The sequence below is a fragment of the Carcharodon carcharias genome, chromosome 6 (assembly GCF_017639515.1).
Source record: "Carcharodon carcharias isolate sCarCar2 chromosome 6, sCarCar2.pri, whole genome shotgun sequence".
Lineage (NCBI taxonomy): Eukaryota > Metazoa > Chordata > Chondrichthyes > Lamniformes > Lamnidae > Carcharodon > Carcharodon carcharias.
In genome coordinates this window covers 33,047,203-33,119,291 of record NC_054472.1, presented here as the reverse complement: position 1 = coordinate 33,119,291, position 72,089 = coordinate 33,047,203, and positions in this window count along the sequence as shown.

Genomic DNA, 72,089 nt, shown 5'->3' with positions numbered 1-72,089 from the left:
AGGAAATGCTGGAAATACAAATCAAGTCAATCTGTATTTAAAAGGCACTGCACTCCTTACCTAAGAAAGGGTATACTTTCCATTGAGGGAATGCAATGTTTTTATTTGTATTCTGTGTAGGGAGAGCATCAACAGAACTTTTGCTGTTCCTTCTGTCAGCCTTTACATTTTCTTTGTGTGCATTGACTCATTGTCATGATTTTTCAAGAAAGCAAATCAACACAGAGATAATGGCCTGAATCTTCGGCTCGGCAAGTGGGAGCGGGACCCGCTCGCCGAGGAATAAAATGACATGCGGTGATGTCATTTTCAGTTCGGCGGGCGCACAGCTGACTTGGCTGCGCGCCTGCCAAACTGTCAAAGGCCTATTAAGGCCATTTAAATATCAATTAAACTAATAAGCTGAGCAGCCCGTCCAACCTTAAGGTTGGTGGGCAGGCGAAGAGCCCAGGCGGCCTTTGCATTTTTCATGGAAGCTCATCCACAGGTGGGATGAGGTTTCATGAAGTGTTTATAAATTGAATAAAAAATGTTATAAAAATTCATTGACATGTCCTAGCTCATGTGACACTGTCATACGAGGGAACATCTCTTAAAATTTTTGTTTCCTTTATTAAAATTTTGGGAACTTAAACTGATTTCCCTGAGGCAGCTCTGAGCCTCAGGGAGATTTCTGAGCTCTTTTGTACACATACATGAAAGACCGCAGGCCCCAACTCAGGGAACCACCACCCCCCCACCGCCCGCACAGGGGATGCTCATGGTCCGAGCCCACCCTCACCCGTCCCCACACAACCCACTCGATGGGGAGAACTTTTGCCCCAGTGAATTGTAGCACTGCATGTACCATTGAACAGATGACTACACTTACAAATAGCTTCCAAGATACAAACAACTCAGTTGTTAACTCATCTAATGACGCATGGCCCCAGCATTCAAAAGAGTTAAAAACTTCACATCACCACAGACCTGACAGGGAAGCACAGAAGACTAGGGAATTACTGAAATGGAAGTGGTAAAGATCCATGGCAAACATTCCTTGTAAACAACTAATTGTAAATCAATTTACCAGCTGGCCATTGCTATCAAAGCAATGAGCTGAATCCTAAATGTTGGACTTAACACTCAATAGGGGGGTCGGCAGTGGGTCAGAAATCAGATATTCATGGTGCGAGTTTTGCCATGTCTCTTTAATTCAGCCATGCTATTAGCATCCTGTTTCCAGGTTCCTGACCAATTGGAACAGGCAGGTGCGATCATGACCGCACCTGGCTGTGCAATCCTTATGTTTTACACAATTTGACTCTGTTAGGAAAAGCGTGTGGTGGCAAAAGCTTATCAAATAAGGAAGTTTAAGTATGTTGGCCTTCACTGCGATAGGACCTGAGTACAGGAGCAAGGATGTCTTACTTCAGCTGTACAGAACATTGGTGAGACCGCAGCTGGAATGCAGTTATGGTCTCCTTGCCTAAGAAAGGATATACTTTCCAAAAGGGGGAGTGCAGCGAAGGTTCACCAGACTGATTCCTGGGATGACAGGATTATCGTATGAGGAGATATTGGGTCAACTAGGCCTGTATTCATTGGAGTTTAGGAGAATGAGAGGGATCTCATTGAAACATATAACATTCTGACAAGGCTGGACAGACTGGACACATGTATGATGTTTCCTCTGGCTCAGGACTCTAGAACAAGAGGTCACAGTCTCAGGATATGGGGTAGACTATTTAGGACTGAGATGAGGAGAAATTTCTTCACTCAGAGGGTGGTGTACCAATGGAATTCTCTACCACATAAAGCTGTGGAAGCCAAGTCACTGAATATATTTAGGAAAGAAATTGATAGATTTCTTCACTCTAAAGGCATCAAGGGGTATGGGGACAGAGCGGGAGTATGGCATTGAGATCGAGGATCAGCCATGATCATATTGAATGGTGGAGCATCTTGAAGGGGCGAATGATCTACTCCTGCTTCTATTTTCTATGTCCCTATGTTTCTATGGAGGGAAATGAGAGCAAATACAGTCAGGGATCCTGAGATTACTTGAATAGTTTAACATCCTAATACCTTGGGACAATAGTTTCCTTCAGCTCTTTCCCTGTTCAGATCTCCTCCCCTGGTGGCTCAGTGAGTTATTCCAATCAATAGCTGAACTATACAAGATCGGAAAGGTCCTGGTTTAGTGGAGTGAAGGTCAAAACCAGACCAGCCATCATCTTATTGAATGGCGGAGCGGGCTTGAGGGGACAAATAGCCCAATCCTGCTCCTATTTATGTTCTTGTATCTTATACTTGTTTTAATTTTTGGTCTGTATTGAATTTGGTGAACTTTCTTATCTCGTGCCCTCCCTGCACAATCTTTTTTCTCTATTTAGCTGGTTAGCCTGCTTGGGGCTTGTTTGGAGATTCAGGGCTGCCTTCCTCATGTACCACTTTTCTAATCACCACCCCACCCCACCACCACCACCACACCCAAGGACTTACCTCCCCCCCCCCCACCCCCCCAGGTGTCCAGGTGTCCCTTCCTCCTTGATCTTTGAAACCTGGCCCCCATCCGTGGCCCCACCACCCATCCCCCCATAACCTCACACCCTCCCTCCACTCAGAGCCTCCTCTCTGATAAGAGACTCTCGGATTTAACTGTATCCTGGGCTCCCAGCACATTGACCTGTTAGATCAATCAGATTGGCCAGCAACACTCTGAGAAGAAGCTTCTTCCCAGAGGAGGATGGAAACCCACCACCAGTCACTTAACACTCCACAGGGCACTAATTGGTTCTGGGGCAGCCGTCAAGAATGGGAGAGTGTTCCTTGCTGACTTTGTCGGTGGTGGAGGGAAAGCACCACCATTCGGAAAACTCTGCCCAGAATTTCTATTCATTCAAGATGAAGAATTGAATTTTCATGTGCATCACTTTCCTTTTTGGAGATTTTCAATTTGTGTTGTGAAGACACGTGTTTGTCGTACAGAATTTTCCCTTTCAGTTAACTGAGCAAATTGGGAAAAAATTGCAGTGAGAAAGAGAGAGAGTTGCTGGTTGCTGAAAGCCACGGGGCTAGGGAAGTCTGTCCTGGTGGTGGGGTATAGGTGTGGGAGGGCATACTTATTTTGAGAGAGTCCATTGAGCAGGTGAGGGTCAATCTTGATGGGTAGGGCATCTCGGTTGGGAAAATATGGGTCAGTCAGGGCAGGGATGGGGTTGCAGAGTGGGTCAGGTGAGTTGCTGATTCCTGGGAGGGAAATCCAAAGCCTATTGGTGGCAGGAGGATGAGGGGAAGTTGGAGGCTGGTATTTGGGGGAGGTTGTGGAGGGGGTGCCTGATTGTGATGGCTTCTCAGGCAGACATCTGGATCCAGGAGGTATTGTAAAGGTTGAAACCCGACCTTCCTCAAGTCCTCACTTTGATTAAGCTATTGGGTTGCCTGAACATTGGGAAACCTGATCCACCAGAGTTAAAGTTGAAAATCAGAATGGCAATGAGACTCGCTGCTTCATTATCATCCTTCACATTTCAACTTGCCTTCTTGGATAGAGTTGGGCCCCTGCCCACCTCCTGAGCTGAGTCAGGCCAGAAGCGGGCAGATTGGAGGCTGGTTTCGATCAGGAAACATTGAGATGAAGTGGCCTCCCGCTTATCCTCAACATGCTTTAGCTAGGTCAACACTGCTGGGTTGTTGTCCACACAGTTTTGAAGCCAATTAGCCAATACAACGAAACTACTGCACTTTGAAAGCAACTCATTGCATAAAGCACTTTTAGATATTTTGCCATGCTAAGGAATCATGTTAATATAGTGCGAGTATTAAAATATAGTTAAATGTAAATGTATATTGTATTAGTATGTTATTTTGTAAATTATTAAGATTAGCAAACAATATCACTTTCAGGGTCACAATTTATTAACAGCCCTTATGGTCCAACAGTGATCAGCAGGGAGAAAAAATTTGCATTGCCTGCCACAAATTTCACAACCATTCCACAACAATACATACCTGCTATGGAAGGCCATGAATACATTATTAAATTTAAAACAGCAGAAGCAATGTAAATTTTCTTGTAATGGTACCACAGGTTGGGAACATTGGGAGCTACGAGGTTTCCACGTTCATGAACATTTCCAACGAGGATAGAGTATTGGGTGGAAAGCTGTAAAACTCATTACATGCTAGCTCTGCAATTTGGAGGATTTTTGAAAAAATAACCTGAGGAAGAGGATGCTCCCAGAGATTTAGTAATACTAGTGGAACACAATTTAGTTCTGTAATGCAGTTTGAAAGGTAATTAATTTTTCAAAGTTAGTGTAAATCATAAATTTGGAATACTGAACCTAAAACAAATTATTAAAGGTAGGAAAATGCATGGATTCAAATTGTTAGCATGCAACTTCACAGAGAGTTTCACCATTAGTTTGGTTTGGGGAAGAATGTTTTGGTTCGTTTTGCACCTTGTATTGGAAATCTGCATGTACAGAATAAGAAGAGAAGAATGACCTAATTTTAGTATTCGAATGGAAACCAGGATTAACGGAGAAGGAAGAATGTGACTTCAACTCAAAATTTCATGCATAATACTGATCATTTTTCAGGCTGTGGTATATTGGACACCCAGCAGAAACCTGGCTAAATTTCCATTTCCATTGGGAGGGATAATTGGAAAGCATGTTTAATGGCTGGCTGATCTGTAACCATCAGTTTTCCATCTATGAACATTGCCTCTATTGACTCTAAAAATCACCTCAAATTTCACTTCAGAATTTGTTACAAAAGAATACCCCAGCAGATTACTAACTAAGAACTGATGGTTCTGCATAACTCTATTCTTCATGACAAAAACATTGATGTAGGCGGTGGAGAAATAAACTGGAAATTTCCTTTTTTAACACAGCTTGATCAGTAAATTGATGGGCTAACTCTATTGCAGGCATTGAGTAGTGTTCAAGGCTTGTGTAGCCTAGAGGCTATTGGGCCAAACATATACAACCTGACAAAAATAAAAATACCTGGAAAAACTATGCAGGTCTGGCAGCATCTGCGGAGAGGAACACAGTTAAAGTTTCGAGTCTGAATGACTCTTCATCAGAACTAAGTAAAAATACAAAAGATGTGTAATATAAGCTGGTTTAAGGAGGTGGGGGTGGCGGGGTGGTGGGGGGTAGAGCTGGATAGAGGGCCAGTGATCGGTGGAGATAGCCAAAAGATGTCATAGATAAAAGGACAAAGAGGTGTTGAAGGTGGTGATATTATCTAAGGAATGTGCTAATTAAGAGTAGAAAGCAGGACAAGCAAGGTACAGATAGCCCTAGTGGGGGTGGGGTGGGGTGAAGGAATTGAAATAGGCTAAAAGGTAGAGATAAAACAATGGATGGAAATACACTTAAAAATAATGGAAATAGGTGGGAAAAGAAAAATCTATATAAATTATTGAGAAAAAAAGGGGGGCGATCGGAAAGGGGGTGGGGATGGAGGATAGAATTCATGATCTAAAACTGTAGAACTCAATATTCAGTTCAGAAGGCTGTAAAATGCCGAGTCGGAAGATGAGGTGCTGTTCCTCCAGTTTGCGTTGAGCTTCAATGGAACAATGCAGCAGGCCAAGGACAGACATGTGGGCATGAGAGCAGGGTGGAGTGTTGAAATGGCAAGCGACAGGGAGGTCTGGGTCATGCTTGGGACAGACCGAAGGTGTTCTGCAAAGCAGTCACCCAGTCTGCGTTTGGTCTCTCCAATGTAGAGGAAACCGCATTGGGATCAAAGAATGCAGTAGACTAAATTGAGGGAAGAGCAAGTGAAATGCTGCTTCACTTGGAAGGAGTGTTTGGGCCCTTGGACGGTGAGGAGAGGTGAAGTAAAGGGGCAGGTGTTGCACCTCCTGCGGTTGCATGGGAAGGTGCCATGGGAGGGGGTTGAGGTGTAGGGGATGATGGAGGAGTGGACCAGGGTGTCCCGGAGGGAACGATCCCTGTGGAATGCTGCTGGGGAGGGGTGAAGGGAAAATGTGTTTGGTGGTGGCATCATTCTGGAGTTGGCTGAAATGGCAGAGGATGATCCTTTGAATGCGGAGGCTGGTGGGTTGATAGCCTCCTTTTATCTCTACCTTTTAGCCTATTTTGATTCCTTCACCCCACCCATCACTAGGTCTATCTGTACCTTGCTTGTCCTGCTTTCTACTCTTAATTAGCACATTCCTTAGAGAATATCACTGCCTTCAACACCTCTTTGTCCTTTTGTCTATGACATCTTTTGGCTATCTCCACCTATCACTGACCCTCTATCCAGCTCTACCCCCCACCCCCACCCCACTTTAAACCAGCTTATATTTCAGCTCTTTTGTATTTTTACTTAGTTCTGATGAAGAGTCATTCAGACTCAAAATGCTAACTGTGTTCCTCTCCACAGATGCTGCCAGACCTGCTGAGTTTTTCCAGGTATTTTTATTTTTGTTTTGGATTTCCAGCATCCGCAGCTTTTTGTTTTTATATACAACCTGACTGTCAGCAAACAGTGCTTTTGGAGATAGGAAGGAAGATGGAACTACAACTACTAAATATTACTGCCTCTGCCCCATCCATTCCTCCAGCCCTCGAGGAACATCCCATTCAGGGGAGAGACCATGGTTACCAGTCCCCATGCCTTTCTTCACTACTGCATATACTCGGCGTCTTGAATTGCTTTCTAGGAAGTTCAGACTCAATTATTTTCAATATTAATGTGTAATTATTTTATACATTTGAGTGACAGACAATTATGTGCTATTTTAAATGGTTTTATCTCGTTATTAAAATCACAAATTACTTATGCAGTCATAAGATGAATATGACAAATATCAATTTCTAGGCAATAATTAGCTGCTTGCTTTACAAAAAAAAACAAACTGAGAATCCTTTAGCTGAAGATCACATCAATAAGCAATTCTGCAAAGACTGACTGCTACAAAATAATACACAGAGTTCAAACTCCTTTGTAGCTCATTAAACTGTTACAGCCAAGCAGACAAGGCTAATGGTTTTCTAACCATGGAAATTGAAGGGCTTAGTGTGAACATCAGCAATATTGTACATATAAAACTCAGAAATGTTTTCGCTAGATAGATGCAGATGAGGAAGGCCATTTAGCCCATTCTTTGTTTAACTATCCCAAGCCTACAAAGATCTTACCTGATCCTTAAATGGTTGCAAGGAAGTTGCTTCAACTGGCCATCCCAGGAAATGTTCCGCTTTGTCATATCAATCTTTAATTAATTTGAATCTTGCCCTAATGCCATGGTTCAATTTGAAGTAATGATCTGGTTTAGCTCTTCCAATAACTTTTACTAAGATTTTTATTACAATTGAAGTTTTGGACATGAGATGCAGGGGAGATGTGACGAAGAACTTTTTATGCAGCAAGTGGTAATGACTGGAACGCACTGTCTCTGAGGATGGTAGACATGAAGATGATAAATAATTTCAAAAGGAAATTGGATGGGCAATTGGGGGAAATAAACTTGCAATAAAATTGGCTGTAAATAGGCTGGAGGCAGGATTTCTGCTTCTCAGGGGCAAGAAGTCCTGCTTCAGGGAACTGTTGGCCAATCAAAATCCAGCTGCTCTGACAAGTGACAAGTAACATTTGCACCACACAAATGCCAGGCAATAATCATCTTCAACAAGGGAGAATCTAACCATTGACTTTGACATTCAATGGCATTAGTATTGCTAAATCCCCCACTATCAATATCCTGAGTTTACCATTGACCAGAAACTGAACTGGACTAACCATATAGGTACGGTGGCTACAAGAGCAGGTTAGAGGGCAGGAATCCTACTGTGAGTAACTCACCTCCTGACTCCTCAGATGGATCAGAAATTTGTACTTGTTTGGGGCCGGGAGGAGGGCCGGCGAGTTGAGGTGGGGGTTGGAAATTGACAGGTCATGCGGGGGAGGCGAAACTGAGGTGGGTAACACCTTTGGGGGCATCTGATAGACCTCAGGGGATAGTTAAGGAGGAACCCCTCCTGCACAGGGAAACCTCCCTGTTTCAAAAAAAAAACAAAAACAGAATTACCTGGAAAAACTCAGCAGGTCTGGCAGCATCGGCGGAGAAGAAAAGAGTTGACGTTTCGAGTCCTCATGACCCTTCGACAGAACTTGAGTTCGAGTCCAAGAAAGAGTTGAAATATAATCTGGTTTAAGGTGTGTGTGGGGGGGCGCGGAGAGAGAGAGAGGGAGAGAGAGAGAGAGAGGTGGAGGGGGGAGGTGTGGTTGTAGGGACGAAGAAGCAGTGATAGAAGCAGATCATCAAAAGATGTCAACAACAATAGTACAATAGAACACATAGGTGTTAAAGTTAAAGTTGGTGATATTATCTAAACGAATGTTCTAATTAAGAATGGATGGTAGGGCACTCAAGGTATAGCTCTAGTGGGGTGTTTTTTAAATTTTTTTATAATGGAAATAGGTGGGAAAAGGAAAATCTTTATAATTTATTGGAAAAAAAAGGAAGGGGGAAACAGAAAGGGGGTGGGGATGGGGGAGGGAGCTCACGACCTAAAGTTGTTGAATTCAATATTCAGTCCGGAAGGCTGTAAAGTGCCTAGTCGGAAGATGAGGTGTTGTTCCTCCAGTTTGCGTTGGGCTTCACTGGAACAATGCAGCAAGCCAAGGACAGACATGTGGGCAAGAGAGCAGGGTGGAGTGTTAAAATGGCAAGCGACAGGGAGGTTTGGGTCATTCTTGCGGACAGACCGCAGGTGTTCTGCAAAGCGGTCGCCCAGTTTACGTTTGGTCTCTCCAATGTAGAGGAGACTACATTGGGAGCAACGAATGCAGTAGATTAAGTTGGGGGAAATGCAAGTGAAATGCTGCTTCACTTGAAAGGAGTGTTTGGGTCCTTGGACGGTGAGGAGAGAGGAAGTGAAGGGGCAGGTGTTGCATCTTTTGCGTGGGCATGGGGTGGTGCCATAGGAGGGGGTTGAGGAGTAGGGGGTGATGGAGGAGTGAACCAGGGTGTCCCGGAGGGAGCGATCCCTACGGAATGCCGATAGAGGGGGTGAAGGGAAGATGTGTTTGGTGGTGGCATCATGCTGGAGTTGGCAGAAATGGCGGTGGATGATCCTTTGAATGCGGAGGCTGGTGGGATGATAAGTGAGGACAAGGGGGACCCTATCATGTTTCTGGGAGGGAGGAGAAGGCGTGAGGGCGGATGCGCGGGAGATGGGCCGGACACGGTTGAGGGCCCTGTCAACGACCGTGGGTGGAAAACCTCGGTTAAGGAAGAAGGAGCACATGTCAGAGGAACTGTTTTTGAAGGTAGCATCATCGGAACAGATGCGACGGAGGCGAAGGAACTGAGAGAATGGGATGGAGTCCTTACAGGAAGCGGGGTGTGAGGAGCTGTAGTCGAGATAGCTGTGGGAGTCGGTGGGTTTGCAATGGATATTGGTGGACAGTCTATCACCAGAGATTGAGACAGAGAGGTCAAGGAAGGGAAGGGAAGTGGACCACGTGAAAATGATGGAGGGGTGGAGATTGGAAGCAAAATTAATACGCAGCAAAGAACAGAACTTCCTCAAGGAGGTAGGCAATTCTTGAAGAGCAGTGGCAGTCAATTAAACACAGAGATAAAAACAAAAAAACTGCGGATGCTGGAATTCCAAAACAAAAACAAAAACAGAATTACCTGGAAAATCTCAGCAGGTCTGGCAGCATCGGCGGAGAAGAAAAGAGTTGACGTTTCGAGTCCTCATGACCCTTCGACAGAACTTGAGTTCGAGTCCAAGAAGGAGTTGAAATATAATCTGGTTTAAGGTGTGTGTGGGGGGGGGCGGAGAGAGAGAGAGAGAGAGAGGTGAGGGGGGGTGGTGTGGTTGTAGGGACAAAGAAGCAGTGATAGAAGCAGATCATCAAAAGATGTCAACAACAATGGTACAGAAGAACACATAGGTGTTAAAGTTAAAGTTGGTGATATTATCTAAATGAATGTGCTAATTAAGAATGGATGGTAGGGCACTCAAGGTATAGCTCTAGTGGGGGTGTTTTTTGTTTTTTTTTAAGAAATAATGGAAATAGTTGGGAAAAGGAAAATCTTTATAATTTATTGGAAAAAAAAGGAAGGGGGAAACAGAAAGTGGGGTGGGGATGGGGGAGGGAGCTCACGACCTAAAGTTGTTGAATTCAATATTCAGTCCGGAAGGCTGTAAAGTGCCTAGTCGGAAGATGAGGTGTTGTTCCTCCAGTTTGCGTTGGGCTTCACTGGAACAATGCAGCAAGCCAAGGACAGACATGTGGGCAAGAGAGCAGGGTGGAGTGTTAAAATGGCAAGCGACAGGGAGGTTTGGGTCATTCTTGCGGACAGACCGCAGGTGTTCTGCAAAGCGGTCGCCCAGTTTACGTTTGGTCTCTCCAATGTAGAGGAGACTACATTGGGAGCAACGAATGCAGTAGATTAAGTTGGGGGAAATGCAAGTGAAATGCTGCTTCACTTGAAAGGTGTGTTTGGGTCCTTGGACGGTGAGGAGAGAGGAAGTGAAGGGGCAGTTGTTGCATCTTTTGCGTGGGCATGGGCTGGTGCCATAGGAGGGGGTTGAGGAGTAGGGGGTGATGGAGGAGTGGACCAGGGTGTCCCGGAGGGAGCGATCCCTACGGAATGCCGATAGAGGGGGTGAAGGGAAGATGTGTTTGGTGGTGGCATCATTCTGGAGTTGGCGGAAATGGCGGTGGATGATCCTTTGAATGCGGAGGCTGGTGGGGTGATAAGTGAGGACAAGGGGGACCCTATCATGTTTCTGGGAGGGAGGAGAAGGCGTGAGGGCGGATGCGCGGGAGGTGGGCCGGACACGGTTGAGGGCCCTGTCAACGACCGTGGGTGGAAAACCTCGGTTAAGGAAGAAGGAGCACATGTCAGAGGAACTGTTTTTGAAGGTAGCATCATCGGAACAGATGCGACGGAGGCGAAGGAACTGAGAGAATGGGATGGAGTCCTTACAGGAAGCGGGGTGTGAGGAGCTGTAGTCGAGATAGCTGTGGGAGTCGGTGGGTTTGCAATGGATATTGGTGGACAGTTTATCACCAGAGATTGAGACAGAGAGGTCAAAGAAGGGAAGGGAAGTGTCAGAGATGGACCACGTGAAAATGATGGAGGGGTGGAGATTGGAAGCAAAATTAATACGCAGCAAAGAACAGAACTTCCTCAAGGAGGTCGGCATTTCTTGAAGAGCAGTGGCAGTCAATTAAACACAGAGATAAAAACAAAAAAACTGCGGATGCTGGAAATCCAAAACAAAAACAAAAACAGAATTACCTGGAAAAACTCAGCAGGTCTGGCAGCATCGGCGGAGAAGAAAAGAGTTGACGTTTCGAGTCCTCATGACCCTTCGACAGAACTTGAGTTCGAGTCCAAGAAAGAGTTGAAATATAATCTGGTTTAAGGTGTGTGTGAGGGGGCGGCGGTGAGAGAGAGAGGGAGAGAGAGGTGGGGGGCGGTGTGGTTGTAGGGACAAACAAGCAGTGATAGAAGCAGATCATCAAAAGATGTCAACAACAATGGTACAGAAGAACACATAGGTGTTAAAGTTAAAGTTGGTGATATTATCTAAACGGATGTGCTAGTTAAGAATGGATGGTAGGGCACTCAAGATATAGCTCTAGTGGGGGTGTTTTTTTTTTAAGAAATAATGGAAATAGGTGGGAAAAGGAAAATCTTTATAATTTATTGGAAAAAAAAGGAAGGGGGAAACAGAAAGGGGGTGGGGATGGGGGAGGGAGCTCACGACCTAAAGTTGTTGAATTCAATATTCAGTCCGGAAGGCTGTAAAGTGCCTAGTCGGAAGATGAGGTGTTGTTCCACCAGTTTGCGTTGGGCTTCACTGGAACAATGCAGCAAGCCAAGGACAGACATGTGGGCAAGAGAGCAGGGTGGAGTGTTAAAATGGCAAGCGACAGGGAGGTTTGGGTCATTCTTGCGGACAGACCGCAGGTGTTCTGCAAAGCGGTCGCCCAGTTTACGTTTGGTCTCTCCAATGTAGAGGAGACCACATTGGGAGCAACGAATGCAGTAGATTAAGTTGGGGGAAATGCAAGTGAAATGCTGCTTCACTTGAAAGGAGTGTTTGGGTCCTTGGACGGTGAGGAGAGAGGAAGTGAAGGGGCAGGTGTTGCATCTTTTGCGTGGGCATGGGGTGGTGCCATAGGAGGGGGTTGAGGAGTAGGGGGTGATGGAGGAGTGAACCAGGGTGTCCCGGAGGGAGCGATCCCTACGGAATGCCGATAGAGGGGGTGAAGGGAAGATGTGTTTGGTGGTGGCATCATGCTGGAGTTGGCAGAAATGGCGGTGGATGATCCTTTGAATGCGGAGGCTGGTGGGGTGATAAGTGAGGACAAGGGGGACCCTATCATGTTTCTGGGAGGGACCTTCCTGTTTGGTTGCTTGGTGTGGCCCTCTCCTGCTATTGGGTAATTCTGGTGGCAGCAGGTTGAGACTTGGAAGTGGGTAGGAAGGGCTTCAATTGGTCCATTACTGGGCTGGCCACTCAATGTCAATCCCATCACTGGTAAAATTGTAGTGGGGGCATGAGCAGATGGGTAGACTGCCCGCTGCATTCAACATGCCCCCAACCCCTTCGCCCCACCTTTAAATCTGCGGGTGGAAGAGCATTAAATACAGCACAAAGTGGGGTGAGAAATGGCAGTCTGAAATTGTTGAACTCAATATTGAGTCCGGAAAGAGGTAAAGTGCCTAAGTGACAGATAAAGTGCTGTTCCTCAAGTTTGCTTTGAGCTTCACTGGAATAGCGCAGCAGGCCAAGGACAGAAATGTCAGCCTGATAGCAAGATGGAGAATTAAAATGGCATCCCAGCGAAGCTCATCACTGTTTTGCCCATTTATATATTACAGGTAATGTTCACTTTCACCAGCTGTGTGGTAATCTGCAGGGGGAGATCACCTACATGTTGTAGATACCACTTGATTTTCATGCCATTGAATTAAATGAATGGGCGATCTGCTCCATGAGATTACTGTCCAAGCAGTGACAGCAAAAATCACCCAGAGGTTGGTCTAACTCATTTTGCAGCTCCTGAACTGCCTTCTCACATTTAACTTCTCCAGCTAATTTGATATTCTTTGAAAATTTGTCACCCCACATCATTTCCATTTTCAGGTCGGTGGAGGCGCAGCCGAGTCAGCTGCACGTCTGCCGACCTGTCAACGGCCTATTAAGGCCATTGAGAAACGAATTAAAGTCATTAATGGACCTGCCCGTCCAACCTTCAGGTTGGCGGGCAGGCTGGGAGCCCTGGTGGGCTTCAGAAAAAGCATGAGACCTCATCCAGGGACAGGATGAGGTTTCATGAGGGTATTTAAATTTTTAATAAAGGTTTCAATAAAAGTTATGGACATTACCCAACTCATGTCACAGTTTCACATGAGGGGACGGGTCAGGCAATATTTTCTATCATCTGTATTGCAAATTTTAATTCGGAGCCGATCTCCCTGAAGCAGCCCTTAGCCTCTGGGAGATGAATGCACTCTTCCATGCGCATGTGCAAAAGAGCCCACTCCTGGCTGAAGGAAATACCCCCTGCCCGCACAGGGAGCGCATAGCGCTTCCTGGTGGATGTCACACTGGGTGGGCCTTAATTGGCCCGTCCATGTAAAATGGCAGCGCGCCCCTGATTTGGGGCGCTGATTGGAGGCACGCCTGCACGCGCCTGCTCCTGCTCCCACTCCCACTCCCGCACTTTCCTCCCAACGAGCGGAAAATATTTCCCCAGGATCCCATCATCAAAATTTCACTCAGCATTTTCCCAAAACTTCAACAGTTTTATTTGCAGCTTTTTTTTTATGATACCTCATATAGTCAAAGCTAGACAGACTGTTAACTTCATGACTGCAAACAGACCAATAATATGATTTCTGAAATACAATAGCACAGCATTATGTTCAATTTAACAGAGCAGAACACAGTCAAATTGCAGTCTCACTAATTTAACTGAGTTTAACCATCATACATCAACATCATTCAGGATCACAGGTGCAAATCTAATAAAGTTTTTTTTTATTATTTTTGTATTATGCTGTAAAGTAGATCACATCCTGTTTATGTCTAGCTATCAGAAATGGGGCATAATAGTCATTGCCAGTCTGGCATCCTCATGCCTCCAGCCCCTATCTCGAGGACTAGATCATTTAATTATTGGAGGAAGAGACCAGTGGCGGAACCAGAAGTTCTGAAGCACCCACCTGTTAGCCTGGTGAGGCTTTGGGCCAGTGACTTTATAAGCCAAATGGCTTCCTTCTGTGCCGTAATGGTTCTACGCCCAGATTTTTGTGGAGTCAGGCCAAGTCAGGAGGCCTTTGAAATGGTGGGTGAAACCCGATTCCAAGATGCACGGCCCCATTCCCATTTCCAGCATCTTTTGTTGATGCAGGATAAGTAAGGTGCGGTAGCAAGCCTGAACGCAGCACTTGCTAGCTCCTTTGTGGGAATGGGTATTTCTGTTCAGCCTGTTTCAGGTTGGGCCCCATTTTAAATGGGAATTGCACTCCCTAGAATCAATTTTGTATGGACAGGGAGTTGTGGACATCTGATACAGGTGTACTTATTGCTGTTTGGATGCTGTGACTGATGGGATGTATGGGGAAGCCTGCAATGCCATAAAACATGGGCCAGAGTTTTTCCATCGGCGAGCTGGGGGCGGGGCCCACTTGCCAATGCGAAAATGATGTGGGATGACATCAGGGGGCACCCCCGGCATCATCCCACCCCATTTAAATATTCAGGAAGGCAGGCGGACAGCGCAATCAGCTGTCCCTCCGTCAACCTGCCAATGATCAATTGAGGCCATTGACAGGATAATTAAGTCAATTAAAGGCCCTGCTTGTCCAACCTTAAAGCTGGCGGGCAGGCCAGGAGCCCCAGCGGGCTTCTGAAAAAACAGGAAACCTCATCCACCGGCGGGATGAGATTTCATGTCTGTTTTAAAAAACTTTAATAAACCTTATGTGATATTTATTAACATGTTAATAATTTTTTTTTATTTTTCAAGTTTATAAAACTGTCTAAGTCCCTGAGACAGCACTTAGTCTCAGGGAGATGTGCGCTCTTTCACGATAAGAGTGCACTTTGACAGTTGGGGACTCCCTCGCACACCCCCCCACCCACCCCCCCTCCCCCACCCCACCCGCACCCCCCCAACAGGAAGCACACAGCGTTTCCCATCGGGCATCTTGCTGGGTGGGCCTTAATTGGCCCGCGGGGCCCATTTCAGTGGCAGCAATTGGCTGCCCACCCGCCGCCGAGCTGGTGGGGCCCACCCGCCCATCAAGGACAAACTTCTGCCCCATGGTCCCAAAATATGAAGTTGGAAAGGTGAAAGATTGCAGGTGGAGAAACTAGCTTCACTTGACTCTGTCAGAAGCATTGGATAATGCCCTTCTGCAGCAAGAAGTCTAGCTCTACAACAATCTTAAGTACATGTTTGGTGTTTCCATGATCCTCGACGTTACATTCTTTCTCAAGAAATTGCACCTTGAAGTGTTGGGAAGACTTTGGCTAGACACCTGCAAAAGAAATTGATTGTCTTTTTCATAACTAACCATAGGATATTCTTATGGATTAACTACATTGATTCTGGCATCTGGCTGCAGCAAGTCATCTGCATTCTTCAGTCCAAATTAATCAGTAACCTTCTTCTTAATGCTAACACCCTGTATATACTTAAGCCTGTTAAGCAACTAGACTCATTTTTGCAACAGAGCACCATCCAATGTTTCTATTTGCAGACGTCTGTTTCCTTCAAACTCCTTTGACCTCTGCTGTTAAACTTGAAACAGAAATGTCCTATTCTTAGCTGCAGATGCTCAAGACATGACACCAGGCAATCAGACGTATGAATCACATTTCACCAAGACTGAAACAAAAACAGGATATTGCTGGAGTCACAGGACAGGTAGCATCTGTTGAAAGAAAAAAAAGTCAAAGTTTCAGGTTTGAAACCTGTCCTCAGAAATACACCTTAGAGAGGGACAGCCTCCAGTCCTGATAAACGTTGACGTGTGCTCTCTCCACAGATTCTGTTTGACTCGCTGAGCAAATCCAGCATTTCCTGGATTTGTTTCAGATTTGCAGAAACTGCAGTAGTTTGCTTTTTGCAAGTTGAAGTTTTGTCTAAAACTATATTAGTACACCTCTCCAAATAACATCAGCATGTGCCGTTGAAAGTAAGTGCTTTAATATGTGATGGTTGATAAGTTTCCTCCATAACTTCTTCAACTGATGACCACCCAAACTTAAAAGGCAGACTTCTTTATCTAATGTCAATTTTAGGGCCAACAGTTCAGGCCCACTTTTAGGCCTTGGTCATCTTATTCGCCCACTAATGTTGGGTTGGCTGCAACTTATACATTACTACCAGATTCCTGGTGAGAAATGAAAAACTTCTGGGATGAAGCTGAACTTATCAAGGTTTTGCTGAGCTTCAAGAATTTTGTTTCTGAATTTGAAGCTTTCCTTTTCACAGTTTGAACTGAGAATATCAACAAGAACAGAAATTGAGTACAGGCATCAAAATATACATGCCACAAGGGTACTTTGCGAAATTCTGAAAATATTGGGATTTTGGAATTAAAATGAAACTACTGCTGTTTAATTGCTATTAAAACAGGATGTGCACAGTCAGTCTTGAGAAAAGGAATGATAGGTTAATGTATTGAGTGGGCCACTTTGGTTGCTACTTAAAAAGCACTTGCTATGTTTTACTATGTGTCCGTTTTGCTCACAAACCAATTGCACGCTTAGCTGTCGGCAGGTGAGTCGATTACAATATGCTGCAGAGGCAGAGACCAATATGAAATGAAGCACATACTATTTATTTACACAAACAACAGAGCACTAACATGATGTGTGCTTCTCCAACCAGACCCTATTCGAGACTAACATTAGTAAGATAGCCCACCCTACACAGCTATTTGGTCTAACAGTTACATGGTCAATCTGCTCACATTCTCTTAAATGTGTTTTACACCTCAGATTACCACAGCGCTTTTCACGATGACTCGTTCTGAAAAATTTACAAGCGATTATCAATAAAATTCTTGGTTTTAGTTCTGTTGTGATTCTGTCTTTTTGAACAATGCACAGAGGTGCCTTCTCCCCACTTAGTCAGACATGCTTAAGAAAATTATACAACCTCGATTTCTTATACTTTGCTCCATGTCTGCTTAACTTTGCCCCCTTAAAAGTTGAATTTTTGTGCTTATGTCTTGGGTAATGTTAAAATACATGTATATGACCCCTTGGATCAGGTAGCAATTTAACTGCTTTATCAAAACATTTCCAACAGCCTCAAAATTGTGCTTCTTCTCCAGCAACTACCCCTTGACCTTGGGAAGGACTTCATGCTCCCTCAGAACTATGTCAGCAAGAGTATAACTCCTACAAGAGCTACAGCTTGAATGGTGGGACCCAGACTGAAGGCAATCCACCAATTCCCTTGGTTGGAGATTGTGAGTCAAGCTAATGTAAAAATGCTTTTGTTAAAGAAACTGTCTGGAGATAAGGCAATATGGTAAGTTGTGACTGGAGCAGTAACAGAGCTTCATCATCAGAGAGCTGCATTATCATTAACTAAAGAAACAGTTATAAGCCCAGAAATGTTACAGATTCCGTTTCTACTTTCTTTATAATAATTCAACTCCAATACACTGTAAGGCTCAGTAACTCTCACATGCCAGATCCCAAATTATGTCTTCAGAGTTTGCTATTTCAATAAAAACATATTCCAAAGAATCACAAAAATAAGCAAAGGCAAGGTCTGCAGCAGTTAAAATAATCCTAAAATAAGAACTTGTTTCATAATGTTTATAGTGAAGTTGTAAATTATCACATCAGGAAATATGTGTGATAAAAATCAAACAGATAAAATCATTCCTTCCAGAGGACCTTCATTTTCAAAAATAACAAATGTGTGTTTCTGCAGTTGAAACACGACGTAAAGAAAGTCCCAATTCAGGGACGCATCCATCATGTATGTTTCTGGCTCTGATTGTCAGAAAGTTGATGAGCCACTTTCAGTCTCCAGGTTCATATTAATCACTTAAAATGGACACGCACTAGCAAGATGTAGGAGATTGTGGCAAGTGGCTTTAACAGTACCATTACAAAAGAAAACAGGTTCAGTACCAATTTTTTCAAAACTTAATAACATGAACCTTTTCAGAAGATAAATCTTGGGAAAAAAGTTTCCAAAGTACAGAGGCAGGCATAAGAGGGAGAAGGGAATAGATAGTTATGACGGTAGATTTAATGAGAAAAGTTGGGAGGAGGCATAAAAATCACACGGACTGTTTGGGCCGAATAGCCTATTTCTGTGCAGTATACCCTATGTAATCCTATGAATAACTTTAAACGTTTAAACGTTTCAAATTTTCTTCCAAGGGGCCAGCTTAAACTTTGAATTAAGAGATTTTAAACTAAAGCCTAGAAATTCAGCTGTGCAAGATTCATTTCTTTGGCACTAAATGGCCTCTGAAACCTCCAATATGACAAGCAGGAAGTGCCCGGGCACTGCCAGCTGGAACTGTGCTTCCACCCTTGCAGTAGGGGTGAATATTGGAAACATGTTAGGTACAGAATAATATATTTAAATAAGCATCCTGCACCTCATGCGTGAACTATTTCTGATTTTCAAATTCACAGTGCTTCACTTGCTCAGCACGTTATTTACTAAATATGGGGCTGGGAGGAGTATGAGCTCTCTGTGCAACTCCACAATAAATATTCTGTTCCTCTCACCCTCTGTGCAAGTTGCTGCCGCTAACTCTTTTTCACTGTGCTACCAATCCCCACAACCCGCAATCATTCTCCCTGAAACTCACAGGGCACAGCTTGCCCACGCCCAGCCTTTGATTTGTCCCTGCCCCCAGCTTTCCCATCCACCACAGCCTTCACTTAGTTGAGGGCCAAGTCAACTTTTGCATCATTCTGACTTTGCTGCTTTCTTGGTTGGGAGACTTTACCAACCACTTCAGCTTGATGCTAATAAAGTCCAAGGCCCAATACTATGGGGCTGCCACGTCCTCAAAATTCATGTACCCAACATGGCCAGAAATGGATGGAGCTGAATTTTTAGGCTTATGTTGCAGTTTGGCTGCTGATTATATCCTAATGTTTGTGGTCAATTTTGTATCTTTATTGCAAAGGTGAAGGCAATGGCAAACCGCTGCAGTACTTTGCCAAGCATATCATGGACCAATCCAATGGAAGCCCATGGTTCCCAATGCACTGGACATGGCACCTGAAGGATGATTCTAACAGTAATTCTTTAAATACAGGAATTCTAATTATTCCTTCATCCAAGTTTTTAACAGAATCTAAACTTCTCACTCTGGAAAAAGCTATATAAAGCTGCCCATGCATAAAAACAGACCTAGGAATATAAATATGAATTTTGTCAAGAGTCTTGCCTTGCAACCTGTTTATCGTCATAGAATATTAAAGTCTAATTGAGACCTGTTTTCTCCTGAGCTGACAAGACAGGTTTAATATTATTCAAGGAATAAACACTCCTGGCTGAATTTTCCATGGAGTGGCAATTACCGTCGGATTGCCCATCCACTCCTGTTTTCCTACTTTAGGCAGGAGCTCCACATTTCTTGCCCAGACTTCCAACCTGGACATGATGAGAAATGTGAAGTAAAGCTGCTCCTGGAGGCCTTCAATGTAATGCAAGAGTGTTGGGGAAACAAAGCTATGCCCCCTTTTTACAGTACTAGCTTCTGTATGCTGGTAAATGCCGTAGCCATTTTGAAAAGCTAGGAGAGAAGATAAGTGTGCAAGGTAAGCGGCTGAGGGGGTAGGATGGGTCGGGGGGGGTTGGGGGTAGTCAAGTGGGTGGAGGGTAGCCAAGGGATAGGTGGGTGGTCGAAGGGTGGCAGTCGGTCGGTGGGGTGGTGGGTAAACATTTGGGGCTAGGGGGTTGGGGAGTCAGGGGAGTCAGGCGGTTGGGCGTGGGGGGTAGTTGGTTGGTCAGGGGGAATCGGGGGTGCAGAAGTAGTAAGGGGTTGGGGGATAGTTGGATGTGGGGGCATTCGGATAGTCGAAGATTTGGGTGGTTGAGGTCGGGGTTAATCAGGGATGGATGGGTAGTTGGTGGGTAATTGGAGGGTAGTCGGAAGGGTGTTGGGGGGGGGGGGTCAGGGCATTGGGGAGCAGCTGGGGTAGGGCAGTTGGAGGGGTCAGAGGAGGTAGTCCGGGGGCCAGGAGGGTAGTTGGGGGTCAAGAGGGTGTGTATGGGGGTCCAGCAGTGGTTCACAGGTTCTGTAGTATAGGTAGAACTGGTTTTAACCATTCTAACTTTTGCTGCTAACTATTCTGCTAAATAAGTCAGAATGATCCAAAGTCTTGGACTGTAAATCAGAGTTTTATCGGGTTCCAGGTGCAGCGGAATTGCCCAACAGAAGTTTAAACTTTCCAGCCTATTCCCATGCAGCCCTTGCACGGGGATTTCCGATTGGTCTGAGACTTTGGATCGGTCGGACTTACTTAGCAGAATAGTTAGCCAGCAAAAGTTCGAAGGATTAAAGCCAGTTCTAACTATACTATAGAACCTGTGAATCACTACTGGACCCCCAAATACACCCGCTTGACACCCAACTACCCTCCTGACCCTCTGCCTACCTCCTCTGACCCCTCCAAGTGCTCTACCCAGCACATGTTCTGTGCTACCTCCAGGATATTACCCTTCAGAGAACAGAAGATCTGGGCGTAGGGTGTGTTCGGTGGCATGAGTGGACAATACATCACAGAAGTTAAAAATCGGTTTCACAATCGTCCACTCCGCCCACCAATGGGAAGATGCGTTTCCCACCATCAGATATCGGGAAACTCATTCTGATACATCTATATATAATTATAAGCCCAGCCCACAGGAAACACATCATCCATGCAACCCTGCTGGGTTGTCCACCCACATTGGCGTGCGTTTCATGAACCAAACAAAAGGCGTGCACTTGGCAGGCTGCACTTTGAGGGGAACTCGAAGGTGAGTACACAGTAACGTTGCGGAGCGCTCGCCCAGGTCACCTGTTGGACTTCAAGGTTGTGGCGCATTGGATGGGGGTTGCTGTGGTGGACAAGGGCTGCCCTCTTGTTAGTGGTGGGGGGGGCGGTCAGGGACTGCCCTGCTGCTGAAGGTAATGCACAAGCACATGTGGGGTGGGAGGGAGGGAAGCAGCCACACAGAAACTTTGTATAAAGTGACCATTGCTTTGCAGCTGAGACAGTTCAGGCCTCTAGCTTATCTGCCCACTCAAGCAACACAGAAGCATCAAAGTGCCACCAAATACGCCAGAGATTTTCACCCCTCGGGCAAAGACTGCAAAGTCATGAGCATTTTAGTGGACCACAGAACAGCTGGACAACGGGGCATGTTTTACAATCTCCTTACTAAAGCTGGCCATGGAGCAGTCATTGCTGGAGCCGCTCACAGCTACTTATAATGTCATCATCCTGGTTTGGACCCAGTCACGCCATGGTTCAAGCTAACAGTGCAGCCTTGCAGTGTGGGTTAGGAGAATGCCTGCGCCTGAGCTGAGAGCACAGCATGCAGTCCAATGGGCAAAGCTGCTGCTTTGGGTGGAGTGGGGCAGAGGTGGATGGAGTTTCAGGCAGCCATGCAACGCACTAAACTCTGGCCATCCAAGTGGTGGCCCCCACTTGCCAGAATGCATTAAGGAGCCTACAGACTAAACCGAGATAGGTTATTAGTACACCCATGCTAACCCACACACCTCTCTCTTTTATCCTGCAGGAGGAGTACATCAGGAGCATGGAGCCTGGCGACCACGCTGTATGCATCATGGCTTACAGAGGGAGAAGACAAATGAGAAGAGAGTGACTGAGGCGCCTGGCTGTGGCAGGAACAGCACCCTCTGGATAAGGGGTTGGCTGGGGCTTCCACACATGCCATCAAGGAGCCACAGGGTGCCGTCACTTGTCGGTGCCTAGCTAGACCCAAGGTCTATAGGCACCTCCTTTCATTCCTGCAGATGACCAAGAATGAGTGTCGTTGAAGACTGTGCATGTCTAGGGAACTGGTCGGTCACATCTGCTAGCTACTGCAGGATTTGGTACCACAGGACGTGACGGTCATCCACTGCCAATGGCTGTGACGGAGGCAGTGACACTAAATTTCTATGCCAGTGGCTCCTTTCAGGGCTCCACAGGCACAGGGTGCCTTCTACAGCACTCATGTGCTGCTCAGATCTCCATTGCAACACAGGCAACTGTGTCATCCATAAGGGATTCCATTTGCTGAACGTGCAGCTGGTGTTCGACCATCACAAACACATCCTGCAGGTCTGCGCACGGTTTCCAGGGAGCATGACTCCTAAATTTTCAATCGGTCACAGGTCTCTGATGTCTTTCGGGGTCCACAGAATCTGCATGGTTGGCTCCTCGGGGACAAGGGCTACCAACAGAGGCCATGGCTGATGACACTCGTGCAGCAGCCTCAGACTGTAGCAGAGTGAAGGTGCAACAAGGCTCATGCAGCAACTTGCAACTTGGTGGAGGAGACCATCAGGATGCTGAAAATGAGGTTCCAATGCCTGGACTGGCCTGGTGGAGCCCTGCAACATAGTCCGTAGAGGGTGTCACACATTCTCATCGTCTGATGCACCCTTTACAACCTGGCGCTGCAACAGGGAAAGGGGCAGACTGAGGAGGAGATGAAGGTCTCCTCCGATGTGGAAGACACCAATGGGGTTGAGGGTGAGGAGGTCCTCAAGGATGACGATGACGGATGAGGCCCTTGCATTGGCCAGATGAGGCAGGTGAACTTGGGAGGCCCTCATAGCTGCTAGATTTGTGGAGGATGATGACAACATGCAGTGAGGAGACACCATAGATCCTCACATTGCACCTCTGAACGTTTGACTCCAGTCTGGCTTATGGCAGCGCACATGCTGTCTGTGAGAATGCTCCTGTCATGGAGATGCAATGGAGGCCCTAATAGTTGCTCGATTGCAGGACAATGATAATGACATGCAGTGAGGACACTCCATAGGTCTTCGCAAAGCCTCTGAGAATGTCTGGCTCCTGTCTGGCTGAGGGCAGCTCATTTGCGCTCTGTGATCAGAGTCATATCATAGAGACGCAGCCATAAAACTTTAAAAACATCTGATCCTTTTGTCCGCCTTCAGCACCTGAGCCCTTTTGGAGCATAGTGTCACTGGTCACAGATGCTAAAGAGATTGGGGCCAGCCCCACCTTAAAGATACTAAGAGCACACAGAGAGAATGGTGACGTCTGCCCATGACATTTTGGCAGCAATAACGAGCATCATCGAGGTGCAGGCATCAGTACTGTGTCCAGGGAGTGTGAGGCTGGACCATCACTTGGGTCTGAAGGCTGCACAAAGCACAGAGAAAAGGCTCTGGGTAGAGGCACCTGCCTTTATCTTGTGCAGAAAAATTTCACATCTGAGGCACATGAACACAGCTCATTGGAACAAGGAGCCATTGGCAGGGAGACATTCTTAGGAGTTTATTGACAATAGAGAACAGTGCACACAAGTGATTAACACTTGTGCCCAGGCTGTGCGACTTGGCGCTTCAGTGGTAGAATTTTCTTATTTGGTTTGTAACAAAAGAGTTACACCTTCTTAACCTTCCTAACCCTACTGCTGCATCTTGGTGTTCCTGGGACAAGCACAACAGAGATGGAGGCAGCCTGCTGACTGCGGCGCCCTGTCTGTGAAGGCCTTGGTGGGTGTTCTCTGGAGGACTGAGACTTGGAGGGCCACGGCCTGCTTTTAAGGTCCAGCTGTGTGGCAGTGGCATCCTCCTCGGCCTGTGGAGCTGGAGCAGTTGAGGTCACAGGAAGAGGTGACTCATATGGGCCGGATACTCCCGGAACCACCTGGATGGATGGTCCCGGGGGTACACCTACTGATCCTCCGTGCAATTGGGTGCCCAAGGGCCCCTGCTTTAATCCTTGAGGAGAAGGCATAGCTGAAGTGAGATTTAGCTGCCCCGCACCCCTCTCTCATACACACTTGTTGGAGGCCAACAATGGGGTTAACGATGGGGTTGAGCCCACACAGCAGTGCAGGAGTGATGTCTTGGACCAAGTTCTCCATGGCCGCCGCCATCCTGTCAGTTTTGATCTCAGTGCATTAGCATGCTGGCAGTATCACCTTAATGTGAAGGTGGATGGACTCCTCCATCGTGCCTTGCAATCTGAGGAATGCAGTGGACATCCCTTCCAGTTGTTCCCAAGCTTGCCTTTGCAGCTCCAGCAACTGTGATATGACTGAGTTCAGAGGCTCATCATGTGACTCGGACTCAGCAAATTTCTGGCCTCCAGCAGTCCTCTGAGTGCCAGATACCTGCGAAGTCCCTGCCATCTCCTGCTGCAGATCAGAAAGTGTGACATGCTCATCAGGTTGTGATCCTTATGCTACTCTAAAACTAAGTCCCACCGAGGTGTGTGTCTCTGCGCTAGTGGAGGATGTGAGGTGTGAGCGTTGTTACAGGACTTCAAGGAGGGACCCTCCGGATTTCTCTTCAGATGTTTCTTTGGGGCTTGATTGGAGGCCTCGAATCATGGACACCATTGGCTGTTTCCCAGATGTGCCTGCGAAAACAAGGGGAGATAATTAGTGCATGACAGTGGCCTGTGAAACAGGACACATCAGTCACAGCATGATGGTCTGATGGATGTTGCACGGCTGGGTCCTCACTTGGTTGAGCAACACTGACCTCACCGTCAGCACAGGAATGGCCTGACTCATTGCCAGCCAACTTGATTGCTCTGTTTTCAAAGTCCATGAGGACCTTGATTTCAGGCATTCTTCCACCGGTCTGCAACTTCTCCCTCTTGTTCTTCTGCATGAATAGAGACGGAGAGACTGTAAGCAGGATGCCTGCCAGGCCAGATGATAAGTATGCCTCGCATGTGTGGGTGGTGAGTGATCCCATGGATGGGATGACGACAATGATGGTGTGTGTGAGAGAGTGAATGGTGATGTCCCTTGAACCAGCAGTAAGTGAGGGCCCTGTGGATGTGTGATGGGTTTGTGAGGGGGTGAGCTGAAAATGATGAGAGAAGTGATTTACCCTTGTGGAACGGAGGAAATCATTCATCGTCTTGCGGCACTGGGTGGTTGTCCTCTTTTGAAGGGCCTTGGTGCTGACCACTGTTATCCCCACTTCCCAAGCTGGATTAGTGAGGCTGCTGCCCATCTGCGTCCAGAGCAGGGGTAGAAGACATCATGGTGAGCCTCTTCTGCATCCAAAAGGCACGGAGGGACCCATCATTGATCCTTGGGGCTGCAGTCTTTTTGCTTTTCAGAGCCATGTCTTCTTTGCAACAGTCGTTGGCTGGAAGCACTGAGATGTGTATGTGCAGCTAGACTTTAAATATAGCGCTCGGCGTGCTGAAGCAGCAAGGTGATGGCATGGCAGGCAAATGAGAGCCCGCCCGTGTTGGAAAGGGTGTGTTTCCTGGGAATGCATAATTAATGAGGCAGATTTGGGATGATATGGCGTGAAAAGCCATCATTGCAGCCGGAGGGTAATGCATCGTTTTACACCCCACCCCCACTGAACTTAGTGCAAGCCTGGGACATTTCTGCCCTTGAAATCTACCTGTTATAATGTCATTGTCTATCAATAAAGAAAACAGTTTCCTAACTGTCAATCTTGCTCCAACCTTGCTCCAAAATAAAATTCATGCTTAGGATTCAAATTCCATAGCAACATTATAACGGCTCCTTCCTTGAGTCTACGTTTGTGCAATGATATGTCATTGGTGTTAGACAGTGTTGAATCTCTGGAAGGTATAGACTGTCACCATCGTCTTCATTTATAGAATTAATGTTCATGTGTGCTTTTAATTCACCTGACAGCTTTACTAAACATTTTTAATTCAAATCTAGTGAAACTTCATTTTTAACATGAAGAATAATAATATGGCATGGCAGGCGAATGAGAGCCTGCCCGCGTTGGAAAGGGTGTGTTTCCTGGGAATGCATAATTAATGAGGCAGATTTGGAATGATATGGCGTGAAAAGCCATCATTGCAGCTGGAAGGTAAAACATCGTTTTACACCCCACCCCCATAATATGTTGCCTGCTATTTTGCCATACTTAATCTATCCCATCATTTTGTTTGCCTCTCCTATGCCACCCCTCCTATGCCATTCCCTCCCTCTCATTCCATTACCAACCCATGCCATTCCATCCTTTCCATGCTATCCTTCTCTTGCTCTTGCCACCCCCTCCCTCCCATCCCATCCCTCATGAAAACAATCTCTCCAGCCAGGATAACTTTGTTGTTGGGCTCCCCTTCACTTCAGTTGTTTATGTTCTCCACCTATACCCTATCACCACCACCGCCAAGCGTTGGCAGCCACATATGCATCATGCTCCCGTCCTTCCATGTACCCCACCACCCACTAAATAAACTCGCTAACAGGCACACCTCTTAAACTGGCTGATCAAAACAGTTCAAACACAAAAATACTGAGTATTATAAGCATAGGTAGCAGATCATTTGCCTGAGGAGAGTTTGAAGCCAGAAGCAGGGAAACTGAAATTACCACAATTTATTGCTAAAGTATCACACAATTTAACAACATTAATAGATATATATATATATATCTGTATTATATATATATATTGTATATACATATACATACACACACATTTTTATATATGTATGTATATATATATGTGTGTATATTTATGTATACACACAATGACAATGGCCTATGCTGACATGTGCTGGGTCTTTTAAGAAGACTATTGAAAGCTTGGCAGAGCTGCATCATTTTACCATCTCACCTTACCACCAATAAACTCATCCTATGAACATAGAGCAAAAGTAGGAATTAGAAAATGATGAAATATCAACTCAAAAAATGCAGCCATTCCAACTGCAGTTTAATGTAAAGAAATGCTATGTACAATTACCTATTTGGTTCAAATTGGCAGTGACTGTTTTTGCTTAGGAAGAACTCTTTCTGCTTGTCTCATTGCACATTTTCAGTCTCGAGAGAATAAAACTGAAATGAATTCTCACAACCTCCATGCATTGCTGTCACTGATTTAAATTGTAATCTGTAAGAATATCAGAGGCCGATTTGTGAAACAGACATTCCAAATAACATCATGATCAGGGCCACTGGTTTACAGTGATTGGACCTTATGGGACCTTTACGAGTGTTTTGTATATGACATCCACAATTTTGTGTTACTAATCAGTCCCATTGATATTTGGTACTTGTGTGTGATCCATTTTTTGAATGAACCACCAGCATACCCACCAGCAATGTATATCAGAAATATAGTGAAAACCTCAATGAGCTATGCTTCTGGTTTCTTGAGCTGGGCCAAACTTCTCACTGTAAGCACTCATTCAGAAATCCACGCCAAATAAGACAAATTTCACTTTGATAACATGGGTTGCTCCTCCAGGTTATTATTGAAATATTGGAAACTGTAAACCAATGACTTTAGCCATGATGTACCAATAGCAACATTGTGATAATCCTGGTAGATTCTGATAACTTTAAAAAAGTTATTTCAATTTTTAATGACTGACTGAAACGATCACATGACAATATTACAAGTTTTAAGACTTTTATTGTAACAAACAAACTAAAAGCAACATTACATAAACACTATTTTTCAGTTGATTTATAGTCTCAACTAGAGAAAAGAAATTCTCCATTTAAGTTTTAAAATGACCAAGAATCCCCTGTCATGGTTATACTTTACACTGGCCCCCTCAGTAGACACTTAACTCTCCTGGGATCAGTCTGAAGTTATTCTCCACTCTCGATTATTTTTCTTTTCCTAGCCACATAACTTCTAATCCCAGAACTGACTTTCACTGTGAGGGTTAGACTAGAGATTCCTTCCTTCTAGCCAAAGCTAGGCAAATCTTTCCACCTCCTTTAAATCCTCACAATTCAGTCTCTTCAACCTGAGCACAAGCTCTGACCAGCATTATGCGTGGTGTCCAAAAGAGCCAGCATTTTCTTGGCTTTAGTGCAGGACTGGCTGTCTCTCTCTCTCTCTCTCTCTCTCCGTCTCTCCCTCGGATCCTTAAGGATTGACTTGCGAATTTCAATGATACAACTCGAAAACCTACTTTTCCCTTGCCAAAGTCCATCTCCATGGCAACATGAATCACATGGGCCTAGGTAGTGATCTTCTAGACCCCTAGCTCTATTTTATTTTGATATTAGATAGTTTGAAGTATAACCATTTATAAATCCTGGCATTCCTAACACCTCTTCATGAGACTTGAAGACTAACAGTCAACCCACAGTCAGCACAGTTGCTTTCAACATTGTCTACAAGCGTGAACATTTAGCACCTTCTTCCCATTAAGTCAACCTGGGCCCTCCTTTCCCCCATAGCAACCAAGCTACCTAGGCCTGTTATCAGACAGAATTCAAAGCAGGTTAAATGACACTGCCACTACTCCATTTTACCTGAAATTAAAGAGACAGCCCCAAAACATAACAACCTTATAAACATCGTATTCATAACAACATCAACTTGTGTTTGTACCTAGCCTTTAGTGTAGAAAAATATCCCTGTGCCATGGAAGGAGGTAAAATCTCAAGATTAATTTCAAACACTTGATAAATTTTGCAATTAATTTTTGAAGTAAAGCCTTAAATTTTCTAACTTCATCAATTTTCTCTCTTTTTTCTCCATCATACAAGGGGCCAAAACACCTACACCCCCCTCCAAAAAATGCTGTTTATTCAGATGAATGAACACATGCGCTTACAGTTTTACAAGTGCAAACCCTGAGAATATATTTTTTTGTTAATGCCAACTAAAAAATAACAGCCAAATCGTAATGCAATGCAAGTATTGATTTTAACACTTGCTGAGAAGCCAAGAAGATGCTATACAAGTGTTAAAATTGTTACTGCAGTTGCATCATGCCAGTTTGTATTTGCTCACTGCACAGCAGGATTAAGGTGGAAGATTTCTTTAATCCTACTGTGGAATGAACAGCTATAGAATTGCACTATGCCAACAGAGTTAATTTTGTTTGAATGGTGATGCATTGGAAATTCTCGTGAACTCAAAGAAATTAAGTGAGACCTGGACGATGTATTTAATAATTCGCTAGCTTGTGCAAATGGAGTGAAGAGAGGCTGATGCAATACCAATATTTAAAAGCGTGCAGCAGATTGGAACCAAGAAACTAAACATCTGTAGACTTCAATTGTAGGGGGAAAAGTAGGTTTCGGGGAAGTGTAATTTGAGTGTTTAAAATGATGAAGAGTGTAAACTATGTGCGTGTTGTCAGACAAATTATACTACATAGGTTAGGGAAAATAAGGTGTCATGTTTACAAGCTATGCAAGTGTGGGAATAGGTTGCAACAAAAAACTGCAGATGCTGGAAATCCAAAACAAAAACAAAAATACCTGGAAAAACCCAGCAGGTCTGACAGCATTTGCGGAGAGGAACACAGTTAACGTTTCGAGTCCGTATGACTCTTCAACAGAACAGGTTAGATGTCAGGAGGCTTTTTTTTATGCAGACAGTTGTTGATGTTGGGAGAGTGTTGGTTAAAAGTCTTTGTAGTCTTCAGTAAGTTAACTGTAAGTCTTTATGACTAGAACTAATTACACATGTACAGTAAAAAATACAAGCTAGGAGCTATCTCCATGCTTAGTTCTTTTCCTGTCTCTGCTCAACACCACAATGACCCATGGGCCTGGATCATGCTCCTTCTTACATGGGTGGTACTGTACTCAGACCCATGTTAACCCTATATGTTTCAGACCCTTATGCTAATATTGACACTTGGAACAAGTTATCGAATTGTGTGGTGACTGCATATTTACTGCAAACATTCAAAAAGAAGCTGGACAAATTCCTTGCTGTTGCTAAATATCACTAGGTATGAAGGATAGGTGGTATGTTGGGTCAATGTGACCTCCTAGAAGTTGTTTTGATCATTGTGGGAAGGTGTGGTGAATTTGGAGAAGGTTTTCAGAGAGTTTGTTTTCCCCCGGAATTGGCCTAAGGCTTCTTTAATCTGATTTTTCATCTTTCACAGGAGATTACATGGTCCTAAATGAAAGTGTACACTCCAAGTCATGATGTTTAGTTTCAGCATGCCTGGTTGGGATAAATTTGGGCCAATCTTTTCCTTTTCATTATCTTGTTCATATATAACTCTGACATAGAGCACTGCAAGGATATCTCTGCTGGGGAGGGACAACACTTGTGGTGGGGTGGAGTGGACAGCACAATGTCAATAACCCCCCAAGTACTTCAATGCAAGTGAGATGGAAGTTGAGTGCCGTAAGGAAAAGCAAAATGTAGGTGTAATTATTGTGAGTTAAACCATTTCTTACTGATATGGGGATCATGTGACTGTACAGACAAATCAGGCCTAAGCATGGGGAATCTTTATTTTTAGCCTTGGTCTTCGAACAAGCATGTAGCCTCATCTGGAGTCTGTAAATAAAGTTTACTGTTTCTTTCAAGGAACACACCCTGCACTCCTAAGTTTATTACAACTGGTGATGAGAATAAATAGCGCCAATGCAGCACCTCGCCTCACGACTGTGAGTATTCCGATATTTTAAGGGAAGAAAGAAAGAAAAGAAGTATACACACCAGCAATGCCTCTCTTAGGTAGGATTGACCCAGACGGCTCATCTGTCGAGGACTGGAGTCAATACATTGAGTGATTAGGTTTCTACTTTGTAGCTAATGAAATAAGGACAGAGGAGAGACAGAAGGCAATTCTCCTAAGTGTCCCCGGGAGCAAAACCCATAACCTAATCCATATCTTGACGGCTCAGAATGTGCTAAATTCCAGATCCTTCACTGAGCCAGTGGACATTGTGAAAGGGCATTTTCAGCCAAAACCCTCTGTGATCATGCAAAGATTCAAGTTTAATTCGCGAATAAGGGCCCACCGTGAGTCGATTGCAATGTACATTGCGAAGTTAAAACAGTTAATGGAGCACTGTGACCTTGGTGACACTTTAAAGCACATGTTGTGAGATCATTTGGCCTGCGGTATAAAAGATGATGCCATTCAGCGCCATTTGCTTGCGGAAGTTGAGATAGACCTGAAGTGCGCCATGGCGATAACGCTAGTAATGCAGATTGCTGAGAGGGATTCATGGGCTTTACAGATTCATGGTGTCATTTTGCAGCTAGGATGGGAACCTGCTGCAGGGCGAAGGCCAGGGAGGCTACCGCAAAGGAGGACATGGCCCCTACAACCAGAAAATAAAAAGAAATACTGGAAGCAGCTCACCAGTACCTAAAAGCTAAAGTGTTACCATTGTGGGAGAAATCATGCATCTGAAGTCTCGAGATTTAAAGAGGTAGAATGCCATTACTGCCACAAAAGAGGTCATGTTGTTAAACAGTGCAGGACTAGATCTAGATAGCCATTCAGACATAAGGTCAAGTTAAATGAAGTGCACAATTGCAGCCCTGTCAACCCTGCAAAGTCCTCCTTACAAACATCTGGGGGCTAGTGCCAAACTTGGGAGTGCTGCTTCACAGACTAGTCAAGCAACAGCTGACATAGTCATAGTCATAGAATCATACCTTACAGGCAATGTCCCTGATGCCACCATCACCATCCCTGGGTATGTCCTGTCCCACCAGCAGGACAGACCCAGCAGAGGTGGTGGCACAGTAGTACACAGTTGGGAGGAAGTTGCCCTGAGAGTCCTCAACATTGAATCCGGACCCCATGAAGTCTCATTGCATCAGGTCAAACATGGACAAGAAAACCTCCTGCTGATTACCACGTAATGCCCTCCCTCAACTGATGAATCAGTGCTCCTCCGTGTTGACCATCACTTGGAGCAAGCACTGAGGGTAGTAAGGGCGCAGATGCACTCTGGCTGGGGGACTTCAATGTCCATCACCAAGAGTGGCTCAACAGCACCACTACTGACCAAACTGGCCAAGTCCTAAAGGACATAGCTGCTAGACTGGGTCTGCAGCAGGTAGTGAGGAAACCAACAAGAGGTAAAAACATACTTGACCTTATCCTCACTGACCTGCCTGCTGCAGATGCATCTGTCCACGACAGTATCTGCAAGAGTGACCACCCGCACAGTCATTGTGGAGACAAAATCCCACATTCATATTGAGGATACCCTCCAATGTGTTGTGTGGCATTACCACCATGCTAAATGGGATTGACTTTGAACAGATCTAGCAACTCAAGACTGGGCATCCATGAGGCACTGTGGGCCATCAGCAGAAGCAGAATTGTACTCGAACACAATCTGTAACCTCATGTCCCAGCATGTCCCCCATTTTATCATTACCATCAAGCCAGGGGATCAACACTAGTCCAATGAAGAGTGCAGGAGAGCATGCCAGGAGCAGCACCAGGCATACCTAAAATGAGGAGTCAACCTAGTGAAGCTATAACACAGGACTACTTGTGTACCAAACAGCATAAGCAGCAAGTGGTAGACAGAGCTAAGCGATCACACAACCAACGAATTATATCTAAGCTCTGCAGTCCTGCCACCTCCAGTCGTGAATGGTGGTGGACAATTAAACAACTCAGTGGAGGAATAGGCTCCACAAATATCCCTATCCTCAATGATGGAGGAGCTCAGCATATCAGCGTAAAAGATAAGGCTGAAGCATTCACAACAATCTTCAGTCAGAAGTGTCAAGTGGATGATCCATCTCCGGAGGTCCCCAGCATCACAGATGCTAGTTTTCGGCCAATTTGATTCACTCCACATGATATCAAGAAATGGCTGAAGGCACTGGATACTGCAAAGGCTATGGGCCTTGACAATATTCAGGCAAAGTACTGAAGACTTGTGCTTCAGAACTTGCTGCGCCCATAGCCAAGCTGTTCCAGTACAGCTACAACACTGGTATCTCGCAGGCTATGTGGAAAATTGCCCAGGTATGTCCTGTACACAAAAAATCCAATCCGGCCAATTACCGCTCCATCAGTCTATTCACCATCATCAATAAAGTAATGGGAGCGGTCATCCCACAATGCTGTCAAGGGGCACTTGTTTAGCAATAAACTGTTCACTGATGCCCAGTTTGGGTTTGCCAGGACCACTCAGCTGTTGACCTCATTACAGCCTTGGTTCAAACATGGACAAAAGAACTGAACTCCCAAGGTGAGGTAAGAGTGATTGCCCTTGACATCAAGGCCATATTTGACTGAGTGTGGCATCAAGGAGCCCTAGCAAAACTGAAGTCAATGGGAATCAGGGGGGAAACTCTCCACTGGTTGGAGTCATACCTAGCACAAAGGAAGATGGTTGTGGCTGTTGGAAGTCAATCGTCTCAGCTCCAGGACATCACTGCAGGTGTTCCTTTGAGTAGTGTCCTCGGCCTAACCATCTTCAGCTGCTTCATCAATGACCTTCCTTCGATCATAAGGTCAGAAGTGAGAATGTTTGCTGATGATTGCATGTTCAGTACCATTCGCGACTCCTCAGATACTGAAGCTGTCCATGTCCAAATGTAGAAAGACGTGGACAATATTCAGGCATGGCTGACAAATGCCAAGTAACATTTGTGCCACACAAGTGTCAGGCAATCCAGCCATCGCCCCTTGATGCTCAATGGCATTACCATCACTGAATCTCCAACTATCAAAATCCTTGGTATTGCCATTGACCAGAAAGTGAACTGGACTAGCCATATAAATACCACAGCCACAAGAGCAGGTCAGAGGCTAGGAATCATGCAACAAGTAATTCACCTCCTGACTCCCCAAATCCTGTCCACTATCTACAAGGCACAAGTCAGGAGTGTGATGGAATACTCCCTACTTGCCTGGGTGAGTGCAGGTCCCACAACACTCAAGAAGCTTGACACCATCCTGGACAAAGCAGCCTGCTTGCACAAACATTTACTCCCTCCACCACCAACGCACAGTAGCAGCAGTGTGTACAATCTAGAAGATGCACTGCAACAAATCACCAAGGCTCCTTCAACAGCAGCTTCCAAACCCATGACCATCACCATCTAGAAGGACAAGGGCAGAAGATACATGGGAATACCACCACCTGTCACTCACCATCATGACTTGGAAATATATCACTGTTCCTTCACCATCACTGGGTCAAAATCCTGGAACTCCCTTCCTAACAGCACTGTGGGTGTACCTACACTACATAGACTGCAGTGGTTCAAGAAAGCAGCTCACCACCACCTTCTCAAGGGCAGCTAGGGATGGGCAATAAATGCTGGCCCAGCCAGTGAAGCCCATATCCTGTGAATGAATAAATCAATATTTATAGATGAGTCAGAAGTTACTGAGGTTGACATTTATTCCCTACACAATCTGAAGGCCAGGAAAAGTGAACCAATCACTGTTACGCTTCAAGTAAATTGAAAGCCTCTGGTCATTGTGGTTGACACAGGAGCGTCGACCACAGTGGTGGGAGGACACATCTTTAAATGCTTCAGAGAAGGTACCCAGCCATTGAGTTTGGAGAAAACTGCAACTCAGTTTAAAACATGTACAGAAGAAGCAATTCAAGTGAAAGGCATCACCTCTGTATCTGTATGATACAGGCAACAGACAGCTCAGCCATCAATAGTTGATTAATAAGGTGCTATATAAATGCATGTTCTTTCTTTCTATGTCTCATTGCTGCCAGAATGTAGTGGGCAGGTGCCACAGAGTTCTCTCATTCTCTCTGCCTTGTCTAGCCAGTGCGAGGGTCTCATCCCTGTCATTTTCACCTTCGAGGACCTCCTCACCCTCATCCCGTTTGCGCCCTCCTCATTGGAGGAGACGTGCAGCTCCTCACCTTGCTGGAGCGCCAGTTTGTAAAGGGTGCAGCAGATGACGCTGATGTGTGACACCCGCTGCGGACTGAATTACAGGGCTCCACAGACCGATCCAGGCACCAGAGCTGCATCTTCAGCATTCCGATGGTCTGCTCCACCAAGTTGCGGTCTGCAGCATGAGATTCATTATACCGTCACTCTGCTGCAATCTGAGGCTGCCAAGCAGGTGTCATCAGCCACGGCCTCTGCGGGTAGCCCTTGTCCCCAAAGAGCCAATCCTACACCCTCTGTGGACCCTGGAAGACGTCAGGGATCTGTGACCGACTGAGAATGTAGGCGTCGTGCACACTCCCTGGAAACTGTGCGCACACCTGCAGGACATGTTTCTGGTAATTGCACACCAGCTAAACATTCAGTGAGTGGAATCCCTTGTGGTTGATGTAGTCCACCGTGTACAGTGATGGAGATCTGAGTGCCACATGAGTGCAGTTAATCCCAGCCTGAACATGTGGGAATCCCGAGATCCGTACGAATTCCGTGGCCCTTGGATCCTGGCTGTCCCGGTTCTGGGCAGAATGCACAAAGTTGTGTGACCTTCAGAAGACTTGGTAGATGCATTTGTGGGTGGAGCACTTGTGATATTCCATAGAGGTCGCCTGTGGAGACCTGAAAGGAGCTACTGGCATAGAAACTGAGAGCCACGGTCATGCAGATGCCCTGCATGCCCCCTTGGCACCAAGTCCTGCAGTAAGTGGTAGATGTGAGCCACCAGGTCCAAGACATGTGCAGTCATCGGTGACACTGGTTCATGGTCAACTACAGGAATGACAGGCGGCGTCTATAAACCCTGGGTGTCTCTAGGCGCCGACCAGCCACAGCTCGCTGTCGTCCCTGGGCAGCATGTGCAGGAACCCCTCCTGCCTCTTCTCCTGCCTTTGCACGGCTAGGTGCCTCAGTCACAATCTCCTTCGTCTTCTTTGGCCTCTGTAGGACATCAGGCATACAGCTAGGTGACCAGGTTCCATGCTCCTGATGTGGTCCTCCTGCGGCATGAAAGAGAGAGAGAGAGACGTGGTTACCATGGCTGTGCTTAGCACCTTCCCCAGCCCTGTGTGATGGCCCCATAATGCTCCTGGAGAGTGCTGGCCACCCCTCAGATGGCAGAAGATGAGTGCACTGCATGGCTGCCCTGTCAGCCTGTGACATGGGGGAGGCAGATCCTAGCCGGATTGCTGAGATTGTAAGGGGCTGTGAGTGCCTCCAGGAGTGACAGCGACATGGCCAATGTTTTCGAGGAGATTGTACAACATGTGCAGTCCAACTGCTCTGCAGTTCAATAAAGTGGACACTGACTCACAGTCTGTGCCAGAGTAGGGGGCAAGTTAGGGTGACGGGCGGGGGGGGCGATGGGGGTGGGAGGGGGGCGGGTGGTGGGGGGGTGCGGTGGCAGTAGATAAGGCCTGGAGCACTTGGTGGCACTTTGGTGCCTCTGCGTTGCTTAAGTTGGCGGGCAATCTAGGAGCCCAATCCCAATTATATCACTATGGCTGTGCCTGAACGGTCTCAGTTGCAGAGGAATGGTCAGTTTATACAGGTGTCCCTAATGTGCGGTCACTTCCCTCTCTTACCCTGCCCCCCAACTCGATTTCTTGTGCACAAAATCCAATGATCCAATGCCATGGCAGCAGTTACTCACGGACACCAACTCCCGCACACCCCCCCACCCTCCACCAAAAGCAGTGGCCTCCAAGACAGGGTGGCACTTCACCCAGGCCCACCGATGCCCCTGAAGCCTGGAAAGCGACAGGTGACCTTGGTGAGCTATGGAAAACGGTGCTGTTCACTCACCTCAGCTCCCCAAAGTGAAGGCCGCCAAGTGCACATCTCCTGTGGGCTGTCATGAAACACATCAACCTGCTTTCCCACCGATGTGGACGGACGATCCAGTGGGGGGTTCCAAGAGCCCAGTGACTGTTGGTGGGAAACGCGGCCCGTCGTCGGCGGGCTGAATGGAAGATCACGACCTACCTTCCCACCATCATGAAGCCAATTGCGCCATATTGTCCACACATGCCACCTATAATGCCCACTACTAGCAGGCACAGAAAATTCCACCCATAGTTATTGTTGCTTTTTTGGCAAGTGTGGCAGCTAGTTTGCGAATGCACGATCCCCAAAACCGTAAATGAGACACATAACCAGACAATCTGTCTTTAGTCGTTACTGGTTGAGGGGGGGGGAGGGGGGCATGCTCATTCAACAGTACTTTTGAGTATTTTTGGTCTACTTTAAGAGGCAAGTCAGGGACTTGGATTAGGGGACAGGACCATTTTAAAATCTCATCTGAAAAGTGCTGCATCCAATAATGCAGCATTGACTCACTGAGGTGTCGGTCTAGATTGTTTGCTCCAGACCGTGAGTGATGCTCATACCTTTGTAAATCATTGGTGATGATGTTACCAGTGAACCAAACCCTGGAAAAAAGTAGCTGCAAAAGGTTTTTTTTTGAAATGCCCTACTGAGATAGCAATGTTATCAAAGATATAGCAGATAAGGCATTAGAAAGACTCCCTCCTGGGTTTCCCACCATCATAGACATCAGTCTTCAGCCAATTTTATTCAGTCCTGACATTCAGAAATGTCTGAGTGCAATAGATACAGAAAGGTCTGTGAGACCCCAACAACTGTCCTTCTCCAGTGCTGAAGACTTGTGCTGGATAACTAGCCTTGCCCATAGCCAAACTATTCCAGTGCAGCTACATCACTGGCATCCACATGGTGATGTGAAGACTCGTCCAAGTATGTCTACAGACATTTAATTTCTTCTTAACAAAAAGTAGGACAAACCCAATCTGGGCAATTACTGCCCCATCAATCTAGTCTCAATCTCCTGCAAAGTGATGGAAGGTATCATCAACAGTGTTATCAAGAGGCACTTACTCATCAATAATCTGCTCACCGATGCACAGTTTCACTGTCAGCTCCAGACCTCATTACAGCCTTGATCCAAGCATGGAAAGAAGAGCTGAATTCCAGAGGTGAGGTACAAGTATCTGCCCTTGTCATCATGGCAGCATTTGACCAAGTCTGATATCAAAGAGCCCTGGAAAAATTGAAGTCAATGATAATCAGGGGGAAATCCCACCACTGGCTGGGGTGATACATAGCACAAATAAAGATTGTTGTGATTTTGGAGGACAATCAACTCAGCCCTAGGAACTTGCTGCAGGAGTTCCTTAAAGCTTTGTCCTAGGGCCAACCATCTGCAGCTCCTTCATCAATGACCTTCCCCCATCATATGGTCAGAAATGGGGATTTTTGCTGATGATTGCACAGGGTTCAGTTCCATTTGCAATTCCTCAGATAATGAAGTAATCTGAGCCACGTTCTGCCAAACGTGGACAGCATTCAGGCTTGAGGTGATAAGTGACAAGGAATATATGTGACACAGAACTGCCAGACAATGAACATTTCCAATCAGAGAGAACCTAATTATCTCTCCTTGACATTCAATGCTATTACTATCACTGAACCCTCACAATCAACATATTGGGGCGGTGTGGGGACATGATTCATCAGAACCTTAACTCGACAAATAACACATTTTGCGGCTACATGAGCAGGTCAGAGGCTGGGAATCCTGTGGTGAGTAACTCACCTCCTGGCTCCCCAAAGCCTGTCCACCATCTATAAGGCACAAATCAGGAGTATCTTGGAATACTCTCCACTTGCCTGGGTGAGTGCAGCTCCAACTGCACTCAAGAAGCTCAACGTCATCCAGGACAAAGCAGCCTGTGTGACTGACATCCCAAAGGAAGTGAGAGTAGAAGTTGCAGGGGCACTGTCCATAATTTTTCAGTCTTCCCTAGATTCAGGGGATGTGCCAGAGCACTGGAGAATTGCGAACATTACATGCTTGTTCAAAAAACGTTGTAAGGATAAGCGATTACAGACCAGTTAGTTTAACTTCAGATTCCAGAATTAAATATTTGGGTTAGAATTAGTAGTCACATGGAAAAATACAGGTTGATAAGGGTGGGCCAGCATGGATCTCTACAGGGGAAATCATGTTCAACTAATTGCTAGATTTATTTGAAGAAATAACAGTAAAGGTTGATGAGGGCAATGCTGTTGATGTGGTGTACATGGACTTTCAAAAGGCATTTGGTACAGTGCCATACAATGGACTTGTGAGAAAAGTTATTGCTCATGGAGCAAAAGAGATAGCAGCAATGTGGATACAAAATTGGCTGAAAAATAGGAAACAGAGAGTAAAGGTCAATGGATATTTATCGGGCTGGAGGAAGGTTTGCAGTGGAGTTCCCCTGGGGTCAGTATTGGGAGCTTTGCTTTTCCTGATGTATATTAATGATCTAGATCTTGATGTGCAGGGTGCAATTTCCAAGTTTGCAGATGATACAAAGTTTGGGGGTGTTGTAAACTGTGAGGAGAACAATGTAGAACTCCAAAAGGACATAGACAAGTTGGTGGAGTGGGCAGATAGGTGGAAGATGAAGTTCAATGTGGAGAAGTGTGAGGTGATGCATTTTGGTAGGAAGAACATGGACAAACAATATAAAACAAAGGATGAAATTTTGAAGGGGATGCAGGAGCAGAAAGACCTGGGTGTACACGTCATAGATCATTGAAGGTAGCAAGACAAGATGGAGAGACCAAATGGTAAAGCATATAGTATCCTGGTCTTTATTAATAGGGGCATAGAATAGAAGAGCAGGGAGGTTATGCTGGATTTATATAAGACCCTTGTTAGTCCTCAGCTGGAGTATTGTATACAGTTCTGGGCACCACAAGGATGTGAACACATTGGATAGATTTACAAGAATGTTTCCAGGGGTGAGAAACTTCAATTATGAAGATAGATTGGAAAGGTTGGGACTGTTCTCCTTGGAGAGAAGAAGGCTGAGAGGAGATTTGATAGAGATGTTCAAAATCATGAGGTGGCTGGACAGAATAGATAGGGAGATGCTATTCCCACTTGTAAATGTCTCAAGAAAAAGAGGGCATAGATTTAAAGTGATTTTCAAAAGAAGCAAGTGTGATGTGAGGAAAAAACTTTTTCACACAATGAGTGGTTTGGGTCTGGAACGCACTGCCTGGAAGTGTGGTGGAGGCAGACTCAATTGAGGCATTCAAGAGGACACTTGATGATTATTTGATTATAAACAATGTGCAGGGGTACAGGGAAAAGGAAGAGCAATGGCACTAGGTCATAATGCTCATTTGGAGAGCCAGTGCAGGCACGATGGGTCAAATGGCCTCCTTCTGTGCCGTTAAAATTCTGTGATTCTGTGATCCCCCACATTCACTCCCTCCACCATTCACGCACAGTTCCTACAAGGTGTTCCAGCTACAGGATGCAGCAACTCACCGTGACTTATTCAACTGTACCTTCCAAACCTGCAACTTCTATCACCTAGAAGAACAAGGGCAACAGGTACAAAGGAACACCACCATCTGCAAGTTCCCCTCCAAGTCACACACCATCCTGACTTAGAAATGCATTGCCATTCAGAATCCTGGAACTCAACCCCAACCGCATTTTGGATGTACCTACATCACGTGGACTGCAACGATTCAAGAAGGCACCATCTTCTCAAGAGCAATTGGAGTAGGGCAATAAATGCTGGCCTTGTCAGCAATGGCCACATCCCATGAATAGATGAAGAGAAAAAAAAATGATGGGAGAGAGATTTCCATGAGCCAAACCATGTTTTAATCCTCAGTGGCTTTATTTTTCAAAGATAGAATTGTTATAACATAGAATAATTGCTCGGCCTTTGGATCATGATGACTTCACAAGAGAGTCAGTAGAAATCTGACAGGTCATCAAACGTCTGCCACAAATAATCAAACCCAAACAGAAATTGAATCAATTCTATTCACAGTCTTTTACAGAAACTGAAGCTTGGAATTCCAACAATGTTCACCTGTCTTCCCGCATCAGAGCAAGCATGGTGGCAGTGAAGAAAATGAAGGGAGATGGGATCTGAGTGTGTGAGGAAGAGAGAGGGAGACAAGGGGAAAATTAAGCAGAAAGCAAGGAGAGAGTCAGAAGCAGCTAAAAAGAGACAATGACACAAAGAAGAGACAAAGGCCGGAATTTTACAGCCCCATCAATGTGGGAATGAGGCTGGAAAATGCAGCGAGCCATTCTGAACTCCATTGATGTTGGCAGGACCTTAAAGTCCTGCTATCATAAAATTCTACCCAAAACTTGTAGATTTCACTGGGATTTGCTGGATATTCTTCCATGATATCAGATCAATGTTAAACATGTTAAACATGAATGGATTGTCCACTTTCTCCCAACATTTCATCACTCATACCTAATTTTTAACTTAATAAAAACAGGAAGCTTGAGTTCCAAGTGTCCTTTCTTGCTGCTGTTTACACCAGACTGAGTCCATATTGTTCCTATTATTATTCAAGGTATGATTCCTGAGTTGCAAAGCCATTGGCCCTTCAAGCAGTGGAATAGCTGCTGAAAATTATACTTTCTAACCCTTGGCTCAAAGCCAAGCGGAAACCAGTCAGATGACTGATATTACACTCCTTTCATTAATAGCCAGGTTTTAGTGGTGCCATTTATTCACACTTCAATTTGAAATCGTAGCTATAGAGCTTTCAATTAGATTGAAATGAAATGTGAACAGTGTTCATCTCCCATCAGTTGTATGACAATGAAAAGAGCACAAGCTAAGGAATCAGCTTCCACTTCTGCGAATCTGTTTGTTTATATTGCATTGTAAAGAAGCAGTTTAAACGTTCATGCCACTTCTTACTAAAGGAGAAGATGGAATAGAACGTGGGCATATTTACAGATGATAGCATGTATGAATTAAGGCATGCGTTAAGGCAAATGCAGGTTGTAATGAAAACACAATTAACAGGTAATCAGCACTTTCCTGGACAGTGTTGGGTTTCTCATCAGATTAAACCCCCATTAGGGTGGAAATTCCACCCCCCTAGAGTTGCCAGCCAATCAGAGGCCAGAAGTTCTTCAGTACTAGCAGTGCCGCCGGGCACAGTGGTCAGTGCCGGTACTACACTGAGGCCTTCACCAAAGATGGTCACTGGATCCCTGGAGAGAGGTATGTGCAATGGGATGGGGTAATGGGAGGGGGGTTGCTGGTGAGGGAAAGGGTGCAGGGTTGGAAGCAAGGACGGGGGTTGGCTCTCAGCAGGTGCCCCCCCTTCCCAATGCTAAGTCCCTTGATCAGGCACTGAGTGCTAAATGAGGGACCACCATCCCCCACCCCTGTAGACCACTGGCAACCCTGAAAGAGTTTACTGGGTAGCTTTCTGAAGCTACGAGAAAGCCACGAGTCCAGTGTAATCCCTGAACCACCATTAAATGCCAGTAGACTCACGGTTAATTGGTTTTAAGTGGCTCATTTACAAGCCTAATTGCCTTCCTGCTGCTCACTAAATGCGGGACAGCTTTCCCACCACTGCCATGCGATTCTCTTGGTCCTTCCACCATCATGTTTGCTCCAGATAACTCCACTAAATTTTTATCAGAACCATTTCCCCCCCACCCAGATTTTCAGCATCTGCAGTGTTCTGCATTTTGTTCAAATGAAAGTTGCTCTGGCTGTCATTCAAATGTACTCACACCAGGGAAGAGTCATCTGAAATGTGTGAAGACGATCATTGACAGGGTGATTGTTCTCATGATAGAGACAAACTGGACCAGTTCTGAGCTGTTAAGGTTGAGAGGATCATGCTCTGATGTCAGCTTGAAAGGCATTGAAAAAATCGCCACAATGTTATCAAAATTCCAGAGATGTAGGAGGGAATTTTAATCTGTTAAAGGTGGATGGATTTATGTGTAGGCAGTGGGTTAGAACAACTGAAACTGCTCGCATGTCAGCCGCAGCAACTCACCGATTTGCACCTTTAGTCTGACTGTGATCTTCAGCTTGCAGGAAACCCTCAAGAGACAGGCGGGTCCCCCATTTAAATTTGTTAAATGCTCATTAACAGTTTTAACCCAGCATTCTGACTACAGCTCTATGCACACAAGTTTTCTGGGTTTCCTGGAACTCTCCAGGTAAAACCAACTGAAAGGACAACAGGAATTGACGGGGCTAAGCAATTGATAAACCAAGAAATGCTTTACCGAAACCTGATAACTGCTTCCTTGACTAAGGGAAAGCCTTTTACTCACAGGACTTATCCGAAGAGCATGTTTTCACTGCATGAGAGGTGATTTGGAGGTCACTTTTGTTACCTTGGTGTTATTTACCTTTCATTTGCTCTTCCCAGCTGTCAGCCTTCACAGCAGAGTGGGAGCAGCTTAGTTGGTTCTATCTTGGATGTCTGATGAGAAATAACAGGAGCAGCAGAAGCAGCAGCAGCCTTCACCTCAACCATCTGCTACTTCAAAGACAGACAGGTGAGCACAGAGCTCCAGTTCATAGGAAGTAATACCTCTAACATAGGGTATAGGCAGGCGATCAGGTTTTTCAACACGACTGAGTTCCAGTATCTCAGGAGGCTCAGACTTCCCCACCAGGAGGTAGCTGACACTTACAGTCTCCTGGAAAGACAATCTCCTTCCAAGTGCACCAGGTGGACATGGATTGCCCGGGATGGTTCAGGCCACCACAGCACTGGAGTTATTCACCTCTGGCTCCTTCCAGGAATCTGCTGGTGAAATTTATTGAATTGCACAATCTGCTGCTCCCAAGCGCATCTCAAAGGTGAAAGTTGTCATGTTTGAAAGGGTCGCCACCAATGTGCACTTCAACACTGATGATCTCAGTCAGAATACTGCTGAGGCTGGATTCCCACTGGTTCAGGGAGTCATAGACTGAATGAATGTGACAAACAGATCATCCTGGAGCATTCATCAACCAAAAGGGATTACACTCCTTCAATGTTCAGCTAGTCTGTAACCACCAGAAGATCATCATGCATGTCAGTGCAAAATACCAAGGAATTGTCATGATGCATTCATCCTGTGCCAGTCACGCTTCCTTGAGATATTCCCATCTCAAAGCAAAGCCAGTGGATGGCTCCTTGGAGATGAAGGCTGCCTTCTAAATATGTGGCTAAGGACACCAGTAAGAAGCCCTATCACTAATGCTCAAGAAAGGTATGATAGAAGCCACATGAGCACAAGACGTTTTATTGAGCAAACAATTGGGGAGCAGAAGTTGTGATTCAGGTACCCGGACAGACCTGGGGGCATCTTTCATTTAACATCAGCAAGGATTTACAGAATGGTAGTAATCTGCTGTGCCATACACAAAATTACACAGCACTGAGAACTGCAGCTCCAGGAAAGGAAAGGTGATAAGCACTTTGCATCTTCAGAGGAGGTGGAAGATAATGAGGAGGAACAACAGGAAGAGGAGGACTCTGATGTGTTGAGGATATTTGCAGTGTCTCACTTAGCGGCCAGGGATGCCCCAGATGGATTAAATCAGGCATACTAATGTGAGAAGTGCAACCATTTGGAGTGTCAACTCTGAACCCACTGTGCCCCTTCCAAACACCAGATTCCAGCACAATGCAGTCTCTCAAGCAACAACTTATCCTTCTCACAAACACCCATTGTTCATCTTTTACTCTTCATGAGGCTGGCAGCAGGCATAAATAAGGAGGATAGGACAATGGAGCTTTGAAATAAAGTGTATGGTTCATAAAGATTACCAGTAATGTAACAATACAACACCGTTTTAAGCAAATAAGTGAATAACTTTGGGCAAATACAAATCCTTTGGCTGGAATTTGGGGTTTGGAGGGCAAGGCAGCATAGACAGAGTGAAGGAAATACTCAAGCATATGCCAGGGTGTGGGACAAGGAGAGGGGAGGGGAGGGCGAGAGAAATGGCCAAGCGCTTGGAAAAGCTTGTCAAAAGTGAGCATTCTTCCGCAGCTGAGACCATTCAGCTGCAGCTCCATTGACCTGATTGGAGTCAAGGGGCACTTGCTTTGCAATAACCTGCTCACTGATGCCCAGTTTGGGTTTCGTCAGGGTCACTTAGCTGCTGACCTCATGATAACTTTGGTTCAAACGTAGACAAAAGAGCTAAGCTTGAGAGGTAAGGTGACTGTGACTGCCCTTGACATCAAGACCGCATTTGGCCGAGTGTGGTATCAAATACCCCTCACAAAACTGGAGTCAATGGAAATCAGGGGGAAAACTCTCCACTGGTTGCAGTCATACCTAGCACAAAGGAAGATGGTTGTGATTGTTGGAGGTCAGTCATCTCAGCTCCAGGACATCACTTCAGGAGTTCCTCAGGGTAGTGTCCTAGCCAACCATCTTCAGCTGCTTCATCAATGACCTTCCTTCCATCATAAGGTCAGAAGTGGGGATGTTCACTGATAATTGCACAATGTTCAGCATCATTCACGACTCCTCAGATTGTGAAGCAGTCCATGTCCAAATGCAACAAGACCTGGACATTATCCAGGCTTCTGCTGACAAGTGGCAAGTAAGCCGCACAGTGGCAACCAATGACCATCTTCAACAAGAGAGAATCTAACCATCATCCCTTGACATTCAATGGCATTACCATCACCAAATCCCCCACTATCAACATTCTGGAGGTTACCATTGACCAGAAACTGAACTGGACTAGCCATATAAATACTGTGTATACAAGAGCAGGTCAGGGGCTAGGAATTCTGTAAGGAGTAATTCACCTCCTGACTCCCCAAAGCCTGTTCACCATCTACAAGGCACAAGTCAGGAATGTGATGTAATATTCCCCACTTGTCTGGATCAGTGCAGTTCCCACAACACTCAAGAAGCTTGACACCATCAAGGACAAAGCAGCCCACTCGATTGGCACCACATCCACAAACATTCACTGCCTCCACCACCAACACACAGTAGCAGCAGTGTGTACCATCTACAAGATGCACTGCAGGGTTTCAGCAAGGCTCCTTAGACAGCACCTTGCCATCCCACAACAAGTACCATCTAGAAGGACAGGGGAAGCAGATAAGTGGAAACACTGCCACCTGGAAGTTCCCCTCCAAGTCGCTCACCATTCTGACTTGGAAATATATTGCCGTTCCTTCACTGTCCCTGAGTCAAAATCCTGGAACTCCCCCCCGCTAACAGCACATGGGCTGCAGCAATTCAAGAAGGCAGCTCACCGCCACCTTCTCAAGGGCAACTAGAGATGGGTAATAAGTGCTGGCCCAGCCAGCAAAGCCCACAGCCCATGAATTAATAACAAAAATATACATCTTGGTGGGGTCAGCAAGTCAGGTTGCTGCGTTGTCATGTGAGAAGTACACATCACACAAGTGGGCAGATGTAGGTTTTGGATACAGGCACAGCAGTGGAGAGTTCCTATCAGAGGACACAAGACCCTCCAAGCTCTGCTTAGCTGGATGCAGATGCTGAGCTTTGGTGTTTGTTGATGAAGAGGATTATTCTTGAGCAGCAGCAGAAAATGTTTGACAGCTGGACAAGGTATGATACTTTCCAGAGGCTCAGGGCACAATTGGAGAAGATTGGAGGAGTCCACTCCTGGCATGACTGCCATGATGCCTCAGGCTTTTGTGCTGATATCTATGTGCATGGAAAGAATGACCAGCTGCAGGAAGCATCAAGCATTTAAGGCAACCAAATGCATGCTGGCCATCAATGGCCTGCACACTCAATCTGTGACCTAAAGCAGGATTGAGGAAAACTTCACCTGAACCATTCAGTGCCTTTCTGAATTGTAGTAAAAGCAATCCAGCTCTTGGCTTATAGACAAATGCAGGTGGGCCATGAGAGGGAAGATGGAGAATGTGCACATGGAAGTGGTAACTCTGCTCAAAGCACTTTTACTCCTGACCCTTTGCCCACCCCTTAATCAGATCTCTGCCTGTTGCCTGCCCTTCCAATGGGCAAGTCTGTCCCTGCGCAGGGAAAAGTGGGCAGCCTTCGATGAAGGGCCTTCTGGGCTCCAAAGTCCGGAGGCCATTAACTAAGAGCATTTATGCAGTCAGAGCAGGGGGATGAGCAGCCTGCCTCTAGCTCTGCTGAAACCATAGAGGCTGGACTATATAAGTGCAGTATGGAGCGGTGCTGGTTTAGTGGTAATGTCACTGGGCTAGCAATTGATTAATTAACCTGGAATTTTTAAAATTCATTTAAGGGATGTGAGCTTCACTGGCTAGGCCAACATTTATTGCCAAACTCTAATTGCCCTTGAGAAGGTGGTAATGAGCTGCCTTCCTGAATTGCTGCAGTCCACGTAGTGTAGATACACCTATAATGTATCCAGGTTTTGATCCAGCGACAGTGAATTGATGGCGATATATTTCCAATTCAGGATGGTGAATGCCTTGGCGATGCACTTCCAAATGTTGGTGTTCCCATGTATCTGCTGCCCTTGTCCCTCTAGATGGTAGCGGGTGGTGGGTTTAGAAGGTGCTGCCTAAGGAACCTTGGTGAGTTTCTGCAGTGCATCTTGTAGGTGGTACACACTGCTGCTACTGTTCGCAGTGGTGGAGGGAGTGAATGTTTGTGGATGGGGTGCCAATCAAGCAAGCTGCTTTGTCCTGGATGGTGTCAAGCTTCTCGAGTGTTGTTGGAGCTGTACTTATCTAGGCAAGTGAAGAGTGTTCCACCACACTCCTGACTTGTACCTTGGAGATTGTGGACAGGATTTGGGGAGTCAGGATGTGAGTTACTCATCGCAAGATTCCTAGCCTCTGACCAGCTCTTGTAGCCACAGTCTAACTCGTCCAGTTCAGTATCAATGGTAACCCCCAGGATGTTGATAATGGAATATTCAGTGGTGGTAATGCTATTGAATATCAAGGGGTGATTGTTCGATTCTCTCTTGTTGGAGATTATTATTACCTGGCATTTGTGTGGTGCAAATGTTACTTGTAAGCTCAAGCCTGGATATCGTCCAGGTCTTGCTGCATTTGGACATGGGCTGCTTCAGTACCTGAGGAGTCACGAGTGGTGCTGAACATTGTGCAATCATCAGCGGACATTCCCATTTCTGACCTTATGATGGAAGGAAGGTAATTGATGAAGTAGCTGAAGATGCTTGGGCTTAGGACACTGCCCTGAGGAACTCCTGCAGTGATGTCCTGAAACTGAGGTGACTGACCTCCAACAACCACAACCATCTTCCTTTCTTCTAGGTTTGATTCCAACCAGCGGAGTGCTTTCCCCCTTATTCCCATTGACTCCAGTTTTGCTAAGGCTCCTTGATGCCACACTCAGTCAAATGCAGCCTTGAGGTCAAGGGCAGTCACTCTCACTTGACCGCTGAAGTTCAGTTTTGTCCATGTTTGAACCAAGGCTGTAATGATGTCAAGAGCTGAGTGGCCCTGGCGGAACCCAAACTGAGCGTCAGGAAGCAGGTTATTGTGAAGCAAGTGCCACTTGATAGCATCGTTGATGACCCCTTCCATCACTTTACTAATGATCGAAAGTGGACTGATGGGGCGGTAGTTGGCTGGGTTGATGTAGTCCTGTTTGTGACCAGGGCAATTTTCCACACAGGCAGGTAGATGCCAGTGTAGTAGCTGTATTGGAAAAGCTTGGCTACTCACGCGGCAAGTTCTGCAGCACAAGTCTTCAGTACTATGACTGGAATATTGCCATAGCCTTTGCACTATCCTGTGCGTTGAGCCATTTCTTGATATCACATGGATTGAATCAAATTGGCTGAAGACTAGCATCAGTGATGCTGGGGACCCCTGGAAGAGGCTGAGATGAATCATCCGCTCGGCACTTGTGGCTGAAGATTGTAGCAAATGCTTCAGCCTTATCTTTTGCATTGTTGTGTTAGTCTCCCCTATCATTGAGGAGGGGGATATTTGTGGACCCTCCTCCTCCAGTGAGTTATTTAATTGTCCACCACCATTCACGGCTGGATGTGGCTGGACTGTAGAGCTTAGATACGATCCATTGGTTATGGTATCTCTTAACCCTGTCTATCACTTGCTGCTTATACTGTTAGGCACGCAAGTTGTCCTGTGTTGTAGCTTCACCAGATAGACACCTTTTTAGGTATGCCTGGTGCTGTTCCTGGTATGTCCCTCTGCACTCTTCATTGAACCAGGGTTGATGCCTTGGCTTGATGGTAATGGTAGATCGGGGGATATGCTGGGCCATGAGGCTACAGATAGTGTTTGAGTACCATTCTGCTGTTGCTTATGGTCCACAGTGCCTCTTAGATGCCCAGTCATGAGTTGCTAGACTTGTTCGAAATCTATCCCATTTAGCACTGTGGTAATACTGCATAACATGATGGAGGGTATCCTCAATTTGAAGGTGGGACTTAATCTCCACAATGACTGTGCAGTGGTCACTACTACCAATACTGTCATCTGAGATGTTGGAGGATGCGCATGAGTCCTGTGCTGGTGCATTATCTAAGAAGCTTCCCTCCTCATTTGGCACCATCTCCTGAGCAGGGGTTGAAAGACCTATGAGAGATGAAAGACCTGAATTAGATCCAACAAGTTGAGATGATTTTAAGCCATTGTTGTGCAGATCATCATATTTCAGTAGTTGGTAACATCAAGTCTACATTAGTGAGCATTGTATGCAATGTAGCTGTATGATATTTAAACCTGTCAGCATGAAGCTGGGAGGCCCGATCTCTCCATTGCCAATGGCAACTGTTGTGATGGAGAGGGTGGAGGCCATGTTGGCTTCCCTGCTTCTCCCTGCTGTCCTGTGCTCTCTTATCCATCAAAGGAGAGAAAGAAGAAACTGACAAGTAAAATGTTGTAAGAAGATGGAAGATGGAATTTGTGGAGGTTCTTTGTGAGGCAAGGGTGTAACATTGCAACACGAAGGTATATATCAGTGGTACTTTGTCTGATGGAGATGAAAGGGAATGTTTTAACAAATAGGAATGGATGCACTTGGTTTAAGGAGCAATGTGCAGGAAAGGACCTGGGAAGGCAGAATGATGGGTTTTGTACTTGAATGTGCCATTGTTCTTTCCTGCCCTGCCCAGTTCGCTGAGCATCTTGCAGTGGTATTTCCAGGGGCGAGGCACAACACTCCTGCTGCTGGCCCCTTTGGCAACTTTCAGTTGTGCCTGTTCGTATTTTAAGTACCCATTCTTCATCCTATCAGCAGGGAACAGGATCTCTCTGCAGGCCTTCACAGCCCACAGCATGATGTGTAGAATTGGAGCAGCATTATACTGCCTTACCATGTTGAGCCTCCATCTGTGATATTCCTGGCTCTGTCATGACATTTCCACAACAGCTCTGAAGTTATAATTCAGCTGGTAGCATTTATATTATGAGGGTAACATGAGAAAGAAAACCATATATCAATGACACACAAACAAGATAAAACTCTTTATTCCCTTTATTCTATAAACATTCTTATATGTGCTTTTCAAAGCTTGAGATCTGTGGAGTTGGATCTGCAGGATCTTTGTGAGGTAACTATTGATTTGGCCTCCAATTACAGGGCTAACACAGAACCATTTATCAGGCTGCTCCTGGGGCCCACACAGTGAGGCTGAATTTATCAGCACTGCAGCAGTGATCTGAAGAGTTGCAGTAATCAAAAGGACTGTAACAGCAAAGGTTAGGATGCTTTTCTGTGGCACAATGTGATCAGAGTAATACTATGGAGCTTGAAGTGAAAATGAAATGTTAGCTAGCAGGTTGTATAAAATAGTTATGTTTTAGGCCTGTGTTTTTACTTTAGGATAACATAGATGAATGGGGGAGGGGGGGGGGTGGTGTCGTATGACCTGATCTGAATTCTGCTGGCAGTAAACCTGGGTGGTTTGATTGTTAAAGATTAAAGGGGCATCCAGGTTGTTTAATGGGGAGAAGGTGCAAGGTGTTCCCACTTGCAGACAATGGGAGAAGCATCTGAGCTAACAATGGATAGATATGTACTTGAATATGCCAGTGACCTGTCTTGCACTGATCAGGTCATTGAACATCTTGCAGCATTGTATTTTCACTGCTGAGGTGGATAGCTTGAGTTGGAAAATTTCCCAACTTGGAAGACCTGCCTTGGTAGAAAGTGCCCCATCAGACCCAATTTTCACTCCGGCAGGTGTAGGATAGAGTTGGGCCTGACACCCCTGGAAGCAGATCGGAAGCATTCACAGGTTTGGCCAGGTGCTAAGGTGAGAGGGTTATAAGACCCTCCTCAGTTCTCTGGGACTTTGTCCCAGTTGTTTTGTTAAATTTTTGGTCCTCTAGCCCTCTTTCCACAACCCATCACCTGCCCATACACTCCCCATGCCACCAGCAATGGCCCACTCATACACTCCATGCCAAATCATGCCCCCCAACCACGTCTATGATCTATTATAGCACCCATGCCAATCAATGTCAGCTCAGACTACCCCACCCACAAATCCTACATGCCAACTCACTCAGCATCCATGGGCAGCCCTCAAAAGCCATGTTGAGATGAAATTTTAAAAAATCTAAATACCTATTACAGACTTCACTAATTTAAATAAAAATTCCCATTCATGAAAATCCATTCAGAACTTTTAAATCTCCTCAAGTTCTTAATTCCTTATGAAAACAAATAAACTTATGTTCATGACCCCACATCAAAGATAGCTAATCCTTTAATAACCTCTATGAGGTGCCGATCAAGCTATGAACATAGGACCCCCTGTTAAGAAAACTATAACTTGTGAAAAGCAACCAGGCATTCATAACAGTGTAATGATAGTCATTGGGGAAATTTTAACATACAGTTATTAGAACTGCTAGAACATTTTTTTCAACTCTCAGTGACACAACCAGCCTGTTTTTGGATTTTTTTTCAATTTTTAATGGGTTTGGATTTAAATAACTTCAGTTCTACAGACCTTATGAATCCTTCAAGAGCATTTACATCCATTCTAAAAATTTGTGACTCCCACACTGTTGAATAAGGCCCTTGTTACAATAGAAATTGGATACACTTGAACTCAGGGCTGAATTTAAATTTCCCTGCTGAGTTCACATTTCCCTCATGTGTGAGTCACGCCCCACTCCCTTTCCCCTACCAGCAAAAATGGGATCTGTCAGAAATGGGGGCGCAAGACAGCTCTGGGGTTAAGCACCACCTTGCTTGGGCAGGAAACCAATAGAAGTAAGTCTTCGGGAACTAAGAATCACTTTGTACTGGTTCTGGGAGATTTCATGCCTACTTAAAGGACAGAGTAAAGTATAACATTATGGACATTTTGAATTTTATAATTCAAAATTATAATTCACTATTTTATAACTTTTAAAGTTATACTGAGTCCTTCTAGAGGGCAAGTCTGCAGATCTGATGCATTTTTCTATGTTTTTAGCAAGTGCTTTTCTAGGAGGCGAAAGAGCTGGAGAATCGCCGCATCCCTTCTTGTGTGGTGAAAGGCCAGGAGATTTCTGGCATTGAAAATGATGAAAATCTAGCCCTTAGACTCCAAGTCCCAGGGAGTTGTTGAGAATGTTAGGGTGTAAGTGGTTATACTTTGAACTGGCTGCTCAATTCCAAGGTAGAGTATGGTTGGGAGTCTAAAGGATATCAAATCAGCATTTCTTCATGGATAAAAAGCCCATGTGATTCACATTACCATGGAGGTATGCTTTGGAAAGGGAAGGGTCAATTGTTGAATTGGATAACAAACTTTCCAAACTATATACCTGAAACTAAAAGATAATTCAGTTTGCCAGGATGCGTGTGAGAGAGCGAGAGAGAGAGTAGCTAGAGGCAGCCAGTCTCCATGGTTCATCAAACAGAAGGTGGATGGGAGCTATGCTTAGATTAAAAAGGCAAAATTTGTTAGGATTTAGAAGAGGCTAGAAGATTTGCCATCTTGAGCTGGATGACGAATCTCTAAGAAAACTCTTCAACATGAAAGTCAGCTCTGGGGTTAAATGTTACCTGGCTTGGAAAGATAATGAATGGAAGTAAATCCTCAGGACCTAAGAATTATTTTGCACTGTTTCCTGGCATGTGTGCCCGAGCCGTTTGAAGGTAAAATAGTACTCAATTATGTCGGGCGAGCGTCCTGATGTCATAATTCACACACTCACACGATATTTTGGTCAGTGGGCGCGCGCAGGAGTTGGCTGCGCACCTGCCAACAATTAAGAAGCCTATTAAAGCCATTAATATGTTAATTAAGCGCTATTTTTCACTGCCCATCCAACATTACAGTTGGCTGGCCGGCAAATCAGCCAGGCAGCCTTTGGATTTTTGAGGAAACCTCATCCATGGGTGGGATGAGGTTTCCGATATTAATTTAAAAAATGTTTTGAAAGAATTTTTATAATCTATATGTTCATGTGAGGGAGTCTGATGCGTGGGCATTTTTCCTGCATTTCCACATCTTTACTTCACGTTTAAAATTCTTCAGCTCCCTAAGGCAGTTCTCTGTCTTCAGCGAGTTTTCTTTGGGCGCTTCCCCGCACCCGCACAGACTTCAGCGCTTGCCCTCCTCCTGCCCCCACCCTGGCAGTGCTGAGATTCTCAGGGTGCCTTTCATGCCATTAATTGCCATCCAGTATGAAATCACAGTTGGGGGTCGATCATTGGCGGTGGCCCCTTTCCCGGCTGCTCCCCGGCCTGTCCACCACACCTTGCCCAACAACCTGAGGAGATTTAATGCCTGCTTAAGGGATAGAGTACAGTATATTGTTATGGACATTGGAAACACCCAAATATCTTCTCCTCTGTCCGTATTCAGTGTGGTTTATTTTTGGAAAGGTAGATGTGTATGTTTCTACACCTCCATTAGTGTGTGGTCAGTTTAAATTACCAGCAGCAGACTTTTGTGGGTTTAAACAAAGAGGATTATTTATTCATACTCACTCTGATAGATCTACATTATGTCCTCCACACATCACAGACACAAGAAAGATGCAATTAAAGAAGATAGTGCAGTTCTACAAGTATTAAACTAAAAGAATAGTTAACAGTCACATACCTCTTTGAGTCTATGAAGAAGGAAGCTATTCCCACTTTTAAATTGTAGTTCAGGTAAGTTCAGATGGCTGGGGTCAGATAGCAGAGTTCCTTCAAAGAGATGAATGTTCAGTAGGTCATGAAGTCAGGTACTCATGTCTGTTATATCACAAGGCCCAGTTTCATTATAGGTGAACTCAGAGCTTTGAAATCAGTCTGGGAAGTTTTTTAAAAAGTTTTTTAAGCCTCCCGGTTCCTATAAGGCAAAAGTGGCACAACCTTTCTCTATTGTTGTTCCCTTTTCTGTGTTATTCTGCGGACTGCCCCCAGGCTTCTTCTGAGCTGAGAGGTAAAAGGATTTCAGTATCAATGAACTGGTTTCAGTCACATGGTCAACAGTAATTGCTGTACAATAAAAGATAGATGGTTGTAGGAAAGGCCATGTTTAATTAAGCTTGTAGTTCAGTTACATGTCTTGATTAAGTGATCAAAGTATATCAATTAACCTAATATAATATTCTTCTTAAATGTAGTCAATATAAGACACTAATATCACACCATGTGAGCCTTTGCCTGTGGCTGCACCCTTACTTGATAAGTGAACTACAACACATGGCCTTAGTTCTGAAAAAAGTGCTGGGAAGTCAGTTGTGGCTGAGTGGATCCAAATATGGAACCTTTATACTCCCCAGTCATTAACAGTTATCAGTTATACTTGAGTTAGAAGGCCCTATTGTGTGAAGACAACAGCTCTGAGTTTTCAGATCTTCAGCTTATGTCCTAAATAGTTTTAGCCTTTTAACTTAAAGTGCCTTAAAGAGGAACAGTTGCTTTCTCTTATATGATGTAATGGGCCTATGCATTACTTTGGTTCTGTACTTGGGTTCTGTAACTTTGAGAATCACGTTCTGTGACTGGTTTTTGCAGTTATGTAATTCTTGTGACTTTTATTCCTTATGAATATGTATCTTGCTGTATCCTGCATCTTGTTATCTCAGTTTTAATGCACTGGTTGTCTCTATGCACTGACTTTTATACATACTTTGTATAAGATTTCATGCTGGAGTACCTTTGTAATTGAGGCTGCATGCCTATGTACTCTTTAGTTATTTTATAAGTAACTTGCTCCAGGCACCTGCAGTAACTAGGAAGTCATATATATGAATATGAGCTCTCTAGAACACATAAGATGTATCAATTAGGCATCTTGGGATATGGAAGCCCAAGTATTAATCATTAAGAAGTAACACCACACATCCTGCTCTCTCAAATAAGCAGACACACAAATTATCTTGTTGTGTCTTGTTATCTTAGTGGAAAGTTATAAACTTAATAAAATAACAGGGGAAAGCTGTATTGAAAAGGATGCTCCCAAAAGTGACTGACAACTTTGCGGAAACAGGAAGTGACATCAGTAAGGTAACCATTACCCTTAAAAGATCAATCAGATTCTAATCATGCACACCTAACCAATCAGAGACAGATCATAAGTTGCCTGGACCAATCAGAGCTCAGGGATGTTATTGATCATGCACAGAGGTAGGGGCTAGCAAGGGTTAATAAGCACCAACTGTTATCAGCTAGGCTTGCAGCATGAAGAAGGAAGAAGATAACACTTTGGTCAATAGAACAGGAGACAGTGCCACAGTCAACAAGAAGTCAAGAACTGGTATTCGAGAGTGAACAGATTGTGTTCACTGCCTTTACTCGACATTGCAATTTTATACTTATTGCAATTAATTTAAAATTCTGTGACAAGATACTCGTACCCAGAGTATTCTATATCTAGCCGGAATTGCAGGTTCCTTTTAGATAAGCTCTTCCAACTCTATTAAAAATGTCCTAAATCTTTTAAAGTTAGAGTTTATCCCAGACTTTACTGATGGTCTTTCTGTATCAAAGAATTACAGACAACCATCAGTCACATGCTCAACGGCCTTTGATATACAATAGAAGGTAGACGGTGATCTTTCACACTTAACTTGTGGATGACTGGTCTCATCAGCTTTCCTTTATTACATTGCAAACTTAAAGACCTAGAATTTAGGAGCCTAGTGACATTATGCTTCGAACAATGGCAGGCATCAATTCCTCAAAGGTGTGCTTTCTAGGCATGTCCATTCAAGGGAAGGGATGGTGGGTGGGTGGGGGGGTGGGGGGGTGGGGGGAACCCAACACAGTATGATTCAATTCAGAACTTCCCAGAAGCTTGATAGTCTAGGTTGAAGTTGCAAAGGTCACCGCCACCCCACCTTGGCAGCCATCTGAACAGTTAATCAGTGTCCATTTTTAAATAAATAAAGGCAGTTCCAGAAGTTTTCATACAAGCATTAGCTATATTTAAAGTTATGAATATGACATGCCTTTTACAGGGCATGACAATGATAATAGTGTGGGATTTTGATTGTGGTAAAAGTAAAAGGGGAAAGTTGTGTTCTCTAGTTTAAAATATAAGTTGCCTACTGAAATAGTGTTCATTCACTGGTGCTTTTAGTTTGATTGTTAGAGTGAAGTCTTAAAATATGAAATCTTTTCGTATCATCCTTTCAGCTATTCACTGAAAGTTCAAATATCTTTTTGAAAGTTATTAATCCCTACAGGGATCATAGCATTAATTTAAACATGGAGGACTGAAGAAGGTCATATGATCTGTTCAGAATTCTGCCCAGCAACAAGCTTGGGTGGCTTGGTTGTTAAAGGTTAAATAGAGCCCCAGGTTGTTTTACTGAAAAGAACCTACCAGGTATTCTCACCTGTAAGCAATGATCAGAGCAGCTGTGCTGATGTTAGATAGACTTTTAGGCCTGAAGTTTCGTTTCTGAGTCGAGAAACAGAGGCAGGAAAATTCCCAACTCTGCAGACCCCACTCGGGGAAAAGTCCCTGGGTGGTCTCATTTTCATTCCGTTTGTGTGAAAGGCCTACCTCCATGATTTGGGACTTTGTCCCAGGTGTAAAAAAAATCAAAAATAGCCCTCCAGCCCTAATTCCTCACAACCCCTCAGCCATGCCCCATCCATGCCAACTCATGCTACCACATTCCCCCACCCACACCCCAAATGGTCTCTCATTCCCACCATACCAACCCATAACCCTCTATTAACCCACATAGCTCTTCAAAGCCTCTATGCCAACCTATGCACCTCTATTCACCACTCATGGCCCTTTATAGCCCCATGCCAACTTATTGCCAACTCATGCCAACCCATGCTCCCCACCCACCATGCCAACAGTATCCACCATAGGCAGACCTCTGGACCCATGTTGGAATTAAATATAATAAAGTTCAAAGTGTCTACTGCAGAATTTATTTTCATAAAAATACTCTAATTCATAAAAACCCATTCAGTACATTTATATTCCTCCAGCTATGTAATCCATGATAAAAACAAACATTTCATTCAAGTTCTTAATCCCATATAAAACAAGCACTTGCATCTATAGCCTCACTTCAAAGACTATATAACCACTTGGAGCTGTTAGTCAAACTGTGAACTAGCAGGCACCCCTCTGTGATAATGATAGATTGTGAAAGCAATCAAGCAGCACAAATCCAAAATGATAACCCTCAGCTTTATGTAAACAGATAAAGTGACAGTCCTGGGATTGAAAGTTATCAGGCTGGGAAAGGAAGAGAATGGACCTAAAACCATGAGAGCTAAGAATCACTTTGGACTGGTTCCAGTATAATGGAATGAATATTTCAGGGGCTGTGTAAAGTTAATGGTGAATTGGATTTTTAGTTTGTGTTAAATTAAAATGGGGAAAGTTTTGTTCTGTAGTTTAAAGTATAAGTTGCCTATATAAATAGTGTTTAGTTACTGTTATTTTGATTTGTTTGTTACAGTAAAAGTCCTAAAATATGAAATCTTGTTGTGGCATCCTTTCAGCTATTCGCTGGAGGTTCAAATTTCTTTTTAAAAGTTATTGGTTCTCTACAAGGGTCATAACATCGTACAGTATGATGAAGAATATTTCAACAATGAAAGTAATTATGCAGTTTTAATCTATTTTAAGAAGTGATAAATCAGAAGGCAGTGTTTTCCAATATAATAATGTCCAGTCTTCAGAAACTTCCAATTACGTTAAAACACACAATCATATTTAGCAGTATCTTTTTAGTTCTAAAATTTGTAAAAGAGTGAGATTTAATTATAAAATGAAGCAACTCCAAAGGTTGTAGTGAGCAAGCCCCAGGAAAAAAAGTTTTAGCTGGCAGTGGATGACCTCCAAGTCCACATGGTGCCAAATCTTGCAGTAGCTGGTAGGTCTGTCCGATCAGTTCCCTAGATATGCACAGTCTTCGGCAATACTGCTTCTTGGTCATCTGCAGGAATGAAAGGTGGCATCTATAGGCCCTGGGTATAGATATAGGTGCTGACCAGCGATGGCTCGCTGTGGCTCTTCAATGGCATGTGTGGAAGTCCCAGTCACCCCTAGTTCCAGAATTTGCTGCTCCTCCCTCTGCGCAGCCAGGCACCTCAGTCACTCACTTATCCGTCGTCTTCACTCTCTGTAAGCCAGGAGGCATAAAGCTAGGTTACCAGGCTCCATGATCCTCTTGCACTCCTTCTGCAGGGTGAAAGAGAGAGATGCATAATTATCTTGGGTGCACTAAGAACCTTGTCTCGGTTAAGTCTGAAGGCCCTTTAACGCATCCCAGAGACTGCGGGCCACCACTTGGATGGCCAGAGATTATTGCACTGCGTGCTGCCCTTAACTGCACCTACCTCTGCCCTACTTCACCTGACCAATTGGTAGCAGCTTTGTCCACTGGACTGCATACTGTGCTCTCAGCTCAGGCGCAGGCATTCTCCTAACACATGCTGCAAGACTGCGCTGTTAGCTTGAACCACAGGTGAGACTGGTCCAAACTGGGATGATGACATTGGAATGGGCTGTGTGCGCCTCCACCAGTGATTGCTCCATGGGCAGCTTTAGCAAGGAGATTGTACAATGTGCCCAGTTGTCCAACTGTTCTGCAGTCCACTAAAACGCTCATTAGTTTGCAGTCTGTGCCTGACAGATGAAAAGCTCTGGAGCACTTGGTGGCATTATGATGCCTCTATAGGACCATAAGACATCGGAGCAGAGGTAGGCCATTCAGCCCATCAAGTCTACTCTGCCTTTCGATGAGATCATGGCTGATCTGATAATCCTGAACTCCACTTTCCTGCCTTTTCCCCATAACCTTTGATTCCCATACTGGTTAGAAGGCCATATGAGCTTGAGTGGGCAGAGAAGCTAGAGGACCGACTCCAATCATATCAATGTGGGCTGTACCTGAACTGTCTCAGCTGCAGGGGAATGGTCAGTTTATAAAGGTTTCCCTAATGCATGGCTGCTTCGCCCAGCACCCCCCTTACCCGTCCGTTGCCCCACCCCACCTCGCACATAGGTTTGTGCACTGCCTTCAATCGCTGGGCAGCCCTCCTTCCCCCCACCTCAAGTCATCTCAACTTCAGGGCAGCCCTTGCCCGCCCCACCAAGTTGCCTCAACTGCAGGTCAGCCCATGCCTCCCCCTGCCCCCAAATTGCCTCAAACACAGGGCAACCCTTGCCCCTCCCAAACCCCACAATATGCCTCAACCTTGTAGTCCAACAGGTGACCCGGGCGAGTGCTCCGCGTACCGTGAGTACCGTGTTCTCACCTCTGAGTTCCCCTCAAAGTGCAGCCCACCAAGTGCACATCTCTCATATGTTGTTGTGGGCGGACGATCCAGCTGGGGGTGGGGGGGTGATTCCGACAGGTGGCCTTATCATGACGTGCAAGTGTATTACAATGAGATTCCCGGTGTCAGATGGCAGGAAACATGGCTCATCATTGGTGGGTGGAGCAGACAATAACAAACTGCGTCACAATATGGTGAAACCGATTTTTGACCTTCTCGCCATATTGTCTACTCACACTACTGAACACGCCTGACGCCAGTGGGCACAGAAAATCCCAACCTCTGTTTTGAAATGGCTGTGTATGTTCCTCAGATTTCTTTCCCACATGTATTCCTGTTGCTATACTTTAATCTCCTCTCACCCCCAACTAAATGAGTAAGACAGACTTCTGTCCAGATCATGAGAACCTGTGCTTGAATTACAGTGATGATGCGTCCATGATGGAGCATTCTTCGGGTGCCTAAGTCATAGTTTTGTAATCTTTGCCAGTCCGTTTACTGCTGAACTGAAAATCTGCTCTAACACTACAGAATCACTTTATGAAGAAGCAACCCAGTACTAACAACAATACGTTGCATTATATAGAGCCTTTAACATAAAGACAAAACATCCTGAGGGGCTTCACAGAGGCATAATCAGAGAAAAAATGGATACCAAGCCTATGAAGGAGATATTAGGAGAGGTTAAAAAGGTGGGTTAGAAGGGGGGTCTTAAAGATGGAGGGGAAATTGGAAAGTCAGAGGGGTTTACTGAAAAAAATCCAGAATACGAGACCTAGAAGGCTGGAGATGTGGTCACCATTGGTTGGGTGAAGGAATTGGGATATGCAAAAAACGCTGGAATCGTATGAATCCAGAGTTTTGGAGTGCTTATAGGACTGGCAAACGTTACAGAGATATGAAGGGCCAGAGCTATGAAGGGTTTTAAACATGAGGCAGAGAAAATTGAGCTGGAAGTATTGAGGGAGTAATCAAAATGGATATTTTTTTTTAATATTCGTTCATGAGATGTGGGTGTCGCTGGCTAGGTCAGCATTTATTGCCCATCTTTAACTGCCCTTGGTCAGAGGGCATTTTAAGAGTCAACCACAATGCTGTGGGTTTGGAGTCACATGTAGGCCAGACTAGGTAAAGATGGATTTCCTTCCCTAAAGGATATTTGTGAACCAGATGGGTTTCTGTGACCATTGGAAATGGTTTCATGGTCATCATCAGGCGTTTAATTCCAGATTTTTATTGGATTCAAATTTCATCATCTGCCATGGCAAAATTTGAACCCAGATCACCAGAGATTTACCCTGCATCTATTCTGGAATACTAGTCCAGTGATAATACCATCATGTCACCACTTCCAAAATGAGTGCAGGATAGGATACTGGCAGCAGAGTGTTGGATGAGATATATTTATAGAGGGTGTAGCATTGAAGATATGCCGGGGCAGTATTGAACAGCTGAGTCTGGACATGACAAAGGTGTGGTTAAGCATTTCAGCAACAACTGAGCTGAGGAAAGGGAAGTGGTGGACATGTTATGAAGGTAGAAGTAGGTTGTTTTTGTATCGGAGAGGATGTTGTATTGAAAGCTCAGATTAAGTTCAAATATGATGCCAAGGTTGCAAACAACCCTTGGTGTTGTAATAGAATGAGTAATTCTTATGTTATGTGTAAGAAGTTTAACATTAAGCGATATTGGAAGGAATGAGAGTCAAAAAGGGAAAGATATGAATTTCACTGAAAAATAGTAGAGAAAGATTATTAGAACTATTAGAACTTCATAGAAATACATAGAAGTTACATCATAGAAACAGACATTGAACCCAACACATCTGTCAGTACTTATGCTCCACACAAAGCCAATTGTTCCAATCACATTTCCCCCATTCTGTCCCCATACACCTTCAACGTCCATCCCTTCTCCCACTTATCCAATTGAATTTTCAATGTTGGCATAGTTTCTCTCTCAGCCACTAATGCTGGAAGTGAATTCCACAGCCTGACATCTTTCTGCGTGAGATGTTTCTCCTACACTTTTCTAAAGCTCTCACATTTAATCTCCTATTAACAGCCTCTCATTTTTCACCCATTAATTGCTGGGAAGAGATTGTTTCTATCTACTTTCATTTCATAATAATAAAGACTTCAGTTATATCATGCCACAGTCTGTGCTTTCCTAAATAAAAAAGGCCAATTTTTTAAGCCGATCTCCATATTTGTAATTTTTCATTCCTGGACATTAGAAGAATTGAGGCGATACATAAAATGCTATAGAAGTGCAGGATGAAGTGAAAAGTAAAAGCAGCCAATGAGTTTATATCTATTTGGACATGTAATACAATCGTGGTTGTTAAGGTTATTGTTCATTTCGAAATTTATACTACTGAGAATGTGGCGTTTTGGGGGAAGAAGGGTGTTTGTGTTTTCTGCAGATAACAGCCTCTTTGGGAACAAAGAATTGCTGAAATAAAACAACTGCAACTGCAGAAGACTGAAAGAAACAGAAGAAATGCTAGAACTGCACTGCTGATTAGTCAGCATCAGCATGATCTGCCTTTATGAGAATTGCTGTTATTTGTGGTTTTATATTATGCATTTTTTCCTTGCTGAACAAATTTCATTGCAAGTCAAATAGGTAATTTCATAGGACTTGAGTGGAAACATTGTACAGTTGTTTCATGTGGACATTCGTATTCAGTGAAACCAGCATGAACTCCTATAATGGGACTCCTGCTTGAATAGGAATTGGTAGATTGTGAAGAATGCCTAGATTTTGAACTTACACATACAGTAGAACAATAAACGACTTGGGAGAATGAAGATGCCATTACAAATAGTAAATTAAATTGTCAATTTTTTTTCTTGACTTTGGTGCTAGTGAGATATCTAATCATGAATTGTCTTGTACAGTGTTTTTATCTTTAAAACATTTGATAGATAATTGATATGGAGTGGAATTTAACACCCTCCCCTCAGGCAAATTGGGAAGTTTGGAGGCATTTAATCGGGCAGGACAGTGGCAGGTGGGGATGAAGTCCAGAATGGTCTTCCTGCCCCGCCGCCAATTGAGGTCCTCAATTGGGCAAATAATGCCCAGTCTTCTTTAGACACAGGGGTGGTGTCAGAGGACTGTAGAATTTGAATGTTGCACCCTTGTTTAAAAAGGGGTACAAGGATAAAGCCGGCAACTACAGACCAGTTAGTTTGACTTCTATGGAAGTTATGGACCAGTTCTATGGACCAGTTAGTTTGACTTCTTCTGGAAACTATAGTTTGGGGCAATCAATAATCACTTAGTCAAGTGCAGGATGATTAAGGAAAGCTAGCATGGATTCATAAGGGAAAATCATGTTTAACTAACTTGCTGGAGTTTTTTGAGGAGGGAACAGTGAAGGTTGTTAAGGACAATGCTGTTGATGTGGTGTATCTGGATTTTCAAAAGGCATTTGCTACAGTGCCACACAACAGACTTGTGAGCAAAATTCTAGGTCATGGAATAAAAGGGAAAGTAGGGACTTGGATAAGAAATTGGCTGAATGACATGAAACAGAAAGCAATGATAAATGTTGTTTTTCAGATTGGAGAAAGGCTTGTAGTGGAATTTCCCAGAGGTCAGTGTTGGGACCCTTGCTCTTTCTGATTTATATTAATGCCCCAGATTGTGGTGTTCAGGGCATGATTTCAAAATTTACAGATGATACGAAGATTGGAAATATTGTCAAATGTGATGAAGATAGTTGTGAACTTCTAAGCAACATAGACATGTTGGTGGATTGGACAGATAAGTGGCAGATGAAGTTGAATGCAGAAAAGTATGAGGTGGTTCAATTTGGCAGGATCAATATGGAGGGACAGTATAAAATGAAGAGAGAAACTCTAAAGGGGGTACAGGCACAGAGGGGCCTTGGTGTACATGTACATAAGTCATTGAAGATGACAGGCCATGTTGAGAGCAGTTAATAAAGCATATGGTATCTTAGGCTTTATTAATAGGGGCACTGAGTACAAGAGTAAGGAGGTCATGTTGAACTTGTATAAAACACTAGTTTGACTTCATCTGGAGCACTGCATCCAGTTCTGAGCACTATACTTGAGGAAGGATGTGAAGGTATTGGAGAGACTACAAAGGAGATTGACCAGAATGATTCCAACGGTGAAGAGCTGTAGCCATGAGGGTAGATTGGAGAGGTTGAGACTGTTTTCCTTGGAGAAAAGAAGGATAAAAGGAGATTTGTTAGAGATATTAAGATCCTGAAGGGTACCGGCAGGGTAAGTAGTGAGAAACTGTTCCCACTCAAGAGAGCATCAAGAACTAAAGGGCACAGATTCAAAATAGTTGGTAAAAGAAGCATTACTGATGTGAGGAAAATTTATTTTCACTCAGAGTGGAATGAACCTCCTGAGAGGGTGGTGGAGGCAGGTTTGATCAAAGGGAATTGGATTGCTTTCTGAAAAGAAAGAATGTGCAACATTGTGGGGATAAGGCAGGGGAATGGGACTAGGTAGAATGCTGTTTCAGAGAGCAAGTGCAGACTCAGTGGGCTGAACGGTCTTCTTTCTCCACTGCAAAGATTCTATGATTCTGTAAGGGCCTCAACTAGTGGCTGGTGGGGGACTTACCATGTGGGGAACCCAAAAAACAAAGTGTCAGTGGGAGGTCCTTCATTCAAAGGCACTCAGTGCCTGATCAAAGGACCAAGTACTGGAAAGCAGGGTGGATGGGGTGCTGAGAGCCACCTCCTTGCCCTTGTTTCTGACATTCCCTCCTCCTTCCCCTGCAACTCCCTCCCTCTTCTCCTGCCCGCCCCATTACCCAAAATCGGACCTCACTTATCTTCGGCCTGGGGTCCCTTGGCGATCCTGAACCTTTGGTAGATGCATGAATCAGCAGATCTCATTGGCACTGCCTGCAATGCTGACAGCTCTCAGAGGGTGGGATTTCTGCCCCTGGGTTTCTTGATCACTGGGAGGGCCCGCCACTGCCCACTTAAATGCCTCATGGGCACTTAATTTGGAAGGCTTTCTTTAAAGGAGGTGATGTGGGGTTCTCACTGGCTCTCCAGCCGATGAGGAAGATCCCCGTCACCTGTGTTAAATACTACCTATGGAATCGCAATTGTTTGGAGCGAAGATAAGTCATAAAAAAAAAGACTTGCATATATACAGCACCTTTTACTACTTTAGGTCATTCCAAAACATTTTACATTTTGAAGTGTAGTCATTTTTGTAGTTTATACACACAGACCTTTATTTTGTGCACAAAGGTCATACAAACAGCCATGTGATAATTACAAGATAATCTATCTTAGCGATGTTGGTTGAGGTTCTTTGAATGTTAAAAGGAGTAGATACTAAAATAGGTCAAAGGCACTGCAATAGAAACTAGTAGAGATAGCGAGTGTGACCCCTGCATCCCAAAGTTGAGGGAACATAGGAGCTTAGGAACAGGAGTAGACCATTCAACCTCTTGAGCTTAAATCAGCCATTTAATAAGATAATATCTGATTTGCATCTGAATCACAAACATTTTGCCTTATCTACAAGTTCGTTTATAACCTTTGGGCAGATTCTACCCAGACCCATAGGGGCAGGCTTCAAGATGGGAACTGGAGGAATTTCAGAGAAATAAGTGTCAGGTCAGTGGCCTGACATGTTCTTGCTCTGGGAATTTATATAGAGGCGAGTCAACGCTGACAGAGGTTACTCACCCAGCAGTGGCAGATAGCTGATCTGCATATTTAAATGACTATTTGTGGGATGATTGGGCACACCACTGGGATGCTCAAATTTTTCCAAGTGATCAGTCACTCTGTAATTATGGATTTCAACAACTTCCTCACAACCGCTATTAAGCTAACACTTGTATAACCTCCTGGTTTCTTTTTCTCACCTTTCTTGTATAATGGACATTCGTGATTTTCCAATCTAAAGAGGCAAATACTGAAGATTATGGGTAAATATTTGCAATTTCTTTACCTAGTTTAATTAAAACTTAGTTCTGAAAAACATCAGGTCCTGGGGATTTGCCAACCTTTAGTGCCATTATTTTTTCTAACACTATTTTCTTGCTTATATTAATTTTAGTGAGCTCTTCTCCTTAACTGATTACCCTTGAGTACTGTTCTCCTTCTAATATAATTGTAAAAATGTTTTCTATAAATGTTGATATCCCACATAAGTGTCTTTACAACTTTCTGTTCATATTCTCACAAAATGCCAGGGGAAGGAAACAAAACAATTCAATTAAATAAGGATGTGAATAAAATACAGGCTCCTCTATCACTGTTGCGCTTCCAGGGTGGGTTAAGATAATTTGGTTGCAACTGTAAGATATCCCAAAATGCTTTACAATGATTGGATGAGTCCTTGAAGTGAATTTACATTTCTAGTGTAGACAAATATAGCAGTCAGATGTTGCACATGGCAAGATCTATTGTCAGTGAACAAATGAATAACCAGATAAAATGCTTCTAATAGCGTTCGATGAATGTCAGCCAATACACTGGGAGAATGTGCTACTGTCCTTTGAATATTGGTGACAAGACCTTTTACATTTTACTCAAAATTGGGCCTGGGTTTTATCTGGTCTTTCACCTCTTCTTTGAGGAGCTCACATGATTTTTAGAGAGTATATATATTGTGAGACACAGGCATTACAATGGTGTGGGGCAGGCTGGATGGTCCAGGGGGTGTTTTCCTGTCCAACATCATTCATATGCTCATATGCATTCATTTGAGCAGGTAGGCGGTTAATTTGATATTATATGTTAAGGATTCCAGGAAAACAAATCACACAAAAAACACAAGAACAAAACAAATATTACTAAGGCACCAGTGGTTAATAAAGACATAAAGGAAAACGTGAGGGTGAGGATAGTGGTAAGTACATGGGGGGCAGAAAAGTACATGATAAGAGAGAATACAAAGACATTAGGAAAGGAGTCAAAAAACTACTAGGAATGCAATAAGAAACTAGAAAATTAAATTATCAAGGAACACAAGACAAAAATATTAAAATAATAAACAATAAATAATAAAAACAAAAGTTGAATGGACAGAGGATGAAATCACAGGTTCCGAGGGTGAAATGGCAGAAACAGTAAATGATTACTTTGCTTCATATTTAACAGAGAAACAAATCAGGTGGATATGATGTTGGAAGATGAAATTAGAAATGTTACATCGGTTATTTTAAAATAAGGGGATAAATATTAAATAGATTAATCAAGCCCAAAGATGATAACACTCCTCATCTAACAGATTGCATCCACACATTTTAAAAGAATCTAAGGAATAGTTAGCAGACTCATTATTGCATAGATTTCATAATTGATTTGAAAAAGATGTAATGCAATTAGACTGGTGGATAGCTAATGTTAGACTTGTATTTAAGAAGGGAAATAGAACATATCCAGGGAACTATAGACCAATGATCTTAAAAGCTTGGTAGGAATTACAGTATAAAGGAATTCTACTAAATGACAAAAATTATACAGAAACCAAAAATATTGAAATGAATAGTCTGCAGGAATTTTAAAAGGGAAAGTCTTACTTGACTAATCTCTTAACTTCTTAGCCACTGACACCCACAATCTGAAAAAGAATAAAAAATTAATTGGATACATTAAAGAAGTAACAGGGAATGGACAAGACAATGGACAATGTAGTCGGAGCAAAATATAATGATTTGCAAAAGACCTTCAGTAAGGTACCACATAATAAACTAATCATTTGGTAATACAGAACTTGAATATTGCTGAAAAGAAAGATATGTCAAAGTTTCCTGCTTTGCCCTCATCAGGACACTTCGCAAGAATACCGATATAAGGGGAAAACAACAATTTATAATATATGAGAAGAGAGTGCTGATCGGTTGGCAAGTGGACTCTTATTGGTAGAGGCATTGCCATGGAGAATGCACCAATTGATGGTGACTGACAGTTAACTGCCAAGATTGCTGGCAATTTAAGCCAGGAAGGTTGACCCTGATTGGTCAAGGCATTGCCCTGAGGAATGAGCCAGCGAATGGCTATCACTCATTTTGTTTAGCTGAAACAGGTGCAATGTGTGTACATGTTCTTCCTGTCTGCAAAGAAGACAGCCCTGTGTGTTAATATATGTAGTTTCCAGTGCATGCAAATATGCCACACTGTGAATCTGACAGAAAATCTTAAATTGGTTGTCAGTGTAATTCTTAGCACACTGAGGATTATTTAGCAAATGTAATTCAATCGCAGAATTGCACCTAAAGTTGGACCCTTTGTTTTGAATTTTGCAAGCACGGGCTGGTTGGGTATGGTCTGTACCATGCCCATTGCGAACAGCGGCTGGGATATGCTGTTTGATATGATGCGCCTGTCTTTGGGATGTATGACTTACTTACCTAGCATCACACTGGCACTGAAATTCATATACCACATGACTCACTTGTGTGATAGGCAGAACATCTTTTTGGCTTTGGCTATAAATTGCTGTTTTCCCTTATATTAGTATTCTTGCTAAGTGTCCTGATGAGTACAAGACAAAAAGCTTCAACATAATAAAATAATGAGTTAGCTCCAAAGATGCAGAGTCAGGAGATATCTAGTAGAATGGAAAGCTAGCTAGTCATAAAACAGAAAGCAGAAAGTAGGAATAAAGGGTAACTATTCAGAGTGGAAGAAATCGGGAAGTGCAGTCCCATAAGGATCACTGCCAGGACCATTGCTGTTCTCAACTTGGAAAAAACAATCTAGACTTTGGATTCAAAAAAACACAACTTCTAAATTTGCTGATGACATCAAATTGTGGTCTAATGGTTAATACTGAAGAGGACTGCAGAAGGATTTGGACAGGTTAGGAGAATGGGCAAAGAAGTGGCAGATGGAATACAACGTGGGGAAGTGTGAGGTCATGCACTTTGGTAGGAAGAATAGAGGCATAGACTATTTTCTAAATGGGGAGAGAATTCAGAAATCTGGAGTGCAAAGGGACTTGGAAGTCCTAGTCCAGGATTCTCTTTAGGTTAACTTGCAGCTTGAGTCGGTAGTTAGGAAGGCAAATGCAATGTTGGCATTTATTTCGAGAGGACTAGAATATAAAAGCAGGGATGTGCTGCTGAGGCTTTATAAGGCTCTGGTCAGACCACAAATTAGAATATTGTGAGCAATTTTGGGCCCCGTATCTCAGGAAGGATGTGCTGGCCCTGGAGAGGGTCCAGAGGAGGTTCACGAGAACGATCCCAGGGATGAAAGGCTTAACATACGAGGAATGTTTGAGGACTCTGGGTCTATATTCGATGAAGTTTAGAAGGATGAGGGGGGATCTGATTGAAACTTACAGAATACTGAAAGGCCTGGACGTGGGGAAGATGTTTCCGTTAGTAGGGGAAACTATGACCCGAGGGCACAGACTCAGAGTAAAGGGAAGACCTTTTAGAACAGAGATGAGGAGAAACTTCTTTAGCCAGAGACTGGTGAATCTATGGAATTTATTGCGACAGAAGGCTGTGGATGCCAGGTCATTGAGTGTATTTAAGACCGAGATAGATAGGTTCTTGATTGGTAAGGGGATCAAAGGTTACGGGGAGAAAGCGGGAGAATGGGGTTGAGAAACTTATCAGCCATGATTGAATGGCAGAGCAGACTCAATGGGCCGAATGGCCTAATTTCTGCTCCTATGTCTTATGGTGGTGGGAGGAGAGGACGGGAGTATCTGCATTGAATTTCCAACATCGGGAAAACTGTTCCCAATTAATTTGGGAGCAAAAAGAGCCTGATGCGGGAATCCTGCCTGCCAGCAGTGGGAAGGCGTTCGGCTAATTTTAGAGCTGCTTAAAGCCAATTATCCCTGAGCCCACTGGTGGGTTCACGAGTTCTCCTGAACATGCATAGCCTTCCTGTGGCTCCCAAAGCCAACCTAGCAAATCCTGTAATTGCCTGAATCCTCAAAGGAGGGTTCCCTCGTTGCCAAGCATTTTGCAACTGATCAAATGACCCAGCATTGGGAAGGATGGGGGCTGGGGAGGCATGCTGAAGACACATCCCCCTCCCACCCTTTCCTCACAAGCTCCAGCCCCTCATCTTGCTGGTGTTCCTGTCCCTCTGACACCTATCTCACCGTCACTCACCTGTGTTTTGGGATCCAGTGTCGATCCTGGGGCTGGGCCTCACTGCTTCCAGTGGTGCTGCCTGTAATGGAGTGTTGACGGCCTCTGTTAGGACAGAAACTCTCAGGGATGGGCTTTCTGCCCTCCAGGGTCCTTAATCGTGTGGGTGGCCTAAAACAGGCCAGTTAGGTGTCTGAAAGACACTTAATTTCACTGGGCCTTCCCCTTGGAGCTGACATGGAGTTCCCAATGTTTCTGCAACCATTGGAGTGGTATGGTGAGTGGGAGGGGGGAGGTCCAGTGGGCAGGGGACGGGGATGGGGGGTGCGTCCGGGGGGGGCAGGGGGGAGGCCCGCATTACTGGAATAAAATCCAGCCCAATGTTTCCACTTGAGAGGAAGAACAAACTAAAAGAAGGTAGAATCAATGGGAGATAGCCGCCAAGAAATCAATTAGACAATTGAGAAGAAACATTTTTACCCATGGAATAACAGGAATGTGAAAGTTTCTATCATAGGGAAGTGTGAATGCATTTAAGGGGAACTAGTTAAGCATTTCAGGAGGAAGAGAATATCATGCTTTGCTGATAGAGTTAGACGAAGAAGGCTGGGAACAAACTCGACTGGTGCATAAAAGCTGGCGTAGTCTGTTTGCGACATATGGACTATTGTTGTGCTGTATATCCTGTGGATGTGAGATGATGGGCCATAACCTCCGAGCTTCAGGGCATCATATTGGAGGTGGGGGGTTGGGGGGGGGCGCGGTGGTTGGGGGGTACCCCAAAGACGCACTGGGGAGCCCCGCTCGGGAGCTCACAGGTAAGGTTTGCATGGCAACTTTCCCGAAAGTGCAAATTTCCCCTGGGAAATTGCCCTGCAATGGGAAACATCCAAACTTTGCAATTTTTGTGAAGAAAGCAATAACTTATCATCATCTAGTATTGCCTTGGCAACCACTGGGGTAACTGGCTCCTTGGCGCTGGTACCCATGATCTTCCAGAGTATCTGTTCCAGGCCCCCCAGGTGACGAATCCTTAGTGGTCCTCCACCCATTATCTTTCCTTCTCTCCTGATGTGGCCCCTTCAAGAGAGGGGGCAGAATATCAGTGTGTGTCCTTGTGTGTTTGGATCATGTGCCTACCATGGATGAAGAACTGTAGGTTTGCAGTGATTTAAATGTGTTTGCAACTGTTATGATTGGATGGTGCGTTGTTGAGTTGCAGTGTAAGGAAGTTAAGGGTCAGTCCTGAGAGTCAAGGTATGATTCTGATGAATGATGGGGAGGTAGCAAATTGAGCAGCATGAGAGGTGTGTGATACAGGGTGAGGTGCAGGTGTGGCTGGTGAGAGAGGTGGTGAGCAGGTACATTCACTCGCCTCGACTTTTCGAGTGGGATCATTAAACTGTTTCTGCCCCTGTTGCTATGCCATGGGGCCATGCTCTGGGCATTCAGGACCCTTGCCATGTGCTCCTGCTTCCTTCACAGGTTTAATCTGGAGGGCTTCCTGCCCCCCCCCCCAATCAGAAATATAGCCATCTTCCTAGCCAGGAACTCTCGACAGAGTGCATCTAGGGTGGCTCCACAAAACCTGGATGTCCTCTCATTCCCTTGTTGTATAATTTTGTCTGCCTCAGTCGTGAAAAGCAATTGACCAGCATCCTGCACCGTATTGCTGTTACTTCCCCTGTTATGGGGACTATGCCTTTCAGGGGAAATTGCCTGGAAGTTCAGGGGAAGAACCCACATGGTTTCTTCAAAATGCCACTCATCCCCTTGGAGTGTGCAGGGAACACCTGCGCTGAAATGGGGCTGTTACAAACCTTATATGTTGGATCCTATCCTAGTTACCAATTTTGTTTCATAATTGATATATTTGATTTGCCTCAAAGTAATGTGGAGATGACACTAGTTTCTAAGCGACCAGGAACTTTATTTCCAAAGCTTTACACAATGCTTTATAATGTCCACCCATGCTTCCAGTTCAGTTTCTAATAGCTCCTGTGTTGTCTATTTACTTACTTCTGAGTCAACACCCAGGCTTAATCCATCAAGCAAAGTAAGCATAGATCAGTTACCAGTCTCACAAAATTAAACACAGAACAGGTGAACCTTCAACACTGCAGTGGCTACATAGGAAATCCCACTACTGCCATGGATGGACAAATTTTGTATCCTAAAAGCAAAAAACTGCATATGCTGGAAATCCAAAACAAAAACAAAAATACCTGGAAAAACTCAGCAGGCCTGACAGCATCTGAGGAAAAGAATACAGTAATGTTTCAAGTCTGAATGATTCTTCAACAGAACAGAACAGAGCAGTTCTGTTGAAGAGTCATTCGGACTTGAAACATTAACTGTATTCCTTTCCGCAGATGCCGTCAGACCTGCTGAGTTTTTCCAGCAAATTAAATTTTGTATCCTACCCATTTTGTTTCCAATGTGTGCAGGTCAATCTTTATTTTAATCAGACTGCTGAAACATAACCGAACAGCTAACATTCTGATTTTTCAAAGGTGGGTAAGTAGGTACCATGAGGTGATGACATAGGACAGGTATCAATTTAGTAATGTGATTTGTGAACTTCCCAAGCAATTACTGTTGTATTCTTTCATTGTTTGGAATAAATGAAACATTTTTCGTACAATTCATTCAAAATCAAGAAATATTATTTTT